The sequence below is a fragment of the Coffea arabica genome, chromosome 1e (assembly GCF_036785885.1).
Source record: "Coffea arabica cultivar ET-39 chromosome 1e, Coffea Arabica ET-39 HiFi, whole genome shotgun sequence".
NCBI lineage: Eukaryota > Viridiplantae > Streptophyta > Magnoliopsida > Gentianales > Rubiaceae > Coffea > Coffea arabica.
In genome coordinates, this window is record NC_092311.1 from 11,494,042 (window position 1) to 11,551,279 (window position 57,238).

Below are 57,238 nucleotides of genomic sequence, written 5' to 3' on the forward strand. Positions count from 1 at the left end.
GATTGTCGGACATCCGATCCAGTCTTTACGTGCGTCCGACAACTTCAGCAATAGTTTCATCTTTGAACCTAATTTGTTTCATTTTTGAAAAGGTCTTTGAGAAGATATTAGTAACATCCATTTATTTTGTAATCATCAAAAGCTAAGAACTGAGATTAACAATCTCCCCCTTTTTGATGATGACAAAACAATGGATAGAGAAAAGTAATTAAGTAAAAAACTCCCCCTTACTTACTGCTAAAGTTTACTCCACCTCGTTCATATACCAGATTACATTTCCTGGCAACAACTTGACATCATTTCATTTCTCCCTTTTTTTGTCATCATTAGAAGACAGTATCCAAACACATTATTCAAATACAACATCCAAAACCCCAATATTCAAATACTGTACCCAACATTTAGAATCTCAATATCAATGTCATCAGCAACATCATTATCCAAGAATACTCAACAAACTCAGCAATCACCAATATCAGCAAACAATGTCAAAAATCAAAGATCATAAGGGTACCAAGCTCACAAAAGCAAACAAAGTTAACCAACAAAACTTAACCAGAAATCATTCAACATAGCGAAGTTAACTGAATAGTTTACAAGCCAAAAGAGTTATCCAAATAACCAAAATCCAGAGTACTTGAAATGGTAAAATGCAAAAGATGCAAATATCTATTATGAAATGCCATCCTAAACCCGAGGTGCAAGTTCCTAGAGGTGCCTAAATTGTGATTTTGGACGATCCAGGCCTCCTCCTAGCTAGGTAAAATTGGTCAGGATCCACTTACTCCTCCTCAGTGTCCTCATCATCATCGCTGTCTTCAGTTACTGGAGCCTTTCCCTTGTCCTGTGGCTGAGAACTGGAAGCACGAACCTCTGGAGTGATTTCAGTATGCGGAGTTTGCTCAGTAGGCTCAGTTCTAGGCTCCTTTTGATGAGCATTCTCATCTTCTTGAGGGATAGGAGGGACAAGTAGGTTCCTTTTGTCAATGAAAGCAGCTTGCTGATCAGGTGACATTGTGACGACTGAAACATTCGCTCATATTTTCTTAAAATTCCCTCTTATTTTGATTAAATTGCTTTATAATATCTTTACTACTCATTTACTCCCTTAATAGTTGCAATAAACTATAGAATCAAGGGTTGTACCTTTAGTTTTATAGTTAGCGTAAATCAGGGTTTTCGTATATTTTGGCCGTGTGAACACTTGGTGAGGTGTGTGTACTAAATTTGGTGGTTAAGAGTAAGTTTTAGATAAGAAAAACTGTATGATTAGAAGTGATAATAATAAGCTAGTGAACCATAAGTAAAAATACAAGTACAAGAGAGTTAAGAAAAATAGGTTTGAACCGACGTGCACCGTTTGCTTCCGATTGAGAACCCCACTTGACCAATCCTTTCTTACCCTAATCTTCTTATTTTTATTTCATCTAACCCTCCCTAAATTAACCCTTAAGTCATCCACCATTATTAAATAAAGAAAAGGAAAAGAAAGAAAAAATTTGAGGATGCCAAGTGTTGGCAAACAACACCACCTTTGACCAAAGACCTCCCTAGTATTTATCTTGAATATTTCACCAATATTCTATCATTTTTTCCCTCATTTTGGCCGAATTTAAGAGATAAGAAAAGAGAGAAAAACTTTCATTTTTCTAGCCTTGATTTTATGCTCAATCCATGAGGGATTCAAACACCAACCCAAATCTACACCGATTAATCTTAAGCTAGGCTTGGAGGGAAGCTTTTGGTGGAGTCACTTGAGGAAGAAAGTTCTTGTCTTGCAACTTCTCTTGGGGTCTTGAGGTATTAAACTAAGAAACTCTTCTTCCCTTTCTTATGTTGCATTTTATTGGATAGATAACTTGAATATGGAAGTTTTATGGAAGATATCATGATGATGTTGTAGAGTAGAAGTGAATTTTCAACTTTGATGATGAATCTGCCCTGTTTCTGACCTGCATATTCGTCCCTGATATCAGGCTTAATTGGAGTTAAAAATCTTTTTGTAAAATATCAGCTTAATTGGAGCACTGTAGCATGTAAAATTACTAAAATACCCCTGACTGTCAAAAGCCTTGTTTCACAGGCAAATTTATGTTTTCTCTGAAATTTCACATTTTGACCTTGAAAATGCATGAATTGGGTGTTGATGTCTTCATAGGAAATGTAGTTCTCTGTCTTAACTTCAAAACGCCATGAAATATACCTCAATCTGATAAGCATAGCTTCAGCTATGACCAAAATGCCAGAAGGTGTCAAACCTGTTACTTAGTTATTCTTCTTTAATACTAGTTTCTAACTTTGATTTTATGGTTGCATTGCTAGAATTGCCTTGTATTTGGATGACATTGAGCCTACTTGAAGGGCTATTGTATTAAGATTGTTTATGTGTGAATTTGGGCTGAGTTGAGGAAAATAATGAAGCCATAAATGGCTGAAAAATAGCAAAATACAAAGGGCATGCTGATCAAATTTCTAATACTTGCTTTTATGAATATTAGTGAGATGTAAGGTTTGAGTTTAGGGTTAGTTTGATCTTAAGTTACATATTTATCCTTGAATGCATTTCAATAGTAGTATATGAGTTGTTTTGACCAAGATTTGGTATCAACTAAGATGAAAAGTGTTAGTTTTCTCTCGAAAATTTGGAATTACCTTTGCTCATTTCAATTTGGGATTGGTTATTCTTAGGGTTTGTTGGTGATCAAGGGAATAAGCTGGAAGGAAACTTTTGACATTATTTTGGCTTAGACTGGTAAGTGTTCCTTGTATTTATGCTTTCAATGACTATATGGATTATTGTGAATGTTTGATTAAATGGTAAATATTTTCAATGATTGCTAAAATGAATTTTTGCTGGGTGAGTGTGTACTTTATCGCATTTGACCTAAATGAACGTGAAATTTTCAATGATTAAATGCTACTTGTGCATGAATGTAAGCCTTTTGGCTAAATTGGACTCCTGTCCTTCGTTGCCAGTCGACTCGAGCCAGAAGCGGACTTGGTCGGGCGACTGATGACCCTGAGATAATGTTTGGTATACTCGAGTATGACCACGAAGATTGGTGGAGACTGGCCAGTGAATTGGCTAGTGGCGGGAAATGAAATGAATGAATGAATGTCAAGAACATTGGAGGTGTTTTCACTTGCAAATATTTTCTAATGTTGGAGGAATAAAGAAAATGGTTGGCGAACAAATGAACGAATGGTTTCACGTGAGCATGTATCCTTTTAATGAGTGTGTTCTCATTGCTTTTATATTATAAATGTTTTTCTGATTGGTTGTTCTTAAATGACTAATGTTCTTGTTTTAATTACTTGATTATGTGTATGGGAACCTCACTGGGCTTTTAACTCATTCCACGCCATTTGTTTTTCGTACAGGGGATACGAGCGAGGCGTGAGACTTGTACAGGCTAGCGTTGTCTAGTTAATTTTTGGATTTTGCAATTGTACTCGCGCTAGTGCCCGACTAGGGTTGGTTGCACCTGGATTGTAAACACCTTGGTATTCGGGCATGTATACGTCTTGTAGCTGGATTTGAGCATCAATGTATATGTTAAGCTTGGATTCGTTGTTTTATTTCTTTTCTATGGTTGTAAGTTGTTTTCTCAAGTTAAATGTTAGTGAGTCCTGACGAGAGTTGGGCAGGCGACTTGCTAAATCTTAGGGTACGCCCTAGGGGGAGGTGAGGTCGTCACAGAGATGGTCATCATCAGACCATCTTCAATAAGGTGAATGTGTTGTTTGAGATCCTCAAGCAAGGAGATGATCTCGTGAGTGGATGAAGAAGGCTGATTGGATGACTTTCCGGGATGGATGGTAAAGGGGGAAACAAATTGAGACTGGTCACTACGAGATCTAGGGGTGACAGGGGTGTCATGATGGCTCTTAGTTCTAGACTCCAAAACAGATTCCTTGTAACACCATTTACCATCAAAGAAACGCAGATTTTTTCTTTCGAAATAAGCTTTTGAAAAGAAAGATGATGAGGTCTCTTTCGGTGAAACTCCAGTAAAGGGAATGTTAAAGTGAGCAAAGATTGGAGTGAGAAATTTTCCATAGGAAAGTTTCCTACGGCTATCAGTACTAATTTTGAGCAGAAACCTGCACATAACAAAACCAAAATCAATTCTGATCTTTTCAAAAAAAATAGTAGAATAAGTAAAGCTCCATTTTATTGGCGTCGGTCCTATGACCATTAGTAGGAACCAACAGATTTGAAATTATTAAAAAGATGATCAAATTTTGGGGGCTCAAATCCTCCAATTTAGCCTCAGTAGGAGTATTAAAGTGCGTTTGAAAATAAGTCATCAGTTTTGTTACATGAAAATGGTGATAGGCACAAGGAAACTCTTCATATGAGAAGAAGTTTACAATTTTTCCTTTAAAATCATCCTCAATTTTGGTTTTCAAAACAGCATTAACAATGTCAGGATCAAGAGCTATGTCAACTGAATTGACTCGTGAAATCAAGTCAGTGTGTGAACTACCCTTCCTAAGGTTAGCAAAAAACTGATAAAGCATATTAGGATAATAGGTGTTGGGTAATTTCAAAATGTGAGACCATTTTTGGAATTCAAAGAGTTTAATTATTGGTTCAAGGTCAAGCTTACGAAATTCATAGGGGATGATGGTCCTTTGAGTGATGAAACTTTTCTGTGAAATCCATTCAAATCTCTCCCGGGCATCATCATCAATGAATCTGGGCAGTGGATTTGGCACTTCCTCAGCTTGAGCAGCAGATTTTCCTCTAGCAAAACGTTTCCTTTTTCCACCAGTTGGCACAACAGTAGGCTCAGCAGTTGGCACTTCATTAGTTGTTCTCTTCCTCAAAGATCTTCTGGTGGAAGGTTCAGTAGTTTGCTGTTCCATAGCACTCTGCTCTTCAGTTTGATGTTCTTCAGGTTGTTCAATAGACGGCTCAATAGTTTGAGCAGTTTGTTTCTTTCGGGCAAGCTATTTCTTCTTTCCACCACGAGTGCCAGTTCCCTTTTTTGGTGATTTGGTGGAAGGATCAACAATTTCTATATCTTCATCAACAAGCCGGGTAGTGCATCCGGCACTAGCAGATCCACCTCTAACTCTTACCATGATGAAATGCATATTATTTTTTATACGAAGTGAAATGCAAATGTGTATGAGATGAACTGAAGGTTCAGTATAGATTACAATAGATGCTTGAATCGTCCAAATAGAGTGAATTTTGAGTGACTAGGGTTTTGGGTGAGAATTGAAACTTATAGGGTAGTTGGCAGTTAGAGAAAGTTAAGAGGAATAATGAATAGGCAGAAAGAATGTAATGGCTTTGGACAGTTCAATTTCTTGAAACTTATTCAGAAGACATATGAATTTTGAAATTTGAAAGTGAGAGGAGATGAAGAGTTGCGTTCAAGACAACGGAAAGAAATAAACTAAATGAAGAAGAGGTCATACCTATAACAAGCATTTTTTCAGTATCGGACGGCCGAACGAAATGAAGCGTCCAACACAACCATTCGAAACAAGGTTTTCTGGAAAAGAGACTTAGAACACTGTCGGACGTCCGTTCATCAAGTATCGGACGTCCGATAAAGTGTGACCAGATAATTTTTCAAAGAAACTTTTCAATAACGCCCAATTTTGTCCTCAAAAACACAAACTGATCCAGTGGAAGGGCTTTTGTAAGAATGTCAGCACTTTGATCTTTTGAGCAAATATATTGTACGCAAATTTTGCCTTTTTGGAAGAGATCTCTAATGAAATGATGCTTTATGTCTATATGCTTTATCCTAAAATATTGAATAGGATTTTTTGTCAAATTTATGGCACTTGTATTGTCACAATACACAAGCACGCAATCATATGCTAATCCAAAATCATTCAAAGTACTTTTCATCCACATTAATTGAGCACAACATGCACCGGCGGCAACATATTCCGCTTCGACCATAGACAAGGAAATAGCATTTTGTTTCTTACTTAGCCAAGACACGAAGCAATTACCAAGAAAGTGGCATGTACCACTTGTATTCTTTCTATCTATTCTACATCCACCAAAGTCAGCGTCCAAAAAATCGCATAAAGGAAATTCATGACATTTAGGATACCAAAGACCATAGTTCAAGGTTCCTTTCAAGTATCTAAAGATTCTTTTCACAGCAAACAAGTGAGATTCTTTTGGACATGATTGGAAACGAGCACACAAGCAAACAGCAAACATGATATCAGGTCTACTTGTGGTTAAGTAAAGTAAGCTGCCAATCATACCTCTATACTTCTTTTCATCAACATTTATACCTCCTTCATCTTTATCAAACTTGGTAGATTTGCACATTGGTATTCCAACTTGCTTTGATTCCTCCATACCGAATCTTTTGAGCAGCTCCTTGGTGTATTTGACTTGATTAATGAATGTCCCTTTTTTGAGTTTGTTCCACTTGAAACCCAAGGAAGAAATTCAATTATCCTATCATACTCATCGCAAACTCTTTTTGCATAATAGTAGAAAAATCCTTGCACAAACACTCATTAGTAGCACCAAACATAATATCATCAACATATATTTGTACAATTAGTAGATCATTGGAGCATTATTTAGTGAAAAGAGTGGTGTCTACAATGCCCCTTATAAAATCGTTTTCAATCAAGAAACCACTTAAGCGTTCATACCGTGATTTTGGAGCTTGCTTTAATCCATACAAAATTTTTGAGAGTTTAAACATATGATTTGAAAATATTTCATTTTCAAAATCGGGAGGTTAGTCAACATACACCTCTTGATCAATAAAATCATTTAAGAAAACACTTCTAATGTCCATTTGAAATAATTTAAAGTCTTTGAAACATGCAAATGCTAAAAACATTCTAATTGATTCTAGTCTAGTTATGGGAGCAAATGTTTCATCAAAGTCTATTCCCTCTTCTTGAGCATACCCCTTAGCCACTAGTCTAGCCTTGTTTCTCACCACTTCATTTTTGTTATTCATTTTATTTCTAAACACCCATTTTGTACCAATGATAGGATGATTTTGAGGTATTTCAACTAATATCCACACTTTATTCCTTTCAAATTGATTTAGTTCCTCTTCCATAGCTAAAATTCAGTTTTCATCTTTCAATGCATCAACAATATTTTTTGGTTCAAAATGTGAGATCAAAGCAAAATTGTCCATCAATTGTTTCGAAGAGGAGCAAGTTCTTACCTTTTCGGATGGATCACCAATGATGAGTTTCTTAGGATGATTTTGAACAAACTTCCAAACTTTTGGAAGATCCCTAGGTGCATTATCATGATTGTCTTGGGAATCATCTTCCTTTGAGCCCTCTTCTTGTAGAGCATCGTCTTGATCATGAATTGTGAGCTTCTTAAGTCCTTCTTGAATACCTATATCATCATCCTCACAACCACTCTTGGAAATATCATCATTAGATTCATTAAAAGTGACATGTATGGCTTCTTCAATAACAAGAGTCCTTCTATTATATCCTCTAAAACCTCTTTTGTTCTCACAATATCCCAAGAAAATGCCTTCATCAGATTTTTGTCAAATTTTTCGAGATGTTCCTTGATATTTAAAATAAAGTATTTGCAACCAAAGATTTTGAAATAACCAACAATTGACTTTTTATCAAACATTAACTCGTAAGAGGTTTTGTTCAAAATTGGTCTCAAAAGAACTCTATTCATAGCATAACAAGCGGTATTAATGGCTTCGGCCCAAAAATATTTTGGCAAGTTACATTCACTCAACATGGTTCGTGCGGCTTCTTTAAGAGTTCTATTCTTTCTTTCAACAACACCATTTTGTTGAGGAGTTCTAGCAATTGAAAACTTATGTGTGATTCCATTATTATCATAGAATTTCGAAAAACTACAAAATCTAAATTCCGAGTTATTGTCACTTCTAATCTTGATAATTTTCAATCCAATCAGATTTTAAACTTTTGCAAATAATGAAACAAAATTTTTGAAAGCATCATCTTTATGTGCAAGAAATATCACCCAAGTGTATTTAAAATAATCATCAACAATAACAAAATAATATATTTTACCACTCAAGCTAGCAATTTGTGTAGAACCAAATAAATCAAGATGTAAAACCTCCAAAGGTTTTGAAGTAGAAACACATTTCTTGGGTTTAAACGAAACTTTGATTTGTTTTCCAAATTGACAAGCATCACATATTCTGTCCTTTTCAAAGTTAATCTTTGGTAAACCTCTAACAAGTTCTTTTTTGGAAATTTCTTTTAACAAATTCATGTTAAAATGACAAAACCTTCTACGCCACAACCAAGGATTTTCATTTGCAACTTTAAGACATTTAAGACTAGAAGAATCAATTTTTTTCAAGAATAACTACATAAATGTTATTCACTCTTTTTCCTTTGAAGATAATGTTGAATTTTGACTCAAGAATAAGACATTCATGCTTTTTGAATAGCACAAACAGATTTCTATCATACAATTGACTAACACTCAATAGATTATAACTCAAATTATCAACAAGAAGAACATTGTGAACAAAAGTTTAACCATTCTTACCAACATCTCCTACTCCAACTGTTCTTATGAATGTCAAAGTGAGGTTTTGATTCATTCTTTTGAAAACAAACTTGTTTCTTGTGCTTAAGCAACTCATTTAGACCATCCATTCTTCTTTTCAAATCACCTTGTTCATTTATTAACAATTCATAAAGTTTTATTTTTTTTTATCGAGTTTAATACATAGATCAGTCTCAACTTTATTCAGGTTATCATTTTCAGCTTTCAGATCTTTGTCCAGTCGAAAAAGGCTTGCATTATCCTGAATAAGAAAATTAATTTTCTGTTTTAATTCCTTGTTTCTAGCATAAGAATCTTTCAGGCTGCTATGCAATTTTTCAATAAAAAAATTAACATTATCATCAGATTCCTCATCACTGCCAGTTTGAGAGTTACAAGTAGTTACCTCATCATCACCAATGATCATGAAAGTCATTTGAGCAGATTCTTTTTCCTCTTCAACATCACCATCCGAGTTGCAATCATTCCATGTGATTTAAAAGTTGTTAAACTTTGATTTTCGATCAATTTTTCCTTCTTTCTTCTTCTTCATTGGGCACTCATTCATGTAGTGTTCAGGTTGGCCGCACTCAAAATATTTTTTAGTTTGTTTTTTGTTGGCCTCTAGCTTTCTTTTGTTTCTTGCATTGTTGAACTGATTTGAAAATGTATTGCTAGGTCCTCCTCTTCTGAATCTCCTATTATTGAGAATTCTTTTGAAACTCTTTGTGATGAGAGCAAGGTCATTGTCATCAATTTCAACATCTTCTCCATCTAAGGAAGTCGAGTCATCTTCATCTTGAGCAGTTTTTAGAGCAATGCTCCTCCTCCCTTTAGCGTCCTCTTCCTCTTGCACTTTAGACTTAAACTTCAGCTCATAAGAGGTTAGAGAGTTAATGAGAGATTCAATAGGCATAGAATTTAGATCTTTGGCCTCTTCAATGGCAGTTACCTTACTCTCCCAATCTTTGGTCAAGGCATTCAAAATTTTCCTATTTTTTCACCTAGGGAGTATTCCTTTTCTAGCACTTCTAAGTCTTTAATGAAATTATTGAATCTATAATACATCTTACCAATGTTTTCATGAGGTTCTATCGTTAATGATTCATACTTGGTGATTAGGATGGATTTCTTTTGTTTTCTCACATTTTCACTCCCTTCATGAATTTCTCTAAACTTATCCCAAATCTCTTTAGCGGATCTACAACTTTTGACTCTAATAGATTCATTTGAATCTAAAGCACTGTACAAGACATTCATAACCTTGGCATTCAAAGTGAGATGGGTTCTATCATCACCAGTCAACTCATTTCTGATTTTGGTCTTGGTCTATGAGTGACTTCATCAATAATAGAGGCATCATATGAATCTTCATTAACAATAAACCACAGTTCAATATCAATAGATTGCAAGAAAATAATCATTCTTTCCTTCCAACTCACATAATTGGATCCATTAAATATTAGGGGTCTAGTGACAGATTGTCCTTCAAAAAATATGGCATTGTTAGTTGTCATTTTTTACTCCAAAATCGATTGAACTTAATCTCTAGGAGACTAAGGTCTGATACCAATTGTAAGGATCAAAGACAACCTAAGAGGGGGGTGAATTAGGTAAATTAAAAACTAACCAAGTTATGAGATATTTTTTGGTTAAATATGAAATTTACCCTCTTTTATAGATGACCACACAATGGAACAATTAATGAGAAAGCACGAATGCTCGTGAGTAGAAGAGATGAACAATTTATATTGCAAGATAATAAATACAAGAGATAGAGTAGCAAACCAAATTCCAAACTCCTCTTGAGTTTGAATATCACTTTATAAAGTAAGTTTCTTCTAGTTGATCAATTACAACCAATCTTTGTGTACAAAGGAAGGATCACTTCCTCCTTACCCCAAGTTACACTTGGTCAAGTTAGGAAGTTTTACTATCACTCGGATAACCCTCACAAAACTATACTATTGAAGTAATTTACTGACACAAGAAAAGTTTATACAAGATTCACACAACTAAGAGTACAAATCTTCTTTTGAGAAAGTTTTCTCACTAAAATTGCTCTTGATCTTTTGTAGCTTCAATGTGCAAAAGTTGTCTTGAAGTGGTTGACTTTGATCTATTTATATGGGACCAAAAAGTTCCTCCATTAATGCTTCCAACGGATAGAAAGCAGTTGAAAAGTCAACTAGCCGTTGGTGGTGTCGGACGTTTGGTGATCTTGTTTCTTACGTCCGACAGCAGGTAGTGAGCAAAAGACATTTTCTTTAATTCATTCAGACGTCTGATACCTTCATAGTTTGCGTCTGAAAGCAGATAATAAAATTGAGAAATTTTCTTTAATCCTTTCGGACGTCCGGTACCTCCAATGCTCTGCGTACGAAGTGTTGCGCAGATTAACGGACGTCCGGTGCTTTCATGTTTTACGTCCGATCGAGGTCAGTGAGTTTAGGGAAATGTTTTAATTCTTTCGGACGTCCGGTGATGGAATTCTTCATGCGTCTGAAGCTGCTCAATGATTGTCGGGCGTCCGATCCAGTCTTTACGTGCGTTCGACAGCTTCAGCAACAATTTCATCTTTGAACCTGATTTACTTCATTTCTGAAAAGGTCTTTGAGGAGATATTAGTAACATCCATTTGTTTTGTAATCATCAAAAGCTAAGAACGGAGATTAATAGACTTAAATGTTATTTTTGAAGGATTGAATAGTTAATCTTGAGAGTTGATTGAAGTAATGAGTGAGTCCCGATGAGAGTTGGGCAGACAGTCCGCCAAACCCTTAGGTACGCCCTAGGGGGATGGGTCGTCACAGGTGGTATCAGAGCCGTTTAGCGTGGTCTCTACGTGGGATGAACTTGGGACAAATGGTGTTATGGTACCGATTACATGAATGAGTGTAAAGCACTAGGTACTTTTCTTGAACATAAACTGTGAATCATGAATGTTATAGGCATAAACCTTTATCATGATACTTGAAGAAAATAGATATGTACGTCAAGTAGGAATCTCTAATATAGGTGATTTACTCTTGGGACCGCCCGGATCGAGTTATGAATCATCTTATTTTGGATTCTTGTACCCGAGTACTCAAGAGTTGAGGGCATTTAGATGAGAGTCGACATCATGAATGCCTTTGAGGTAGATGTGAATGGAAAAGGTTAATGCATGGAAGATTTTAATATGTGACCTAGGAATTGAACTGATTGAAAAGAATGGATCGATAACTGCTATAATGGACTAATCCAGTAACTGGTTGGTTAGGGTTTCTATGGCTGGTAGTTAGATTGTCTGCATGTTGGAGAAGCTAGTACTGCAGACCTATCTCCTTTTAATTTGGTTCTTGATTGACTACCTTTGCCTATGCTTCCTTGATACCTACCCCTTGATGTAAAAGTAGGGATTTGGCTTTGATTCCTATCTTGTCTAGATTGAGAGATTTGGATTCGGTATGGAAGTTTTGGAGAAAAGGTTTTGGATTCTAATCTTGTATATAGTCTTTTGGTGAACGTAGGATGACCGCTCCAATTGAGAATGGAAAGGATACTATGGGGGTAAGTAACCGTAGTATCTTTTGGGTATATCTTTGACAATGACCATGAGTAAATTAGAGGTTGTAGACTTGAGTTTTTGTGAACAAAAATTAGAATTTCGAGGACGACATGTCATTTTCCTTATTTTGCCACTATATTGCCACTGTATGTATTTTGTTCGTGACATGTCAATGCTAATATGTATGGTACTTGCTTTTGTCTTGTGTACTTGAATTTGATCAGGTGATATGTACAGTATCTTTGTGATTTGATGTAAGAACTTGGTGTGTTATAAATATACTAAACATGTTTTCTTATCTTTGGCTTTGAGATTTGAAAATGTCATTATCTTGCCACTTTAGTCAATTTATTTTATTTATGTACTATATAGCCTATTTTGACAAAAAAGAAAGAGAGAGAAAGAAGGGTATGGATGGAAGACGTAGTCATGAACGTGGAGCTGGTCGAGGACATAAGGCTAGGCAATCGCAAGAACCAAGGAATGAAAGAGAAGCAGCGGCCGAGCAAGACCGTCGACTGAGGGTCAAAGTAGAGGACAAATATTGACGGCGATACAACAAATGACCAATATCTTAACGCGATTGGTAGAACAACAAAGCCAAACTCTAGTGAATCAGTCTAGGAACCTTGAGATAGGCGAGGATAGGGCCCTAGAGCGTTTTCAAAAGTTTTTGCCACCAAAGTTCTTTGGAGGGCCTGATTCGGAGATAGCTGTGCATTGGTTGGGACGATGGTTAATATCTTTGCAGTTTTGAACTACATGAAAGAAAGACAGGTAAACTTTGCTATATTTCAATTCAAAGGACCGGTCCGGGCATGGTGGAATGTTATTAGGGCAAAGTGGGAGAGAGAACAGATTGCATGGACTTGAGTGAATTTTATAAAGGAGTTTAATGAGAAATACCTCCCACCTTTGGTCCAAAAGAAGAGAGAGGACAATTTTATTAGGTTACATCAGGGAACCCTGAGATGGCTGAGTATGAAATGTAATTCACTAAACTGTCTAAATTTGCTCCTGAATTGGTGGTTCCGGAGCGAAGGAGAGTGAGATTGTTTACACAAGGATTGAATCTGGAGATCCAAGAAGCTTTAGCAGCGGTTCAAGTTAATACTTTTACCGAAGCTCTTGATAAAGTTCAAAGGATTGAGAATGCAAAGGCACAAGTAAAAGCTTTCCACGCACGCAAGAGGAGTTTACCTAGTAGTACACATGAGGAATTTAGAGAAAATGCAACGCCTTCCAAAGTAAAAAGAGCGAACCATTCACCTTATCCACCACGGACATTAGGAACACTAGAAAAAGGTTCAACAAGAGGAAGTCAAGTAGGAAAAGGGCAACAAGAGGGAATTCCTCAAGAGAGTCGAATAGTGCCTCCTCGCTTGGTCTGTGGATATTGTGGAAAGACAAATCATATTGAGAATGAATACTGGGTAAATGGGCGAAAATGCTTGGTTAGTGGGAGTATCGACCATCAAATTAGCAACTGCCCAAGGAAGCAGTAACAGGGAAATAATGCTCAATAAGGGGATAAAACTACCTTTAGACAAGCTAATGAAAGAGGGAATAGACCAAGAGTGCTAACGCGGGTATACGCCATAGACAAGCAATAGGCTCCAGAGTCATTTGAGACAATGGAAGGTAAAAATTTCGAGAACAAAATTTTCTTAAGGGGGAGAGAATGTGAGGACCCGAAAATAATTTCAAATTTTCTCCTATTTTGAAAAAATAATTTATATTTTCTTTTAATTTTACTTTGCTTGCCTTAATTTCATAGTGATTTTATTAGTTGAATCAAGATTCTTATCATTTTCCTTTTTATATTTTAGTGCATGTTAAGTTTTATAGAGTATTAAGGTAGTTTGACTGACTAGTGAAATATATGTGTTATATTTGGTGGACAAGAACGAGTGTGGTACTAGAGAAGTTATGTGATTAAAAGTGTTAAGAGTGTATTAGAAAAACACAAGATGGATTAGCTATAAGAAACACAAGAAAGACAAAGAGATAGGAATGGAATTGGATTTTGACACCTGTCAACCATCAAACCCAACTTTGACCAAGACTATCCTTTGCCTTTATCTTGAAAAATTGAAGAAAAATCCATCACTTTCTTTACACCTTGTGGCCGAACCTCTAAGGGAAGAAAAGAGAGAAAACTCTTCAAGTTCTATCTTGCTTTCTAGCTTGATTTTGTGGGAAAATCAACCTCAAACCCTAAATCCATCCATAAAAGGTTGCAACAAGGAAGGAAGGAGTTTGGTGTGGTGTGATTTTGAGGAAGAAAGCTGTGATTTGCTACTCTTCTTAAGGATTGAAGGTAATCTTGGTAAGGAACTAATTTTTCCCTTTAATCTTGCATTTTAGTGGATATATTACTTGAATATGGAAGTTTTATGGAAGATTTCATGGGTTGTGAAGTTGGTGAAACTTTTCTAGCTTTGATTCATATTTTCCAGCCATGAAATGATTATTTTTTAGCTTTGCTATGAAATTTTGGGTTGCCATGAGGATTTTCCAACTTATACATGTATTTTTAGCTTCACTTAAAGGATTTCTTACTCTTGGCGTCAAATTCCAGCCTAGGGCTTAAATTTCCAACTTAGGGTTATGATGTGTATGTGCTAGATAAATACTTAAATTAGTTAGTTTTGTGGTTGAAATAAGGACCTCTTTGTAGTTTATATTTTGTGGACTTGTTGGAGCTGCTTTGCTGTGAAACTTCAGCTTTGGAATTGAAGGGAAAAATTAGGAAAAAACAGGGGAGATGCTGGCCCTTTTTTTTTCTTGTAGTTCATGTGAGTGGAAGTGATATTGAGGTGTGAATTTAGGGCATTTTTGTCTTCCTCTTGCATATGATTTTACTCAAAACACTTGTTACAAGATATTTCTTTGCATTTGTGTTAGTTTTGAGCCAAAACAAAGAGGTTTAAGAAAAGAAAACCTAGTTTTTCAAACTAATAGTTTGCTGGAAAATTTTCGTATGATGCCCTGCACAGTTTTGGAAAATTGACTATAACTTTGTATAGGAAAGTCGGAATTGAGTTCCGTTTGTTGCGTTTGAAACTAGACTCATAAGCCTTCAATGATATAAAATTCAGGGTTTGGTTCAACTCCTATAAATAACAACAAATTTGCAAAGTTTCTTGAAAAACCATGACTGTTCTGTCTTTGCACATGAGACAGCAGTGAGTTTGAACTAAAATTTGACTAGCCTATAAGTTGAATTTCATGAAGATGTCTTCTAAAGCATGTTAGTGGTTGGAGTCTATTTTCTAATGGTGTAAATTTGTGATTTTTTGACTTACGAAACTCAAGTTATACCTTTTCAGAAAATGCCACCAAAGCTGAAATTTTTATCAAATGGATAGAGTGAGACTTGGAAAACTTTGGAAAACATTTTCTGGGTTTTAAACCTTATTTTGGTGAGATTTTGGATGCTTAAATTTCTCTCCTCATTTTAGGATACATTTAGATTTTTCGTTGACTTGTACTACCAAATTTTTCCTTGAACCATGTGTGTTTGAGAGGCCATATTGTATAGGCTTGTGGCTCATAGTTGAACCTAATATGCGAACTTTGTTGGCTTAACCTTTGGATGGTTGGACTATAATATTTTTATCTTGGTTGTTCTTAGGGTTTGCCGGTGAGCACGAGTATAACTCGAAAACGAACTTTTGACATTTACTCTACTGATATCGGTGAGTGTTCCTTGCATGTTGTGCTTCCAATGATTATGTGGAATGTTATGAATGTTTGCTTGAATGTTAAACGCTTCTCAATGATTGTTAAATGGATTTTTAATGGGCGAGTGTGTATTTTATCGCACTCGACCTTAGTGAATGCGAATTTTCAATGATCAAATGATTGAACATTACTTGTGCACGAATGTAAGCCTTTGGCTGAACTAAGACCTTGCCCTTCGTTGCCAGTCGACTCGAGCCAGAAGCGGATTCGGTCGGACGGCTGGTGACCTTGGAACAGTGTTTGGTATACTAGAGTATAACCACAAAGTCTGGTGGAGAACCGGCCAGTGAATACAATGCAATGATTGAAATGAACGAATGAAATGAACACTGAAGGAGTTTTCACTGTTAAATGTTTTCAAATGTCGGAGGAATAAGGAAAATGGTCGGAGACTGAATAGCTAAATGAATGGCTCCAAGTGAGCACGTATCTTTCCAATGATTGAATGTTTATTTCTTGAATGACTGTTTATTACTGTGTAAAGTGTTAAATGTAATATTTCTATGTTTTACCTACTTGATGCTTGTTTGGGAACTTCGCTGGGCTTTTAACTCAATCCTTTAGTTTTATGTTCCTTACAGGAGTGGAGGCCGGAGCAATTAAGTGTGAATTAGTGTGTCTAACCCTCTTGTACTTATACCTTTGGTAGATAGAATGTATTTTGACATTTGATATTGTATCTTACATTTGGCTTTTGGGTTGTAAATAAATTTGTATTTTGGTTGAATTGTAGAACTTAAATGTTATTTATGGAGGATTGAATGGTTAATCTTGAGAGTTGATTGAAATAATGAGTGAATCCTGGTGAGAGTTGGGCAAGCAGTCTGCCAAACCCTTGGGTAGGCCCTAGGGGGGGCGGGTAATCACAGAAGAACAAGAAAAAACTAAAACTAAACTCTAAATGCTAAAATCTGATAAGAACTCTTTCTAATGACTAACTCCTTTCTTGTCTAATGATTCTTGCATATATAATGTTAAGAAAGTCAAAAAGTGTTCAATGAAAAGACATAAAGCTTCCATTCCACTATCCTAGGGTTTCTTGAACTTATGTAGCTGAAATTCTGGGCTGGAATTGAGTTGGAAAGTAATGTGAAAATACAGCAAATTGCAGAACAAGTTGCAGAAAATCTGTGCACAATACACGACCTGCAATATGTGACTTTCACTAGTGTTTTCTAAGGTCGCGTATTGTCTTCAAATACGTTTTCTTGCTTCTTTTCTTCCCCAATTCAATTCTAAGGCTCAAAACAAGATGTCTTCAATTGAGTTCATACATGGCTTCAAGAACAATTGCCTTGAATAACCAACTTTCTCTTCAAGTTATCGTTAAATCAAGCTCTAATGGATTTGAAGTGTGTCCTACTTGATCCAATATTTAATAACTCTTCTCCATTCCTACAAATATAACCAACATTTGCACATTAAGTTGCTCAAATGAAATTCACAAAATTTAAAAACTTAGGGAGCAAGTTACAAATTAAATCATCCTAAGTTGTATAAAAAATAAGCACAAAATACTACTGAATAATATTAATAATAAACACTTATCAAATTCCTTCACACTTAAATCATTACTTGTCCTCAAGTAATAAGAAAAATAACCCAGCAATGATTTGAGGTGAGACGAATTAAGTGAATTTGAAATTCAATCCTTCTCTCAAATCAGCAAGCTTTCATTATGCAACCATTCCTATTACCCTCATTACTCATTATATCAGGTAAAAGAGAGACAATTATACCCAAGATTCCACATAACAAAGTCAGTCTCTCTATCTCACTTACTCTCACAAATAACTAACCTATATTATTTTGAGGACCCGAAATTTTTTATTTTATTTTATCGAATATTAGTAGTTTGTTTAAATATTTATTTACTCATTTTTCTCCAAATTATTTATTTCGATCATTTAAAATCCATTTATATGGAACGACGCCTCTTTTATATTTTTAAAAGCGTTTTGTTGGAAAAATTCACTTTTCGAAAACTCGTTTAGTTCGGAACAACGAGTGCACGTTTTTCGAGACTATATTTGAATCGAGAGTGTATTAATATTGGAGAATTAAGAACGATCAATAATAGATTAAGAAAGGTTAATTGAGGAATTAATACTCAATTCACGTGAGGACTCGTAAAATTATTATTTTTAAACCCCTAATTTTGGCTCAATTAATTATCTATTTGAATTTTTGCCCCGAATATTATTTTCTATCCTTATTAGACCTAAATATATGGTTTTATAGCTTCGTTATATTTTTAAAGTGTCTCGTTTCAAAAAATTATTTTCTTAGAAGCTTGTTTAGTGAAAAAGTGAAAACGTGTCTGAAAACTTTAGCCAATTAGGAGTACAATAAGCTCAAAAATTTAAGACATATACAATGGTCCTAAAATAGGCAATTTTAGGTTTAAATATTGAAGTGATAGTTAGTGGTAAGATCGTTATAAGAATTTCTCAAAGGTTTCAATTTTTATTGCGCCTAAATTAGAAATACGTGTTTCACGTGCGCACTTAATTGAGGGACTTTGGACAATTATTTTGGGACAATTAAGAATGAATAATATTTATATAAATGTAAGTGTCCTAGAGGTTTAGTGCACTAGTGCAACAAACGTGAGAGAAATCGAACACAAAACGCGCGCGTAGGGCACTAGTTGCAATTAAAATTTTACGTACTTAAAATATTAGACGTCAAGCGTCTTTTGTAGGCAAAGGCATCCAAATCACATTTCATTTCTGCTACTGCAATGGACGGATAGCACAGCCGCAGCTCTTCATCATTTCCTTCTACAAATCTCACAAAAATCACAACCAAACCTCCATAGATTCAACCAAAACTTCACATACTCTTAGCGCTACACTTGGACAACACATTAAGCTGAAAAGGGGAGGAGCTTTCACGGTTTCTTCAGGCTTCAAAAGGACCGAATCTCTGTCTTAAACATCAACTAAGAGTAAGTCTTAATCTAGCCTTCTAACTTTGATTTTTGGAAGTCTAGTATATCTTTTAGCTCTTGATCTCTTATGGATTGTTGTGGATGTTGGAAAATTGCTAAATGTGGGCTCTATGAACTCCCACTTTGGGTTGATGGCTGTGATGATGTTTGATGATGGTTTTATTGCTGAATTAGAGCTTAAGGAAGTAGATTAAAGGTGCATTGTTGCCAGAAACGTTATTGAACTCTTGAAGCAAAAAGTTTCCATTTTACCCCTGCTCTGTTCGGTCACGTTAATGCAGAAATTTGAGGATTTAATGGCTTGATTGTGTTGTTTATATGTTGTAGTAGTTGTGTAAAAATTTTCATTGAAAAATACTGAGTTTTGGTGGGTCAAACGAATTTATTTCAAAAACTAGTAATCTGGAAAACGGTTTCGTCGTAACCCAGACCAGTGTTTGTATTTCGTCCATAACTCCGTACTCCGACGTCGAAATCAAGTGCCGTTAGTGGCATTTGAAACTAGACGTTCCCATGTTTCCAACGGTGTATAATACACATTCTGGTTTCATGTGTGTGAGCCACACCATTCATCTGAAGTCGGCTGTCCTGTTTCTCCGTTCTGCCGAAATGATTTGATGATGCTGCAACTTTAGGCTTAATTTCGAGCTAGTTGCATGCTGAAACTTAAAACGATTTCTTCTGTGAAATCACAGCCCTATGAATGTATTTTCTAACACTATCAACCATGCTCAAATCCGAGTTAAATTGAGTGATCAAAAACTAGTAATCTGGAAAACGGTTTCGTTGTAACCCAGACCAGTGTTTGTATTTCGTCCATAACTCCGTACTCCGACGTCGAAATCAAGTGCCGTTAGTGGCATTTGAAACTAGACGTTCCCATGTTTCCAACGGTGTATAATACACATTCTGGTTTCATGTGTGTGAGCCACACCATTCATCTGAAGTCGGCTGTCCTGTTTCTCCGTTCTGCCGAAATGATTTGATGATTCTGCAACTTTAGGCTTAATTTCGAGCTAGTTGCATGCTGAAACTTAAAATGATTTCTTCTGTGAAATCACAGCCCTATGAATGTATTTTCTAACACTATCAACCATGCTCAAATCCGAGTTAAATTGAGTGAGTTATGATCGAAATACGGTGACTGTTTTGTTCTTGAAAGCCTTGGATTTGGACAGATTTGACGTGACATTTGTGGTGGTCTTACTAAATGAATTTCTTGATGCTAAACACCTACCAAATGTACCATGAATGTTTCTTAAACTTTCTTTTCACATATGAACCATGATTGGAGGATTTTCTTAGCCAAACGATTGGATTTGGGAAGAAAAGGATTAAGGGCAGATTGCCTTGAGAATTTTTCCAAACTTTGGTTGATTGGTTAACCACCTTTCCGAAGGTATTTTTCCACGAAATTTGATAGAGAGATACCCTTCATATAGGAGTATTATACTACAAAATTTGGTATCAATCCAAGTCCGTTTCGACACTTAACTAAAGGTCCAAAGTCGGAACCAAATCTGGAAATTTGTTAACAGTCTTGAAATTTACCCAACTTTGAGATATTATATCTTGGTGCTCGAAACTCCGATTCTCGATCCGCTTGTTCTGCCCTAAACCTTACTTGCACCTCTAATTGAGCTACAAATTTCAAGGGCTGGTTTGCAACGAGTGAATTCTGTTGAATTTTCAAATTTAGCGAAAAACCAACCCCGGCTCAATCCTGGGTGATTTGGAACAGCAACTTTAAACTCATTTTTGAACACCTTCCACTTAGATACATGGAAAAGTGTCTTCTAAGAACTTTTAGTACTTTGGAAGAGGTTTCCAACGGTACCAAGTTTTCCAATTTTTGACATGTGAAATCTGAGATACGATTTTTTTCAAAATATCGTATCAAAACTGAAATTTTCTGAATTTCAAGGAAATGGAGTTTTTCAAGTATTCCTTATTCCTTCGATAATACTTGAACGTTTATGCTTGATTTCCAAGATAACAAAACTCGATTACTCTTGTACATTAAGAAACTCCACTTGAACCTCGATTTACTAGTAATTGAGATTCATTTTCATGAAATTTCCCCAGATTGTACTAGTGCACAATCTTCCTTGATAATTGGGATGTGTGAATGATAATTCACTATTAAATGCTCAGGCGCTCAAGAGGACCTTCCAGAGGATCTCACGGGAGACGCCTAAACCATCATTTGAACTCGCTACTTGAATCACTGTGAGTGTCAAGTGCATGAACTTATTGTTAAGTGGTTATCTGTTTCTTATCCGTTATGTAAATTTGAAATTTTGAGACGAGGGTGTACTTTATCGCACTCGTTCTCTTTCAAATGAAATTATATTCGAATTTTGCTGTGTGAATTCGTATCCAACTTGTACATGGTAATGTGGATGTGATTTGTACTTGTGATTCGTATATGTGATCCGTATTTGTGATTCCTATTTGGAATCGTCGATTTGAGCGTTGCTCATCGACTTATATTCGTATTCGTATTCATATTCGGGGGACGCCCAAAACTCGTTGGCTAACTTTGCGAATCGAGCCAGCATGGGCTTGGTCGATAAGCTTAGCAAACCATGAGATATTCGTAGAGCATGATCTATTGGAGAGATCTTGCTCGGCATTACTCGTGCAGTATTGCCATGATATATTCGAGTATTATCAAAAACTTTGATGAGCGGGCCCGGTAAGGGGGTGTAACGGTGACGGGATTCGAAAAAAAGTGGTGTATCTACGGATTTGATACTTATGTGGTTGACGGAGTGTCAACGTGAGATGTGATCAAGATTTCGACTCGACTACGTGGAATTTAGCTCCTGAGAGCTACAGTATCCTTGAATTATTTCTGTTTATTTTTCCTATTCGAAATGTGAATTATTCGAATTTGATAGCCTTACCTACAATGTAATTGTTGTTGCTACTTGGATTATGTGTTTGCATGTGTGTTTTCTTGGCCTCACTGAGTATTGGCTCATCCTATTAGTTTGTTTTCCTTAACAGGTTGGATTGGAAGATTTTGGTAAAGCCGACTAGATTATACTTTTGATTGGAATCGGGGCTGTAAATGTGTAGTCGACTTTTAATGGTTGCATTTTGGAACTTGATGTATCTTTTGTGGACATGATGTAAGATTTAAATATTTAGTTAAGGAAGCGACTTTTCTTTATTTTGACTCGTAGTATTTGGTATGTATCGTTAAGTTCGATTTGATTTGTCTTGAGTCCTGGCGAGAGCTGGGCAGGCGTCCCGCGGATACCCTTGGGTTCGCCCTGGGGAGAAGTGGGGGGCGTCACAGTTGGTATCAGAGTTTAGGCTTCAGATCTTTGTAGTGTATTCTAAGTTTGAAGTTTAGGATGCCGGACTGTGGGACTGGTTTGAAAGTTAAGTGACCACTTGTAGAAAAAAAAATCAGAGCCGCTTCGCGTGGTATTTGCACGGGGTGAGATTGGGCCAAATGGTATTATGGTCCTTATCATATGAATGAGTAAAGGCTTAAGTACTCTTTTAGAGTGTAAGCTGTGAATCATGAATGTGATAGGTATAAATATTTTATCGTAATACTTGGGGAAAGACTAGATATGTATGTTGGGTAGGAATCTTAAATATGGTGATTTACTCTTGGGACTGGCCAACTCGAGATGTGAATTATCTTATTTCGAATTCTTGTACCCGAGTAATTAAGAGTTGAGGGCAATGCTAAAAACTTAAGATCTCCATTTGCGAAGAACAAGAACGGACTAATGTTTTGTGAGAATAAGTGCAGGAGGTCAACGGATGTCCAGTTCATATAGTAAGAGAAATGAGACATCTGGCGCAGAATATTTTAACTGAGTGTGGGACAATATTCACTAGAGAGAAGTAGAATGTAGTTGAGCCTAAGAGAGAGAGAGATAGAGAAAGATTGATGGATGGTCCTATGTAACTCAATAGGATCCAATTGTTTGATATGAGTTGGAAATGAACGAGAAAAAAAAATTATTAGCCCCTTTTGACTGATGTAGTTAGATTTAGCTGGGGTGATGCAAGTGTTGAGGCCATTGCATTTTTCTTTGCATGACTGTGTGGCCTACTTCTGAGGCACTAGCTTTACTTTAGTCTTCTGTGACTAAAAGTACTATTGTGACACCTGTGTGCTATATTTTTGTGACTACCCCATGACTTGCTAATTGTATGAACTGGATATGCTAATTAATGTAAATTATTGTTAATTCCAATGTTTTTTTTGATTGGTTCCTGCTTTCTATTTTGCATCGCATAATTTATTTATTTCTTGCGCTAGGCACGCCTAGGTCATGGAAGGACTAAGAGGTGGTCGAGGCCGTGGTCGAGACCGTGGTCGAGATCGTGGGCGAGGGACTAGTCAGGCCCAACCTCAAAGGGGTGACCAGGGATCGGCAACTGCACCGATCCAAGGTCAGGAAAATATCGAGTGTAATCAAGTGGCTACTGCCATTAATAGGATGACTGATATCCTAGAGCGTTTGGCTGATAGACAGGACCCTGGACCGTTCAACCAACCTGGGGGTCAGGAAAGAGGAGTGGATAGAGCCTTAGAGAGATTCTTGAAATTTAACCCGCCTAAGTTTCTTGACGAACCTGATCCTGAGGTGGCGGAGAATTTGTTGGAAAGGATGACCAACATATTCGCTGCTTTAGATTACACTGAGGATAGGCGAGTGAATTTCGCTGCTTTCCAATTTGAGGGAGTAGCCCGTGCTTGGTGGGATATGATAAAAGGAAAATGGGAGAGAACTCAAACCCCTTGGACTTGGAAGAATTTCACAAGGGAATTTAATGAGAAATTTCTTCCGCCCTTAATCCAAGAGAAAAGGGAGGATGAATTCATCAAGTTGAAACAAGGAACCCTTAGTGTAGCGGAGTACGAGGGAAAGTTCACTAAGCTTTCTAAGTACGCTCCTGAATTGGTGATTAATGAACGGAGGAGGATTAGACGGTTCGTGCAGGGACTTAATGTAGAAATCCAGGAGGGTTTGGCTGCAGCCCAAATCTCTACGTTCACTGAAGTCTTAAAAAAAGCACAGAGAGTCGAGAGTGCAAGGCTGCAAGTTAGAGACTTTCATGCTAAGAAGAGGGGCACTTCTAGTAACCCTTCGGGACAGGCAGATAAGAGTGCCTCACCTTTTAAAAAGGGAAAAGGAACGGGTGGAGTGGAGATATCTAACATGCCAAAAGGGACTCAATCAAGAGGAGATCGCAATGGACGAGGTCAATCGAGAGGGACACCTCCAAGTGGTCAATCTGTGGCTCCCCAAGTCGTTTGTGGTTATTGTGGCAAGCTCAACCATACGGAGAATGATTGTTTTAGGAAACAAGGGAAGTGCTTGTATTGTGGTAATCCCGAGCACCAGATATCGAAATGCCCGACCGTACCAAAAGAAGGCGGTAGTACCCAAAGGCCTGAAAAGTCAGCCGCTAAGCAGCCTAGTGTTGGAGGAAGTCGATCTAATGCACCAGCTAGAGTTTATGCATTAGGCTATCAACATGTTTCCGATTCTACTAAAGTCATTGGAGGTATGATTCTTTCTTTTATTTGTCTATCTAAGGTTCTCAGTGACCTAGTAACGTACACACTTTTTGCAAAACCCTAGATTCATAAGATAGAATCAAAGTTTGACTACTAATTGGGTAAATAGAAATTGTGATATATGGATCGGAGGGTGTAAGTTAGTGATTAATTTGAAAGGCATGACTCTTAAGGGGTATGACTATTATCCGAAGTGTGAATTTCGAGGACGAAATTCTTTTAAGGAGGGGAGGATGTGAGGACCCGAAATTTTTTATTTTATTTTATCGAATATTAGTAGTTTGTTTAAATATTTATTTACTCATTTTTCTCCAAATTATTCATTTCAATCATTTAAAATCCATTTATATGGAACGACGCCTCTTTTATATTTTTAAAAGCGTTTTGTTGGAAAAATTCACTTTTCGAAAACTCGTTTAGTTCGTAACAACGAGTGCACGTTTTTCGAGACTATATTTGAATCGAGAGTGTATTAATATTGGAGAATTAAGAACGATCAATAATAGATTAAGAAAGGTTAATTGAGGAATTAATACTCAATTCACGTGAGGACTCGTAAAATTATTATTTTTAAACCCCTAATTTTGGCTCAATTAATTATCTATTTGGATTTTTGCCCCGAATATTATTTTCTATCCTTATTAGACCTAAATATATGGTTTTATAGCTTCGTTATATTTTTAAAGTGTCTCGTTTCAAAAAATTATTTTCTTAGAAGCTTGTTTAGTGAAAAAGTGAAAACATGTCTGAAAACTTTAGCCAATTAGGAGTACAATAAGCTCAAAAATTTAAGACATATACAATGGTCCTAAAATAGGCAATTTTAGGTTTAAATATTGAAGTGATAGTTAGTGGTAAGATCGTTATAAGAATTTCTCAAAGGTTTCAATTTTTATTGCGCCTAAATTAGAAATACGTGTTTCACGTGCGCACTTAATTGAGGGACTTTGGACAATTATTTTGGGACAATTAAGAATGAATAATATTTATATAAATGTAAGTGTCCTAGAGGTTTAGTGCACTAGTGCAACAAACGTGAGAGAAATCGAACACAAAACGCGCGCGTAGGGCACTAGTTGCAATTAAAATTTTACGTACTTAAAATATTAGACGTCAAGCGTCTTTTGTAGGCAAAGGCATCCAAATCACATTTCATTTCTGCTACTGCAATGGACGGATAGCACAGCCGCAGCTCTTCATCATTTCCTTCTACAAATCTCACAAAAATCACAACCAAACCTCCATAGATTCAACCAAAACTTCACATACTCTTAGCGCTACACTTGGACAACACATTAAGCTGAAAAGGGGAGGAGCTTTCACGGTTTCTTCAGGCTTCAAAAGGACCGAATCTCTGTCTTAAACATCAACTAAGAGTAAGTCTTAATCTAGCCTTCTAACTTTGATTTTTGGAAGTCTAGTATATCTTTTAGCTCTTGATCTCTTATGGATTGTTGTGGATGTTGGAAAATTGCTAAATGTGGGCTCTATGAACTCCCACTTTGGGTTGATGGCTGTGATGATGTTTGATGATGGTTTTATTGCTGAATTAGAGCTTAAGGAAGTAGATTAAAGGTGCATTGTTGCCAGAAACGTTATTGAACTCTTGAAGCAAAAAGTTTCCATTTTACCCCTGATCTGTTCGGTCACTTTAATGCAGAAATTTGAGGATTTAATGGCTTGATAGTGTTGTTTATATGTTGTAGTAGTTGTGTAAAAATTTTCATTGAAAAATACTGAGTTTTGGTGGGTCAAACGAATTTATTTCAAAAACTAGTAATCTGGAAAACGGTTTCGTCGTAACCCAGACCAGTGTTTGTATTTCGTCCATAACTCCGTACTCCGACGTCGAAATCAAGTGCCGTTAGCGGCATTTGAAACTAGACGTTCCCATGTTTCCAACTTTGGGTTGAACTCCCACTTTGGGTTGATGGCTGTGATGATGTTTGATGATGGTTTTATTGCTGAATTAGAGCTTAAGGAAGTAGATTAAAGGTGCATTGTTGCCAGAAACGTTATTGAACTCTTGAAGCAAAAAGTTCCCATTTTACCCCTGCTCTGTTCGGTCACTTTAATGCAGAAATTTGAGGATTTAATGGCTTGATAGTGTTGTTTATATGTTGTAGTAGTTGTGTAAAAATTTTCATTGAAAAATACTGAGTTTTGGTGGGTGTGATGATGTTTGGGTTGATGAACTCCCACTTTGGGTTGATGGCTGTGATGATGTTTGATGATGGTTTTATTGCTGAATTAGAGCTTAAGGAAGTAGATTAAAGGTGCATTGTTGCCAGAAACGTTATTGAACTCTTGAAGCAAAAAGTTCCCATTTTACCCCTGCTCTGTTCGGTCACTTTAATGCAGAAATTTGAGGATTTAATGGCTTGATAGTGTTGTTTATATGTTGTAGTAGTTGTGTAAAAATTTTCATTGAAAAATACTGAGTTTTGGTGGGTCAAACGAATTTATTTCAAAAACTAGTAATCTGGAAAACGGTTTCGTCGTAACCCAGACCAGTGTTTGTATTTCGTCCATAACTCCGTACTCCGACGTCGAAATCAAGTGCCGTTAGCGGCATTTGAAACTAGACGTTCCCATGTTTCCAACGGTGTATAATACACATTCTGGTTTCATGTGTGTGAGCCACACCATTCATCTGAAGTCGGCTGTCCTGTTTCTCCGTTCTGCCGAAATGATTTGATGATGCTGCAACTTTAGGCTTAATTTCGAGCTAGTTGCATGCTGAAACTGACGGGATTTTTACTATCAATGCAAGTTTAATTCCGAATTTACACCCGTTGGACTGCAAGTATACAGGTCGCAATTGTGGTACAAGATGTGTATCGGGTCGATCCCACGAGAAGCAATTTAAACAATTACTAAGCCCTTGTTTTCTCTATTATTTAGACTTATAATTAATTTGAGCAGAGAAAATATAATGTTATAATCTACAAACCTGATCTACAAATCTAGTTTAACAAATGCTAAATGCAAATAGCGAAAATTCACTTAAGGAAGATTCTAGGGATGTAGATTCCACTTATGGCAATAAACAACACAAATTAATGGATTTACTTCTTGCTATTATTCTTGTTTAACCAGAGATTCATTTCCAAAATTACCAAGTCTCATTTTCATGATGAAATGGCCTAGAGCAATATAGATTTCCCTATTTTCATGGTGAAATACTACTACTACTCTGATTTATTTCATGAAATGCTAAATAATCCACCTAAGTGTATCTCTATTTTCATGAACATACAACTCAAGTTCTACTCATGTGTATCCATTGTTATTACCAATCCTCATTGAATAATAACAACTAATAACAAGCTATTGGTGATCAATCAACAACAAGTAATCACAGCTACACAAGTAGACAAGTTAATAAAAGATCTAACAAGTGTACATCACCTTCAATTCATATTATTTAGCCATAAGTTTCATCTACTCCCTAGATATAGAAAATTAGCTACTCATGAATGATTTAACAATCAAACTCACAAGTTTATTAATGCAAAACGTCATGAAGTACAAGTATAAGAAAGGTAAAAGAAAGTTTAGCCAATTGAAGGTAAAACTCTCCAATTCCTGCTATGTTCTTGTACAAGATGGTTACAAGTGAAAAACCAAATGCTTCTCTAAGAACTCTTAACTAGAGAGAAAACTTGTTGCAAGAAGGAAAACTAGCTACGTATGGTAATGCCAGGCTTCTCCCCTGTGTTTCTGCATAAAAGGTGGTAGAAATTCCATTCCTCTCACTTCATAATTTCCTCCACTCAGATTTTGTAAAAAGAAGTCAAAGATATGATGTTTCCTTTTGTCCACACTCATTTGGTCTTCTCTTTTATTGCAGAAGCATGTGCCACCGATTTCTGTCCCTCAAAATAGCTGGAAAAGTTGTGAGAAAGGTAAAGAAAAACGGTTGTGCCACTTGCTGAAGAGAGAGACAGATCCGAGCCACGGATCCGAGGGCTGAAAAAAGAATCCGAGCTCGGATTAGAGGATTCGAGGACTTTCCATGATAGATCCGAGGTCGGATCGTCCTGACCTCGGATACACTCCGCCAGAAGTACAGACGAGGGGTCGGATCTCTCTTGTACACACGGATCCGAGCTCGGATCCGTGTTGATCAATTTTCCAGTTTTTCACTTCTTCCATTTTTCTACATTTTTGCTCCCAAATTCTTGTGTACTTTGTCCTCTGGATGACCCTGACATTTCTTTCAACTTGTGCATGAATTTCATACATCAATTACCTTCACAATTTCACAAAATTAACGCATTAATCCACTCATTTATCAATTTCTTAACCCTTAAACAATATTTAAGCAATTATCACCAAAAGAGTTCAAATATGGCTTTAATCTTCTCAAAACATACCAAAAATTCATGCCAAATTCGTACAAAATGTACGTTAAATATTCACTTATCAAATTCCCCCACACTTGAATCATTGCTTGTCCTCAAGCACTTTTACACAAAACTTATTTCAATGATTCAATAGATAAAGCAATATACGTACTTTTGTCAAATTTAATTCCTAGAGAATCTAGAAACCAATCATTATGCCATTTCTCAAATTACACTAAATACTCATAATATTCAATTAAAGAAAAATAATTATGCCCTAATTTTAACAAATTCAACTCAATCTCTCATTCTATCCTAATTCTACAAATAAGTAAATCACATAGTCAATTCTATGGCCTTCATCATTCCAACACTCAACAATTTAGAGGGATTTATTCTCATTTCATTTTATTTAAATAGTGAAAACGTCTTTTTACGCGAAAATCAACACTTTTAGGTGAAAATTCCCGGTTACTCGACATTTCACTTATTTAAATTGCTAAGCCTACTCTTAATTCCAATACCTTTTTACGCGAATGTCGACATTTGTAAATGCCAATCCCCGGTTACTCAGTATGTGAATCATTGGAGTAAAATAATAATATTTTTCTTCATTTTTTTTTTAACAATCCGTTTCTTTTTCCCTCTAAATATAAATAAAGGACGAATTTGGCCTTTTCTTTGACTATATCAATCACTTACTTATAAAATTAAGTAAAAATGATAAATATCATTAATCTTGCAAAAATCTAAGCATAATTTTTCTTATTTAACCAAATATACTTTCTAAAATGTAAAAATCTTACTTGCATAATAATTCATTCCAAGCCAAATAAGAATTAAACTTTTCCAAAATACACATAGCATTTTATCCAATGGAAGAATTAAACACTTAAAATTTTAACATTTTGGCCATTTAATTGGAAGAATTGAAATATTGGAAATTATTTTAGAAAAATTTTGACAGAGTTTCCCCATAAAAATAGATGAAACTCCCTGCCAACAACCTCAATTTCACAAAAATTATCCTCAAGACAATATCTCCAAATATAATTCCAACATTTTTAAGCTATAAACAACTAAAATCATGCATTTCAAGACACAATCGCCCATAAGATAAAGTAATCCCTCCCCCACACTTAAAATCTACAATGTCCTCATTGTAGAGGAAGGTAAAAGAACTGAAACTTCCCTCAAATAGGTGGTGATGCCATTTTGAAGCCCTTAATCATCACGATCATCCATTTTCTGTCCAAAATGAGACAACAAGGGTACCAAATACCATAAGTAGCACAAGATGATTCAACTAAAAGAAAAATCTACAAGTGTGTCTTAACAAAAGAAAAGAAAAATAAATAAAGACATAAAAGATCAAATCCGCTAAGTAGCGTCATGGCTGCTCGGAACGAGGGTCTACTGCCTCCTCGGCTCCATGAGGACCCTGTGAGGTACCAATATGGCCCTCCTCCTGATGAGGTGTCGGAGTAGGGGACCGTCGGATATGGAAATGATCCTCGATCGCACGAAAGCAGCGATCATGTCGGTCGAGGCGCTTAGTCATCATCCGCTCCGTCTGGTCAATGCGCTCGACGACTCGCGTCTCCATACAGCAAATAGCATTGAGAAGCTCTTGCCACTTGGAGCGCGGTTGAGGAGGTGGTCGCGGAATCGGAGGAGGAAGAGTCTGCTGTGCCTCCGTCTCTTGAGTTTTCGCTTGTGGTTCAGTGTGAGGCGGAGGCTGAGTGGAAGTCGATGCTTCTCCTGTGTCCCGGACCAAAACAGCTCCAAAATCCGTAGAAATACCCAAGGATTTGAGTATAGAAGCGTTTACTTCCTCGGCCGACCTAGTTACCACCGATCTCTCGGTTCCAAGAGGAACCTTGAGCTTCTCAAAAACGAGGGATAGCAGTCGGGGAAATCCGAAGCAAGTCTCGCCGGCCCTCATGCGAGCTGTGGTCCGCATATAACTGATGATAATGCTGGGTAGAGGAATACCAGTCAACTGCCTACCCAATCCATGTATCATCTTATCCAAAAAATAGAGATCGCTATTTCGGATCTCCCGTTTACCACTCTTTTTCGGCACCACATTGAAGGCAAAAAGATAGAAGATCAGGTGGTAACGATGCTCAAAGGAGTCGGCATATACCGTGAGTTTTTTCGAAGTTCCTCGCTCACGGTACTGACCCTTTAGACGCTCCACGGCTTCTCCCACTTGCCAAGGGTCTCGAGCTTTGAATTCCTTGGTCAGTTTGATATCTTCGCCTTCGTCAATTAGTTGAACGAAGCGTCGCAGTGCCTCTCGATTGAGAACCACTTTCCTGCCTCGAACCCACGAGACAATGAGGTTGCCACTGTGGCTCTGCTTGTTCTCCACATTGGCGTAGAACTCCCGGACCAAGTTGGGGTAGTAGTACTTGGGCAACTGAAGGATGTTCTCCCATCCAAGTCGCTTGAATGCTGTCGAAATGTGGTAGTGCGCATCCACCTCCGGTGCCAAGTGTTTCTCAATGATGATCTCCTTGGCCAGGCCAGCTTCATACCACTCTTGGTTTTCGAGCGATGTAAATCGTGTGGTATCGTAGTCTGGCGGTGGCTCATCACGGCTAGTGGATGCGGTTTTCCGTCGAGACCGAGGTGGTGGCTCAGGCGAAGGAGATTCTTCCTCAGGTGACTCCTCATGCAAAGAAGGTGTATGTTCTTCACTTGACGATGGTGTAGGAGTACGAATACGAGCCCTCCTTGTACGAGCCATAGCACATATAAACAAGATGAGTATTTATTAGAAACGATAGAAACTCTCTCATACATGTTCAATAGGAATTTAAGAAAATTTCGGCAGAGTTTCCCCTTGAAAAAGGGCTAAACTCCCTGCCAAAATGTACCCAAAATTAAACAAATAAACTTCCTAACAATTCTCAAATCCAATTCCCACACTTAGAAAGGATATTAGCAGTGAAGAAATCATTTCATGCATATTAAGTGCAAACAATTTTAAATTATATCCATTTGCAAGAATGAACACTCAAACACTTGAGAATATCTCCAATCCAATTCATAACACTCGTTAACACTTAAGTTAACTACACATAAGTCCCAATTCATCCAAATACTAATTATTTCAAGTAGAAGTGGTTCAATGTGCTTAACTTGATCGGGAACACACACTTTTACCCAATGGGCTATTTCTCTAGTGATAGCATATCATTTTCAATTGGTATAACAGTGATTTATACCTCTCGGAACAAGTTCATATATTCAATGAAAGCAAAATTCAAGAGTATAAATCACTAAAATGCTCAAGCCCAAAAATTGAGAAAAATTCTTAAAAATATCACCAAATCCACAGTTTCTCAAAAATAAGCATGAAGATAGTTGTAATAATCTATTTAAGCACAATGTAGCACAATTGTATCAAGAAATTCCAACAAATATGCATTTATCATAATATTCCCAAAAACTAGAAATATGTAGAATAAGAAATTATGAAATGTCAAAGAAATTCGCAAATTGTTACCTCAAATGTGTAGGTTGATGGTGGAGGATGAAAATGATGCAAAAATGATGAAGAAACAAGCCCACAATCACTCCGAAATGGAAGAAATACAGTGCTGCCCTATTTCTAGTTTTGAAGATCAAACCCCCTCAAATTGATGTTTTTTCAATGAAATAGTTTAGGGTTTATGATCACCAGAGGTTAGGGAAGGTTCTTATTGTGAAAAATTGGGAATTTTATGGATGAAATGGAAGATTGGAGGAAAGGGGATAGGGTTTCGGAGAGAGAGAGAAAAGAAATCTGGAAAATGAGGAACCGAGGCCTCGTTTCCCTTCTTATCGCGCACGGATCCGAGGTCGGATCAGTTCTGGAAGGCCTCGGATCCGACAGGGCCCGGATCAGTCTCAACAGAAACACAGACGAGCCCTCGGATCTATCTCGGTTGAAAAATATCCGAGCTCGGATCTATTGATCCGAGGTCGTATCTGTCTGGGTTTTTTCGGATCCGGGCTCGGATCCATATTTCTCTGCACTTACTGCAGAACCTGCAATTTTTTTAACTTTTTCTCCCTTTTCCGGCCAATTCCAAAACACATATTGGACAAACTTTTTATCAATTCTAACCTCCCACGCACATGCAATATACCTTAAACACAATATCCATCCTCTCAAAACACAACAAACACATATACATTGAAAATCGAGGGGTGAGGTTCTTTGATCATTTTTGCATTTTTACATCAAAATGGCATTTTTGAGCATTAAATACACATCAAATGAATCCATGAACCTTTATAACCATGATATCACCAAAACTCACTTGAAATGCACAATGTATGTATAGGCATAGAAATTTTAAGCACTTCAAATACAATTTGGTAAGAAAAACTCCCTGCCAACATGTTCTTCAAGTGCACCTCCAAGATGGATGATAAAACTCCCGTATCTCCTACAAACAAGTGAAATACATCTAATTAGTCAATTAAATTACACCAAAATGTAAAAAAAACACATAAAAACACACAAATACACTATTATTATTAGGTTGCCTCCCAACAAGCGCTTTTGTTTATAGTCGTTGGCTCGACTTTCCTATAACTTCTTTAATTCTCCATTGCATTTCCTAAGGAGTAATTTACTCCTTTAGGAACATTTTCTCCGGCCAAATAGGGCTTCAATCTTTGTCCATTTACTTTAAATGGAGAACCATTTTCTCATTTTATTTCCACTGCTCCATAAGGAAATACTTGAGTTACTTCAAATGGTCCCGACCACCTTGACTTTAATTTTCCTGGAAATAACCTCAAGCGTGAGTTGAACAAAAGTACATGTTGCCCTACCTGAAATTTTTTAGGAATAATATGCTTGTCATGCCAATATTTGATCTTTTCTTTATAAATTTTGGCATTTTCATATGCATGTAGTCGGTGTTCCTCCAATTCACTTAGCTCAAGTAATCGCTTTTCTCCTGCAAAATTAAAATCCATGTTAATAGATTTAATTGCCCAATAAGCTTTGTGCTCAATCTCCACAGGTAGGTGACAAGCTTTCCCATAGACTAAACGATACGGCGACATCCCTAGGGGTGTCTTAAATGCCGTTCGGTAAGCCCATAGTGTATCATCTAGCTTTGTAGCCCAATCCTTGCGTGATTTATTCACAGTTTTCTCCAAAATGAGCTTTATCTCTCTATTAGCTAACTCTGCTTGTCCATTGGCTTGAGGATGATATGGAAGTGATGTCTTGTGCCTACAACCATATTTAAACAATAAGGAATCCAATTGTCTGTTACAAAAATGTTTCCCTTCATCACTTACTATGGCCTTGGGTATACCAAATCTACTGAAAATATTCTTTTTAAGGGATCTAAGTACAATCTTAGAGTCATTAGTAGGTGAAACGATTGCTTCAACCCATTTAGAAACATAATCCACTGCTACTAAGATGTACTTATTATTAAAAGAACTAGGAAATGGTCCCATAAAATCAATACCCCATACATCAAATAACTCAACTTCCAAGAACGTAGTCAGGGGCATTTCATTTTTTCGAGATATATTTCCAGTTCTTTGGCATGCATCACAATTTTTAACATATTCCCTAGCATCTCGGTACATAGTTGGCCAATAAAATCCTGATTGCCATACCTTTGCCACAGTCTTTGAAGTACTGAAGTGACCACCTGTTTCAAAGTTATGACAATGATATAAAACATTATGTACCTCATCTTCAGGAATACATCTACGTATCATACCATCGGCACAATGTCTGTATAGCAATGGTTCCTCCCAAAAGTAACTTTTGACGTCATGTAAGAATTTCTTCTTTTGATGATAATTAAACCCCTTTTGAATCTCTCCACTGACCAAGTAGTTAGCAAAATCTGCATACCATGGAGAATTTCTAAGTGCTAGGACAAACTCATCCGGAAAATTCTCTTGAATTGGAACCTGATCTTTGATTGGAATATATTCCAAACGTGATAAATGATCTGCAACTAGATTCTCCGAACCCTTTTTGTCTTTTATCTCCACATCAAATTCCTGCAATAAAAGAATCCACCGAATTAGTCTAGGTTTTGCATCCTTCTTATGTAGCAAATATTTAAGAGCTGAATGGTCCGTATATATAATAACTTTAGATCCTACTAAATAAGATCTAAATTTATCTAAAGCAAATATCACTGCCAATAGCTCTTTTTCTGTCGTTGCATAATTGAGTTGTGCCTCATTTAGCAACTTGCTAGCATAGTAAATGACGTGCAATCGTCCTTCTTTCTTTTGTCCCAAAACTGCTCCAACCGCATAGTCACTTGCATCACACATCAATTCAAATGGTAGTGACCAATCGGGTGAAGTTATAATTGGGGCCGAAATCAATTCCTTTTTCAACCTTTCAAATGCAACCAAACAATTGTCATCAAATTGAAAAGTAGTATCTTTACATAATAACTCACATAATGGCTTTACTATTTTAGAAAAATCTTTAATAAAACGTCTATAAAAGCCAGCATGTCCTAAAAAGCTCCTTATCCCCTTGACATTGCTTGGGGGTGGCAATTTTTCTATAACTTCTATTTTGGCTTTATCCACCTCAATTCCCATGGAGGAAATCTTGTGTCCTAAGACAATTCCTTCTTTTACCATAAAATGACATTTCTCCCAATTTAGTACAAGATTTGTTTCCTCGCATATCTGCAAAATCAATTCCAAATTATGAAGACAATGATCAAAAGATGAACCATACACAGAAAAATCATCCATAAATATCTCCATAATTTTCTCAATATAATCAGAAAAAATAGCCATCATGCATCGTTGAAAAGTTGCAGGAGCATTGCATAAACCAAATGGCATTCTTCTAAAAGCAAAAGTGCCATAAGGACATGTAAATGTGGTTTTCTCCTGATCCTCTGGAGCTATAACTATTTGATTATATCCTGAAAAACCATCAAGAAAATAATAAAATTCATATCCAGCTATTCGCTCCAATAATTGATCAAGAAATGGTAGGGGAAAATGATCTTTTCTTGTTACCGTATTTAACTTACGATAATCAATGCACACTCTCCACCCTACCACAAGTCTTGATGGAATCAATTCATCATTTTTACCCACGATTGTAGTTATTCCACCTTTCTTTGGTACCACATGAATTGGACTAATCCAAACACTATCGGAGATAGGAAAGACTATACCTGCATCAAGCCACTTAAGAATTTCATTTCTTACCACCTCTTTCATGTTTGGATTGAGTCTTCTTTGTGTTTCCACCACTGGTTTGCAATTGTCCTCCAATAAAATGCGATGCATGCATATAGAAGGACTTATACCATTAATATCTGAAATTGTCCATCCAATTGCCTTCTTACGCCTTCTTAAAACTCTTAACAACTTTGCACACTGCTCATCATCAAGGTCAGCACTAACAATTACAGGTAAAGTGCTATTTTCTCCAAGAAATTCATACCTTAGATGAGTTGGAAGTGGCTTAAGCTCTAACCTTGGAGGTTCAATTTCTGAAGGTTGTGAAAACCCTTTTCCTTGGCCAAGACTTTCATACAAATTACCCCTTTTATAAGGTGCTTGAAAATCCAAGTACTTGGCCAATTCTTCAATTTCTTCACAAACATCTTCTTGCTTACCTAAACTCATTAAACAATGCTCAAGAGGATCTAAGTCAAGGTTGACTTGACTCATCTCTTGGGTTAGTTTATCAATTGTGCCAATAGAATAAGCATGATCGGTAAAAGAAGGGTATTTTTTCATTTCATTCAAATTAAATTCTACTTCTTCTTCACCTACTTGAAACTTAAGCTTGCCATTTTTTACATCAATAATAGTACCTGCAGTAGCTAAAAATGGTCTACCTAGAATAATTGGCATAGATATATCTTCTTCCATATCTAATACCACAAAATCCACTGGAATGATAAATTTTTGAACTTTTATCAATACATTCTCCAACACTCCCAATGGATATCTAATAGACCGATCCGCTAGTTGCAAAGTAATATTTGTGCGTTTAAGCTCATGCAAACCCAATTGTCTAGCCACCGTTAAAGGTATTAATGATACACTAGCACCAAGATCACACAATGCTTTAGAAAAATCAACGTTAGCTATGGTGCAAGGTATAGAAAAACTCCCTGGATCCTTCAACTTCGGTGGTAGCTTATTTTGAATAATTGCACTACATTCCTCCGTTAATGCTATTGTTTCGCAGTCTTCCAACTTTCTTTTTCTAGTCATGATTTCTTTGAGAAATTTCGCATAAGACGGAATCTGCAAAATAGCATCGGCAAAAGGAATGTTAATGTGCAATTGTTTGAACAGTTTAACAAATTTTTCAAACTCTTTATCAAACTTATTTTGCTTTAATCTTTGTGGAAATGGAATCGCAGGAGGTATTGGAATGGTAGCGGAAGATGATGGTTGATTTTCTCTTGATTCCTCCCGGCTATTTTCTTCCACTATCGCCTCTTGGTTCCTCTGCTTTTCTTCTTGTTTTTCATTCTCATCTTTCTCAACTTCCATCACTGGAGGATCTTCTAATTGCTTACCACTACGAAGAGTAATGGCTTTCACTTGCTCCTTAGGATTGACCTCTGTTTTGCTAGGTAATTCGCCTTGATTTCGATTATTCAATGAACTAGCAATTTGACCAATTTGGACCTCTACATTCCTGTACATTGTAGTGAGTTGGTCCAACCTTCCTTCTACTCGCTCAAATCTGTCTGAAGTAACTTTTGCGAGCTTTTCCACTGCCATCTCCCAACCAGGTTTAGTTTCAGCTTGTTGTTGCCTTGATTGAAATCCCGGTGGATTGGTTGGCCTTGGTTGATTTCCTTGATCTTTCCATCCAAAGTTTGGATGATTTCTCCACCCCGGATTATAAGTATTCGAGTAGGGGTTATTTTGAGCATTACGATTGTAATTATTAACGAATTGTACCTGCTCAGAATCAACACACTCATTAGTATCATGTTCACCTCCACATATAGAACAACACGCTACATGTGCATTAGATGAACTTGGACCAACTCCACCTTGTCTACTTAGCAATTTCATCACATTATTCATTTGAGCACTCAGCATATTGAGACTGTCCATTTCTATCATACCTGCGTGACGTCTCGTATTACCTCTTTCATTGGCCCATTGGTAGTTATTTGCGGCCATTTCTTTTATCAAATTCTGAGCTTCTTGGGGTGATTTACCCATTAAAGCTCCACCTGCGGCTGCATCAATAATAGTTTTAGTGGAGAAAGATAAACCATTATAAAAGGTTTGTATAATCAGCCATTCGGGCAGTCCATGGTGTGGACATTTCCGTAACAACTCTCTAAACCTTTCCCATGCTTCATATAATGATTCTCCTTCCATTTGATTAAAACCAGTGATATCCATTCTTAGCTTAGCAGTCTTACCAGGTGGAAAATACTTATTCAAAAATGCCCTTGATAAATCATCCCATGTGGTAAAAGTGTTAGGAGCATGAGAGTGTAACCACATTTTTACCTTATCTCTTAATGAAAATGGGAACAACCGTAACCTTATAGCATCATCACTAACTCCATTCATTTTAATTGTATCACATATTTCTAAGAATGTAGCTAAGTGTGAGTTAGGATCTTCTACAGCATTACCTCCAAATTGAGATTGTTGAACCATTTGGATAAGTGATGGCTTAATCTCAAAATTGTTAGCATTTACCGTAGGCCTTACTATGCTTGTTTGAGATCCTTGTGTTCCCGGTAGAGCAAAATCTCGTAGAACTCGCCTATTTGCTTCATTTTCAGCCATTTCTTCTTCAAATGGTAGTTCTATCAAAATTTCCTCCATCGGTTGCCAAATCTCTTGTTCCTCTTGCTGTTGTGTGTGCCTCCTTTGTCTACGTAGTGTCCTCTCAATTTCTGGATCGAAAGGTGCGACTTCTCGATACTCCCGGTGCATACACTACAAATAAAAACAAGAGAAATTTTGCAGTTTTAATTCAACAACTTGAATAAAAACAATGAAAATATCTAAATTAATAGAGATGATTAGGCCCTAATATTGCCGCTCCTCGGCAACGGCGCCAAAAACTTGACGGAATTTTTACTATCAATGCAAGTTTAATTCCGAATTTACACCCGTTGGACTGCAAGTATACAGGTCGCAATTGTGGTACAAGATGTGTATCGGGTCGATCCCACGAGGAGCAATTTAAACAATTACTAAGCCCTTGTTTTCTCTATTATTTAGACTTACAATTAATTTGAGCAGAGAAAATATAATGCTATAATCTACAAATCTAGTTTAACAAATGCTAAATGCAAATAGCGAAAATTCACTTAAGGAAGATTCTAGGGATGTAGATTCCACTTATGGCAATAAACAACACAAATTAATGGATTTACTTCTTGCTATTATTCTTGTTTAACCAGAGATTCATTTCCAAAATTACCAAGTCTCATTTTCATGATGAAATGGCCTAGAGCAATATAGATTTCCCTATTTTCATGGTGAAATACTACTACTACTCTGATTTATTTCATGAAATGCTAAATAATCCACCTAAGTGTATCTCTATTTTCATGAACATACAACTCAAGTTCTACTCATGTGTATCCATTGTTATTACCAATCCTCATTGAATAATAACAACTAATAACAAGCTATTGGTGATCAATCAACAACAAGTAATCACAGCTACACAAGTAGACAAGTTAATAAAAGATCTAACAAGTGTACATCACCTTCAATTCATATTATTTAGCCATAAGTTTCATCTACTCCCTAGATATAGAAAATTAGCTACTCATGAATGATTTAACAATCAAACTCACAAGTTTATTAATGCAAAACGTCATGAAGTACAAGTATAAGAAAGGTAAAAGAAAGCTTAGCCAATTGAAGGTAAAGCTCTCCAATTCCTGCTATGTTCTTGTACAAGATGGTTACAAGTGAAAAACCAAATGCTTCTCTAAGAACTCTTAACTAGAGAGAAAACTTGTTGCAAGAAGGAAAACTAGCTACGTATGGTAATGCCAGGCTTCTCCCCTGTGTTTCTGCATAAAAGGTGGTAGAAATTCAATTCCTCTCACTTCATAATTTCCTCCACTCAGATTTTGTAAAAAGAAGTCAAAGATATGATGTTTCCTTTTGTCCACACTCATTTGGTCTTCTCTTTTATTGCAGAAGCATGTGCCACCGATTTCTGTCCCTCAAAATAGCTGGAAAAGTTGTGAGAAAGGTAAAGAAAAACGGCTGTGCCACTTGCTGAAGAGAGAGACAGATCCGAGCCACAGATCCGAGGGCTGAAAAAAGAATCCGAGCTCGGATTAGAGGATCCGAGGACTTTCCATGATAGATCCGAGGTCGGATCGTCCTGACCTCGGATACACTCCGCCAGAAGTACAGACGAGGGGTCGGATCCCTCTTGTACACACGGATCCGAGCTCGGATCCGTGTTGATCAATTTTCCAGTTTTTCACTTCTTCCTTTTTTCTACATTTTTGCTCCCAATTTCTTGTGTACTTTGTCCTCTGGATGACCCTGACATTTCTTTCAACTTGTGCATGAATTTCATACATCAATTACCTTCACAATTTCACAAAATTAACGCATTAATCCACACATTTATCAATTTCTTAACCCTTAAACAATATTTAAGCAATTATCACCAAAAGAGTTCAAATATGGCTTTAATCTTCTCAAAACATACCAAAAATTCATGCCAAATTCGTACAAAATGTACGTTAAATATTCACTTATCAGAAACTTAAAACGATTTCTTCTGTGAAATCACAGCCCTATGAATGTATTTTCTAACACTATCAACCATGCTCAAATCCGAGTTAAATTGAGTGAGTTATGATCAAAATACGGTGACTGTTTTGTTCTTGAAAGCCTTGGATTTGGACAGATTTGACGTGACATTTGTGGTGGTCTTACTAAATGAATTTCTTGATGCTAAACACCTACCAAATGTACCATGAATGTTTCTTAAACTTTCTTTTCACATATGAACCATGATTGGAGGATTTTCTTAGCCAAACGATTGGATTTGGGAAGAAAAGGATTAAGGGCAGATTGCCTTGAGAATTTTTTCAAACTTTGGTTGATTGGTTAACCACCTTTCCGAAAGGTATTTTTCCACGAAATTTGATAGAGAGATACCCTTCATATAGGAGTATTATACTGCAAAATTTGGTATCAATCCAAGTCCGTTTCGACACTTAACTAAAGGTCCAAAGTCGGAACCAAATCTGGAAATTTGTTAACAGTCTTGAAATTTACCCAACTTTGAGCTACTATATCTTGGTGCTCGAAACTCCGATTCTCGATCCGCTTATTCTGACCTAAACCTTACTTGCACCTCTAATTGAGCTACAAATTTCAAGGGCTGGTTTGCAACGAGTGAATTCTGCTGAATTTTCAAAGTTAGCGAAAAACCAACCCCGGCTCAATCCTGGGTGATTTGGAACAGCAACTTTAAGCTCATTTTTGAACACCTTCCACTTAGATACATGGAAAAGTGTCTTCTAAGAACTTTTAGTACTTTAGAAGAGGTTTCCAACGGTACCAAGTTTTCCAATTTTCGACATGTGAAATCTGAGATACGATTTTTTTCAAAATATCGTATCAAAACTGAAATTTTCTGAATTTCAAGGAATTGGAGTTTTTCAAGTATTCCTTATTCCTTCGATAATACTTGAACGTTTATGCTTGATTTCCAAGATAACAAAACTCGATTACTCTTGTACATTAAGAAACTCCACTTGAACCTCGATTTACTAGTAATTGAGGTTCATTTTCATGAAATTTCCCCAGATTGTACTAGTGCACAATCTTCCTTGATAATTGGGATGTGTGAATGATAATTCACTATTAAATGCTCAGGCGCTCAAGAGGACCTTCTAGAGGATCTCACGGGAGACGCCTAAACCATCATTTGAACTCGCTACTTGAATCACTGTGAGTGTCAAGTGCATGAACTTGTTGTTAAGTGGTTATCTGTTTCTTATCCGTTATGTAAATTTGAAATTTTGAGACGAGGGTGTACTTTATCGCACTCGTTCTCTTTCAAATAAAATTATATTCGAATTTTGCTGTGTGAATTCGTATCCAACTTGTACATGGTAATGTGGATGTGATTTGTACTTGTGATTCGTATATGTGATCCGTATTTGTGATTCCTATTTGGAATCGTCGATTTGAGCGTTGCTCATCGACTTATATTCGTATTCGTATTCATATTCGGGGGACGCCCAAAACTCGTTGGCTAACTTTGCGAATCGAGCCAGCATGGGATTGGTCGATAAGCTTAGCAAACCATGAGATATTCGTAGAGCATGATCTATTGGAGAGATCTTGCTCGGCATTACTCGTGCAGTATTGCCATGATATATTCGAGTATTATCAAAAACTTTGATGAGCGGGCCCGGTAAGGGGGTGTAACGGTGACGGGATTCGAAAAAAAGTGGTGTATCTACGGATTTGATACTTATGTGGTTGACGGAGTGTCAACGTGAGATGTGATCAAGATTTCGACTCGACTACGTGGAATTTAGCTCCTGAGAGCTACAGTATCCTTGAATTATTTCTGTTTATTTTTCCTATTCGAAATGTGAATTATTCGAATTTGATAGCCTTACCTACAATGTAATTGTTGTTGCTACTTGGATTATGTGTTTGCATGTGTGTTTTCTTGGCCTCACTGAGTATTGGCTCATCCTATTAGTTTGTTTTCCTTAACAGGTTGGATTGGAAGATTTTGGTAAAGCCGACTAGATTATACTTTTGATTGGAATCGGGGCTGTAAATGTGTAGTCGACTTTTAATGGTTGCATTTTGGAACTTGATGTATCTTTTGTGGACATGATGTAAGATTTAAATATTTAGTTAAGGAAGCGACTTTTCTTTATTTTGACTCGTAGTATTTGGTATGTATCGTTAAGTTCGATTTGATTTGTCTTGAGTCCTGGCGAGAGTTGGGCAGACGTCCCGCGGATACCCTTGGGTTCGCCCTGGGGAGAAGTGGGGGCGTCACAATTATCACCTCAGAGTTTCTTCCTTTGAAATGAAATATGCTAACTTATGAGATTTAAGAGGGAACTATTCACTTTATTTTTCCTTTATTCATTCTTAAAAAGATGAAAGTGTCTTTTAAGGCAAAAATCAATATTTTTAGATAAAGATCCCTAATTACTCCGTAGTTCACTTATTTCTCCTTAATTCCAATACCTTTTTACGCGAAAGTCGACATTTTCAAATGAAAACTCCCAATTACTTAGTACTGGAATTTATTGAAATTTTTTCTTTCTCTTTTTTGTTATTTGTTTTTTTCTTTTGATGAACATGTGACGCCCCCACTTCTCCCTAAGGCGAACCAAAGGGTATCTGCGGAACACCTGCCTAACTCTCGCCAGGACTCAAGTAATTTTCGTTCAAATTTAATGCAAATACTATTCAACAACACTAGATAAGTAAGAAAGTGCGGAAAACTTCCAAACTTAACAATATATATAACGATTATCCAACCCTTTCATCAAGTTCCCAAAATATATAACATCCAAGTACATCAAATACCCAAATCATACATTAGATTCCCAAAAGTACAATCAATAAGAGGTCTAGTCCAAATTGCAATAGAAACCCTAAGCTAGAAGTACACCAAAAGGGGTTTCTCCAAGTTCAGTCCATGTCCCATCCTGTTAAGGAAACCAAATCTACAAGGTGAGCAAAATGCTCGTGAGGCCAAGAACACACATGCAAGCACATTGTTCAAGTAACAATCCCAATTTAACAAATAGAGCAACAATATTGCAATAAATAACAATTCGAGCGGGAAAAGTAAACAGAAACAATTCATGGATATAGTAGCTCTCAGGAGCTAAGTTCCACTCGCTCTGCCGATGTCATTCGTATACCTTTCCGCGATGACACTCCGTCAACCGGGTCGATATTTCCATTCCGTAGATCACCACTTACTTCCCTCCATCCACCGTGCACCTCCCGGGCCCGCAAAACATTTATGAGGTGATACTCCACGAGTATGCCAAGCAAAACCTCTCATTAGGTCGAGCTTCATTATCTCATGGCTCGCCAAGGTTCCCAACCAAGCCCATGTCGGCTCGAATCCAAGGTCGGCCTATGAGTTTGGGCGTCCCCCATTTACATTTGAGAGTCGAGGAGATTCACTCCAACGACGTATGCAGCCATAGCATACCATTTCATTTCATTCAATCATTCAATCATCTCATTTCATTCAATTAAGTCATTCATAATTCATTTAGTACATTTGAATCATGAGTCATTTATTTCAAATAAAAACGAGTGCGGTAAAGTACACACTCGCCTCTATTTTCAAAATCTCCAAACAATCATAACAATTAAATTTGTATCAAGTATTCATACACTTGACACTCACCAATATAAGTAATGAGGAAGAAATGTCCCTCGGAGCATTAGGCATTCACTGTGGGATCCTCTTGAAGGTCCTCGTGTGCGCCTGAGCAAATAATAATAGACTATCATTCACAAACCCCCACTATTAAAGAAGATCGTACCATAGTACAATCATAGAAAGTCTCGTGAAACGAGCCCAAATTATCCTAAATCGAGGCTCTCAAGTGGGGTTTCAAAGTACAGGAGAAATTTAGTTTTCATCGTGGAAATCAAGTATAAAACATTCAAGTAATATCGAAGGAATAAGGAGTACTTGAAAAATTCCATTTCCTTGGAATTCGGAAGATTTCAGTTTTGATACGATACATTAGAAAAATAGTATCTCACGCTTTACAAGTCGAAAATTGGAAAACTTGGTACCGTTGGAAACCTCTTCCAAGATACTAAAAGTTCATAGAATACACTTTTCCATGATTCCAGACGAAAAGTATTCAAAAAATGGCTCAAAGTTGCTGTTTTGAACATGAAGACAGCTTTCGGGGTTGGTTTTTGGCCAAATTTGGAAATTTGGCAAAATTCGTTCATTTCGAACTAGTCTTTGAAATTTGAAAATCTATTAGAGTTGCAATCCAAGTTTAGAATAGAACAAGCAGAATGAGAATTGAGGTTTTGAGCAACAAGATATGGTTGCTCAAAGTTACTCAAAGTTCCTTGTTAAACAAGGGTTTTCTAAAGTCAAGTCATGTATTTTGGAAATTTAGTTAGGCAATGAAACAGCATCGGATTAGCACCACAATTAGCAGTATGATACTACCATATAAGGACTATATCTCTACCAAATTTCATGGATAAATACCTTCAGGAAGGTAGTCAACCAAACAACCAAATTTTCGAAAAATCCTAAGGCAAAACTGCCTTGAGCTTTTTGTTTTCCATTTCCAAACATTCGGTCAAGGGACATCTCAAACATGGTTCATTCCAGTAGAAAATGTCCAAAATGTGTCCAAGGTACATTCGATAGATGATTTACACTAAGAAGCTTCGGATAACAAGTCTCAAACCATAGTTAGTTTCAAATCTGTCCAAAACACTGTTTTCGTTCACAAAGTCAGTTTTGAATTTTGATCATAAATCACTCAATTCAACTCGGAATTGAGTGTGGTTTGTGGCGTTAGAAACAAGACTCATAAGGTTATATTTTCTTAGAAGAAACCATTTTAAAAATCTGTCTATAAATAACTCATACATGAGCATCAAATTGCAGTTCATAATCTGCCTCCCAGTGACAAACGAAACAGGACAGCATTTTTTAAACGAATGGTTTGGCTCGCTCGAGAGGAACCAGAACATACATTTTATATCAAATGAAAGCTGGGAATGTCTAGTTTTCAGTGCCACAAACGGCACTCGATTCTGACATTGGAACTATGAATTATAGCCGAAACAAGATGACTGTCTGGTAGTGACGGGAATCAAGTTCCAGTTTGGCAAATTTTCTAAATCTCAACATGCACTCACCCAAATCACGTAAAATCTTGAGGAAACTTTATACATAACCTATATTACACATTTACATCAGAAACAAGTCAATTGGACTTCAAGAAAGTACACTAAAATGCACGAAAATGGCAAGGCAGAATCGGCACCTTCACATGCAACCCCTCATTTGACTTCCTTTTCACTTTTATCACTTAACTCTACTAAATTAACACTTAATCAACACATTTAACATCCAATCTTATCAAATCAGATCATCAAAGTTATTGTTGGATTTCATAGAGCCCACTCACCAATTTTCTAACAATTTAAAGCTGCCAATGAGAATCCAAGAGCTCATGAGTGTAATCTATTTTCCATAAATCAAGAATTAAGTGGTTGATCATTACTTACTTTCTTAGAGAGCCAAGACAGAAATTTCGGTCACTTTGAGATGGAGAAAACCATGAGAGGCAGCTCCTTTCCTAGCTTATCTTGATCACCAAGTGATTTGAGTGTTGTGTGTAAAATTTGGAGGTAATTTGAGCAAGGAGTTGAGGAGAAAGAGTGGAGGAATTTTCTGGTCTTGTTCTTCGTTTGTTGCTCGGCTGTTTGAGTGTATGTGAGGAAGGAAATTCTGATGTTATTAGCTTCTAAGGTAGGTTTAAAACTTGTGGCTCAAATTTGCTCAAAGTTGTCCGCTAAAATAATGCACGTGCACGTGCGTTTCGTGCTCGATTCCTCTTGAATTTATTGCACTAGTGCACTAAACCTCTAATGCACTTACATTCATATTATTATTATTCACTCTTAATAGTCCCAAAATAATGGTCTAAGGCTCCTGAATTAATCGCGTGCGTAAAACGCGTATTTCCAATTTAAGCGCGATATAGTGAAATTTCTAAGAAGTTCTTATAACGGTAATATAACTAACTAACCTTTGAACACTTATACATAAAAAAATACCTATTTTAGGACTAATGTACAAGTTTCCAATTTTCCAAGTTTATTGTATTCTCGAATCGATTATTGACTCCAATCGCGTATTCACTATTTTTACTTAACGAGCTTCCAAAAATTAAATTTTGCAACAAGTCACTTTAAAAATATAACTAAGCTATAAATCCATATAATTAGGTCTAAAAAGGTTAGAAAATAATATTCAGGGCAATTGGCCAAATAAATAATTAAATGAGTTTGAATTAAGAGTTTAAAATAGATGAATTTTGTGAATCTTCACATGAGTCTTGTATTACTTCCTCAAATTTCCAAAAAATTTGTATCAGCACGTCTTTCGAAAAATTATCGACACGCAAGCGGTATACATTTACTTAGAACTTATTCACCTTTAATTCCTCAATTAACTTTTCTTTATCTACTATTGATCATTTTTAATTCTCCAATATCAATATACTCCCGATCCAAATATAACCTCGAAAACGTGTACTCATTGTTCCGAACTAAACGAATTTTCGAAAATTGAATTTTCCAACAAAACGCTTTAAAATATAAAAGAGGCATTGTTTCATATAAATGGATTTTTAAATGGTCGAAATAAATAATTCAGAGAAAATGAGTAAATAAATATTTAAGTAAAATTGTAATATTCGATAAATAAGAAAATTTTCGAGTCCTCACATCCTCCCCTCCTTAAAAGGAATTTCGTCCTCGAAATTCACACCTAGGACAATGTCATTCTCGTAATGGTTTAGTCTATCAGATCAATCACTAACTTACGCTTTCCAACCCATGCTGCACAATTTCTATTCATTCAACTAGCAATCAAACCTTGATTTTTCCTCATTAGATATTTTAATTCCCAGATCATAGGGCAACATAATCGGACTTATGTCTACCTTACATAGGTAACGTCTTCACTCTTAATGCTACTATTACCGTCACTAATTTCAAATCATGAGTTGGTTATTTTCTCTCGTTATATATTAACTTTTTAGAAACATACACAATCGTTTCATCCTGTATCGTTAGTATACATTCTAATCTATCCTTTAAAGTATTTGGGTAAATCACAAAACTACCTCCTCCGCCTGGTAGGACTAACACAAGTGCATCGGTTAAACACCTTTCACTTTTAAAATTCTTCCTCACATTTAAAATTCCAAATAACCTGCCAAGTCTTGTACTCTTAGAAAATTTCTTGATCAAACCAAAGGAAAGGTTCGATTACCTCCAAGAACTCCAAATTTCGGTAGGATTTTCTAGTCGTTTCCTCTTAAACAACTTCCACTGTAGTTGAGTCAATAACAATTCCTTTCTTAGATATTATATAACCTAAAAAGGCTATTTCCCTCCAATCGAACTCACATTTATCGAACTTAACGAAAGTTGGTGCATTCTTGAGATTTGTAAAACATCATCAAGTATCTTTCATGATCTCCTCAAACTTTAGAATATACCAATATATCATCAATAAATGCTACCACAGATTAATCTAATTAGGATTTAAAACCCCGATGCATTCAGGTCATAATCACTGCTAGTGCATTGGTCAATCCAACGGCTTAATTGAAAGTTCAAAGTGTCCCTATCTTGAATTAGAAGTGATTTTAAACACATCAGTTTCTAGGGTCCTCAACTGGTAATATCTCTATTTTAAATTCAACTTGAATAATATCACATCTCCTTGCCATTGGTCTAAATCCCCGGCTATGTGAGACAATGGAGTATTTGTTCTTAATGGTCACATCGTTCAAGTCTCGATAATCTATATATATTTATTGCCTCAAGCTTCCATTCCAAATGTGATATCTGATCCCTCAATCATTATGCTCATCAAATCTACTAAAGATTTCTTTTCACTAACCCAAGTCTCACAGTATTGAAATATCAAATTGGCAATCAAACATTGGATCCCAACTTCAACACCAATCTCTCGATTTGGTCACGATCCCTGGTCACCTCCAAGACCTTAGGGTGGTCTATATTCTCAAGCACACTCCTGACTATGTCTAACACCGTTCACGTCTTATTATAAATCTAAAAGTGTGAGGCAAGATTTGAACATACATGTAAGTCATAAAACCAATCAAAAGCGGAGTAAAATTTCATATGTCATAAGGATCATAATAGGTACATCAAATTGGGATAGGTTTATCAAACCATTTCAAAAGGGAAGGGGAAACAACAAGGTTATAGCAAAACATGCCAAGTTACCAAGATACAAAATAACAAAAGATTTTCCCTTATACAAAAGATTAAATCTCTAAAAGTGCCAGTCTAGTCTAGGGTAAAGTTACAACCTCTATCCCTCGAGTGAAGTCAAACCATCTCGACTTGTGAAACCTTTACTACTTGGGTCCTCTTTACAGCTATTAGTATTAATTACTCTCATCAGACATTCAATTGCTTCAGGCGAAACTAATTGACTGTTGAGTATTTCTTCCTTTTGTTAGGGGCACTGGGGCAAGTTGAAATCTGATGTTCGGTGCTACCACAACACAAGTACTTTCCCGATTTCTTCCAACATTCATTCTCCGTGTGGTTGGGCTTACCACAGTATCCACAAGTCGTACGAGAAGTCATGGCCTGACCAGCTTGAGAAGTTTCTTTGTATTTCATTTTCAGTTCTACGTTCTTATATAGCAACTCAATTTTCTCAGCATATTCTTGTTTCCACCGCACTTCCCAGTAGTCAGCCAACTTCTTTTGAAATTCTACCTCCTTTTGAAGGAGGTCCACTTCCTTATGCATTTCTTCCAAATTTGTCATCTTACCGGTTGGTTCAAGTCAAATGCTAGCCTGCCAGGTAAATCAAAAGATCAAATAAGTAGCTATTCACAATGGAAGCTCGAGCCATAATACTCTTTCATTCTTTTGCTCATAGGTTACCTCGAAATACAAACCTTAATCATTCTCTGCTTAACATGGGCGAGCTATTAAGTCTCCATGAGATTACTATCAATAATTACAAACTCAACAAGATAAGGGGAATTTATTCCTTAAGATTCCATGTCTCAGTTCACTCTTCAATACTTATCTACAAGATCATTCGAGAAGAAATCATAATCTCTTGTTCTCACCAGTGCCTTATTGTATCCTCTCAAATCAATCTCACTATTTCGAGGTTAGATTTTCCATGTGCTTAGATGGACGAACTTCAAGAATTGCTCAATTCCTCACACCTTTCTTGGTGTTTAGGTTGGTTGATTGGTTTAGGGCTTTAGCGCTCCACTAATCGTGCTAGGGTATCAATCGTCTGGTTAATAGCAATAACTACACGATTATTTTCATTCATTTCTAGGGTTTTGATTCAGTCCAGCAGTCGTTCTATAATCGTCCCCTTGAGCTTGGGGTTGCTTAACCCCTCGCCCTCGATCCTTTTCACTCTTTTGGTCACCCATAAATTTAACATGTTTAAAGGCATGACATAAAGTGAGTGCACATGAACGGAGTTTAAAAAGTGATACCTTTATCACGCCAAACAAATACAAGAATAAAAGAGAAGACACCAAAATAATCGCAAATTGGTACAACCCAATCATGGATTTGAAATCATGAAGCAGTAATGTCTAGCATGCCATGAATAACGTTTAATTGCCTCAAAAGGTAGGAAATATAGTGAAACAAGATACAAAATGTAATGGCCTTTAAGTGAGCGCCATCCCGTCTATCTTTGGCAAAAACTATTAAAATAGTTTAAATCACTAGTTTAGTGATTGGCGGAGCAAAAAACCTTCACTACCTCCATAGGATCATTTTCATTCCCAGCACTAAGAGTTTTAGATCTCATGTCCCTTATCAAATATCTTGTCATTCTCCACTTGTTCAACCCAGGTAACACACCCAGCCATTGACTTATCCATCCTGTCTTTAATTTCGAGCACTACCCTAACAAGTCGGGTCTTAGCTTTTTAAAACTTCTCACAAGGAGTCTTTGTCTTCCTCGCTCCTTAAGTATCTCAATCTCCACTTTAGAATTCTAGTAGTCTGGGCCTTCACAATTGTCCTCAGTTCTCGATTATCCTCTCGAACTATCACTGTTTCCTCGGATAGCTATCTCCAGTCATTGACCCCCGTATCATTCCGTTATTTGGATACGAGTAAACCTTCTGGCAATCACATGGGGTCCTAGTTCAGCAACTTGGATTATATCTCCAATGAATTTCCCTTAGGCCTTTCTCAATAACGGATCATCAGAAAGCATCCCCGAGGCGGTTCATTACCACCGTTACCTTCCATAACTTACAATTAAAATTAAAACTTAAATGGGTCCAAGAATACGAAATAAACTGTATTTGGTCATCTCATACTATTTCTCATATCTCTTACAAGATCGAGACTCCCAGTTGTCCATTAATTCAAATCTAGGTTCTAAATTTCATTCCCACAAGCGGTCACTTAACTTTCCAACCAGTTCCACAGTCCAGCATCCTAAACTTTTAAGCCTAGGACACACTACAGAGATCTGAAGCCTAAACTCTGATACCAACTGTGACGCCCCTACTTCTCCCTAAGGTGAACCAAAGGGTATCCGCGGAACGCCTGCCCAACTCTCACCAGGACTCAAGCAATTTTCGTTTAAACTTAATGCAAATACTATTCAACAACACTAGATAAGTAAGAAAGTGCGAAAAACCTCCAAACTTAACAATATATATAACGATTATCCAACCCTTTCATCAAGTTCCCAAAATATACAACATCCAGGTACATCACATACCCAAATCATACATTAGATTCCCAAAAGTACAATCAACAAGAGGTCTAATCCAAATTACATTAGAAACCCTAAGCTAGAAGTACACCAAAAGGGGTTTCTCCAAGTTCAATCCATGTCCCATCCTGTTAAGAAAAACAAATCTACAGGGTGAGTAAAACACTCGTGAGGCCAAGAACACACATGCAAGCACATTGTTCAAGTAACAATCCCAATTTAACAAATAGAGCAACAATATTGCAATAAATAACAATTCGAGCGGGAAAAGTAAACAGAAACAATTCAAGGATATAGTAACTCTCAGGAGCTAAGTTCTACTTGCTCTGCCGATATCATTCGTATACCTTCCCGCGATGACACTCCGTCAACCGGGTCGGTATTTCCATTCCGTAGATCACTACTTACTTTCCTCCGTCCACCGTGCACCTCCCGGGCCCGCAAAACATTTGTAAGGCGATACTCCACGAGTATGCCAAGCAAGACCTCTCATTAGGTTGAGTTTCATTATCTCATAGCTCGCCAAGGTTCCCGACCAAACCCATGCCGGCTCGAGCCCAAGGTCGGCCTATGAGTTTGGGCGTCCCCTATTTACATTTAAGAATCGAGGAGATTCACTCCAACGACGTATGCAGCCATAGCATACTATTTTATTTCATTCAATCATTCAATTATCTCAGTTCATTCAATTAAGTCATTCATAATTCATTTAGTACATTTGAATGATGAGTCATTTATTTCAAATAAAAACGAGTGCGGTAAAATACAAACTCGTCTCTATTTTCAAAATCTCCAAACAATCATAACAATTAAATTTGTATCCAGTATTCATACACTTGACACTCACCGATATAAGTAATGAGGAAGAAATGTCCCTCGGAGCTTTAGGCATTCACTGTGGGATCCTCTTGAAGGTCCTCATGTGCGCTTGAGCAAATAATAATAGACTATCATTCACAAACCCCCACTATTAAAGAAGATCGTACCATAGTACAATCGTAGAACGTCTCGTGAAACGAGCCCAAATTATCCTAAATCGAGGCTCTCAAGTGGGGATTCAAAGTGCAGGAGAAATTTAGTTTTCATCTTGGAAATCAAGTATAAAACGTTCAAGTAATATCGAAGGAATAAGGAGTACTTGAAAAATTCCATTTCCTTGGAATTCGGAAGATTTCAGTTATGATACGATACATTAGAAAAATCGTATCTCACGCTTTACAAGTCAAAAATTGGAAAACTTGGTACCGTTGGAAAATTCTTCCAAGGTACAAAAAGTTCATAGAATACACTTTTCCATGATTCTAGACGGAAAGTATTCAAAAATTGGCTCAAAGTTGCTGTTTTGAACATGAAGACAGCTTTCGGGGTTTCTTTTTGGCCAAATTTGGAAATTCGGCAAAATTCGTTCAATTCGAACTAGACTTTGAAATTTGAAACTCTATTAGAGTTGCAATCCAAGTTTAGAGTAGAAAAAGCAGAATGAGAATTGAGGTTTTGAGCAACAAGATATGGTAGCTCAAAGTTACTCAAATTTCCTGGTTAAACAAGGGTTTTCTAAAGTCAAGTCATGCATTTTGGAAATTTAGTTAGGCAATGAAACGGCATCAGATTAGCACCAAAATTAGCAGTATAATACTACCATATAAGGACTATATCTCTACCAAATTTCATGGATAAATACTTTCGGAAAGGTAGTCAACCAAACAACCAAAGTTTCAAAAAATCCTAAGGCAAAACTGCCTTGAGCTTTTTGTTTTCCATTTCCAAACATTTGGTCAAGGGACATCTCAAACATGGTTCATTCCAGTAGGAAATGTCCAAAATGTGTTCAAGGTACATTCGATAGATGATTTACACTAAGAAGCTTCGGATAACAAGTCCCAAACCATAGTTAGTTTCAAATCTGTCCAAAACACTGTTTTCGTTCACAAAGTCAGTTTTGAATTTCGATCATAAATCACTCAATTCAACTCAGAATTGAGTGTGATTTGTGGCGTTAGAAACTAGACTCATAAGGTTATATTTTCTCAGTAGAAACCATTTTCAAAATCTGTCCATAACCAGCTCATACGTGAGCATCAAATCACAGTTCATAATCTGCCTCCCAGTGACAAACGAAACAGGACAGCAATTTTTAAACGAATGGTTTGGCTCATTCGAAAGGAACCAGAAAGTGAATTTTATACCAAATCAAATCTGGGAATGTCTAGTTTCCAGTGCCATAAACGGCACTCGATTCCGACATCGGAGCGATGAATTATAGCCAAAACAAGATGACTGTCTGGTAGTGACGGGAATCATTTTTCAGTTTGCCAAATTTTCTAAATCTCAACATGCACTCACCCAAATCACGTAAAATCTTGAGGAAACTTTACACACAACCTATATTACACATTTACATCAGAAACAAGTCAATTACACTTCAAGAAAGTACACTAAAATGCACGAAAATGGCAGGGCAGAATCGGCACCTTCACCTGCAACCCCTCATTTGACTTCCTTTTCACTTTTATCACTTAACTCTACTAAATTAACACTTACTCAACACAATTAACATCTAATCTTATCAAATCAGATCATCAAAGTCATTGTGGGATTTCATAGAGCCCACTCACCAATTTTCTAACAATTTAAAGCTGCCCATGAGAATCCAAGAGCTCATGAGTGTAATCTATCTTCCATAAATCAAGAATTAAGTGATTGATCATTACTTACTTTCTTAGAGAGCTAAGACAGAAATTTTGGTCACTTTGAGCTGGAGAAAAACCGTGAGAGGCAGCTCCTTTCCTAGCTTATCTTGATCACCAAGTGATTTGAGTATTGTGTGTAAAATTTGGAGGTAATTTGAGCAAGGAATTGAGGAGAAAGAGTGGAGGAATTTTCTGGTCTTGTTCTTCCTTTGTTGCTCGGCTGTTTGAGTGTATGTGAGGAAGGAAATTCTAATGTTATTAGCTTCTAAGGTAGGCTTAAAACTTGTGGCTCAAATTTGCTCAAAGTTGTCCGCTAAAATAATGCACGTGCACTTGCGTTTCGTGCTCGATTCCTCTTGAGTTTATTGCACTAGTGCACTAAACCTCTAATGCACTTACATTCATATTATTATTATTCACTCTTAATAGTCCCAAAAATAATGGTCTAAGGCTCCTCAATTAATCGCGGGCGTAAAACGCGTATTTTCAATTTAAGCGCGATATAGTGAAATTTCTAAGAAGTTCTTATAACGGTAATATAACTAACTAACCTTTGAACACTTATACATAAAAAATACCTATTTTAGGACTAATGTACAAGTCTCCAATTTTCCAAGTTTATTGTATCCTCGAATCGGTTATTGACTCCAATCGCGTATTCACTATTTTTACTTAACGAGCTTCCAAAAATTAAATTTTGAAACAAGTCACTTTAAAAATATAACTAAGCTATAAATCCATATAATTAGGTCTAAAAAGGTTAGAAAATAATATTCAGGGCAATTGGCCAAATAAATAATTAAATGAGCTTGAATTAAGAGTTTAAAATAGATGAATTTTGTGAATCTTCACATGAGTCTTGTATTACTTCCTCAAATCTCCAAAAATTTGTATCAGCACGTCTTTCGAAATATTATCGACACGCAAGCGGTAGACACTTACTTAGAACTCATTCACCTTTAATTCCTCCATTAACTTTTCTTTATCTACTATTGATCATTCTTAATTCTCCAATATTAATACATTCCCGATCCAAATATAGCCTCGAAAACGTGTACTCATTGTTCCGAACTAAACGAATTTTCAAAAATTGAATTTTCCAACAAAACGCTTTAAAATATAAAAAAGGCATTGTTCCATATAAATGAATTTTTAAATGGTCGAAATAAATAATTCGGAGAAAATAAGTAAATAAATATTTAAGTAAACATGTAATATTCGATAAATAAGAAAATTTTTGGGTCCTCACAGAACAACTCTCTCAAGAATATAGATACAAGGAAGAAAATACTTTAGCAACTATATAAATCAATTACATGTAAAAGCAGGTAGGATGAGAGATTTCATTTCTCTTGCAAAATTGTAGGCATAATTTTCTCTATTTTACAAGATATACTTTCTCACATATAATAATTATAATCACAAAATAATTGCTTCCAAGTTGAGTGAACATCGAATTGTCAAGTTACTTGAAATTATCTCACTTAAATAGGAGAAAATTAAATAAAAAGGGACTTAATTGTCATGCATTGGTGAACTTAATTGAAGTAGATAGCAAAAAATTTGGGGCTAAAAGTTGAAATTTGGATAAAATTGTGAAAAAAATTTTGACAGAGTTTCCCTTTAAAACTGGACGAAACTCCTTATCAGCAATAGCCAAAAAGCAACATTTTAAGCATAGGCAATAATTTCCAACAACAAATCCAAATATTTCATGCAATCACAGAACAAAAGTAACTACTTAACACATTTCCTCCCCCACACTTAACATACATATTGTCCTCAATGTGTAGGGAAAGAAAGTAAAGAAAATAAGAACAAGTTACCCTCCAGTTTAAATGACTGAGATCCATTTCAACCATGAGCCACGAGCCATCTACAATCGACAACCAACGATCTACTAAAGCTGCCATAAGTCCCCAAATGGAAACTGATAAGTGCAAGTTAAATATTCTACAAAGAAAAGATGAAAAGAAAACTACTAAAAATAAGCACAATGGAAACAAGAACAAAGAGCATGAAGAGTCCGGCTTGACTTCAATCATCTTCATCTTCATCATCATCATCATTGTGAGGTGGAGGTATGCCCAATTGATATTCAATCCACTCCAAACAAGTGTCCCTTCTTCCCAACCGATATTCAATGTCATCCAAACTTCTAAAAAACCTCTGCCAGTTAGATTGATGCTGTAGAGGAGGAGCAGTAGTGGAACGTCCAGTTTCGTCCTGGCCATGACGGGCTTTCTGTCGCCGTTCTCGAGTAGGCTGAGTAATGTGCTCAATAGTAATGCCCATGATTCGAAGTGAAGAAACTGATAACTGGGTTTTGGGGCGAACAAATACCCGAGCTACTCCCTGCAAATTAACTTCCACCCGCTCAAACACCAAAGAGAGGAGGTGGGGAAATGCAAGCTTGAAAGAAGTAGTTCGTCATCTCACCGTCGACCTTATGTAACTGATGATGATATTTGGTAATGGGATATGAGCGAAGGAGGATTCTCTATTGTGAAACATATAATCTAAGAAATAAATGTTGCTCTTTCAGATCTCCGTATGGCCAATCTTCTTTGGGATCAGATTATGTGCCATCATATAGATAATGAGGCGATGACAAATGTCGAAGACACTAGCGACCATCTCTCCTTCCTTGAAGATCGGAATGGCTGGTACTCAAGACCAAATCGAGACATGGCGTGTGATGGATCCCATTTCTTATTTGGAGCAACAAACCCTTTCTTCTGATCAACAACTAGACTCGTGTTGTTGCACCCCAAAATGCTTGCGAGAAGACTACGAGTCAAGTAAATTCGACTAATGCGCACCCATGAGTCCACCAACTCTCTCCTATGGCTTGCCTTGTTGACAATATTGGCATAGAACTCGCGCACCAAGTCCGAGTAGTAATAAGTCGGCAACATGAGAATCGGTGCCCAATCAAATTGGTTAAACGCCTCAAAAATCTGATAAACTACCTCAATTTCCAGACTAACATGTTTCTAAAAAATAAATTCTAGGTTAGCATGTGCTTCATGCCACTATTGATTTTGTAGACATGTAAATCTGGCATTATCAAAAACTATAACCTCGGCGCTACGCGAAGTGCTCCCCCATTGTCGCTAGGTGCAGGTTGAGGCAAAGGTGATAGTTCCTCTTCTTCACTTTCCTCGATTTCCTCACTTACCTCTGTCTCCTCGCTCCCTTCACTATCCTCAGTGCTAGAGGAGGAAGGTTTGCGAACAACAGGTCGCTTTCCTCTTGCCATGGTATCTAAGAAAGAAAAGATCATTAACTGCTTATACTAAACTAGCAAATTGGTCACATTACACAGTAC

General features: G+C 36.7%; 1 protein-coding gene, 2 long non-coding RNA genes and 1 other non-coding gene across 4 annotated transcripts; 3 read left to right on the forward strand and 1 right to left on the reverse strand.

The window, feature by feature from the left end:
- Positions 1-18,674: 18,674 nt before the first annotated feature.
- On the forward strand, positions 18,675-22,007 carry LOC140008574 (uncharacterized). Its single transcript, XR_011816073.1, has 3 exons — positions 18,675-18,768; positions 20,926-21,000; positions 21,784-22,007. It is a non-coding gene; the product is annotated as an uncharacterized lncRNA (long non-coding RNA).
- Positions 22,008-33,387: 11,380 nt separating this feature from the next.
- Positions 33,388-37,785, reverse strand: LOC140016128 (uncharacterized). The gene is made up of 4 exons (XM_072069370.1): positions 37,153-37,785; positions 35,130-36,957; positions 34,167-34,355; positions 33,388-34,079 (listed from the first exon to the last, which is right to left on the reverse strand). Exons 1-4 carry the CDS (start codon positions 37,783-37,785, stop codon positions 33,388-33,390), a joined length of 3,342 nt encoding a protein of 1,113 aa, XP_071925471.1.
- Positions 37,786-37,984: 199 nt separating this feature from the next.
- Positions 37,985-38,091, forward strand: LOC113719619 (small nucleolar RNA R71). The gene has a single exon (XR_003454938.2). It is a non-coding gene; the product is annotated as a small nucleolar RNA R71 (small nucleolar RNA).
- A 3,509-nt stretch (positions 38,092-41,600) lies between these two features.
- On the forward strand, positions 41,601-42,641 carry LOC140008575 (uncharacterized). Its single transcript, XR_011816076.1, has 2 exons — positions 41,601-41,634; positions 42,418-42,641. It is a non-coding gene; the product is annotated as an uncharacterized lncRNA (long non-coding RNA).
- The last annotated feature ends 14,597 nt before the right edge of the window (positions 42,642-57,238 follow it).

Coding starts and splice junctions, on each gene's coding strand:
- LOC140016128 (XM_072069370.1), bottom strand. CDS start 37,785: ATGGACAGTCTCAATATGCTGAGTGCTCAAATGAATAATGTGATGAAA. Junction 36,958..37,152: donor AAAAGCAGAGGAACCAAGAG/GCGATAGTGGAA, acceptor GCTATTTTGCAG/ATTCCGTCTTATGCGAAATT. Junction 34,080..34,166: donor TGAGTTATTTGATGTATGGG/GTATTGATTTTA, acceptor AATGGGTTGAAG/CAATCGTTTCACCTACTAAT.